At 46.9% G+C, this 52,206-nt stretch overlaps 1 protein-coding gene across 1 annotated transcript; it reads right to left on the reverse strand.

The window, feature by feature from the left end:
* Positions 1-1,254: 1,254 nt before the first annotated feature.
* Positions 1,255-32,125, reverse strand: LOC149362301 (uncharacterized). The gene is made up of 5 exons (XM_089568257.1): positions 32,013-32,125; positions 16,991-17,217; positions 10,068-10,396; positions 8,375-8,545; positions 1,255-1,977 (listed from the first exon to the last, which is right to left on the reverse strand). The coding sequence occupies exons 1-5, from the start codon at positions 32,123-32,125 to the stop codon at positions 1,255-1,257; spliced, it is 1,563 nt and encodes a 520-aa protein (XP_089424383.1).
* Between the last annotated feature and the right edge of the window lie 20,081 nt (positions 32,126-52,206).

Here is a 52,206-nt window from a genome sequence, read left to right on the forward strand (position 1 = left end):
GAACATCCGGAAGTGTCTTATAGGTCGACCTACCTACGACACGCAGTTAGGGCCCGGAATCCTTGAGATTATGTTGTTTTGTAGTCGACTGGTCACCGGATGATTTCGCTGTCGTATTTCACAGTTTGTACTTTGTTTAAATCTTAGTTTATGAATTTTGTAAAGCAGTTGCCCAAATGCCTTTTGTATTGGACCGGATACTAGCCATGTAGGCTCTAGGTCCTAATATTGTATACACGTTTACCTTGAATAAGCAAATAAAGCTTCTTTTAAACTTTGAATTTAATCTAGACAAGACGAAATCAAGAAAGTAGACATCGTCGCGCTGGATAGTCTCGCGGTGCATGAAGGCGCCAGCCTGTGCTAGTACAATTTTCGTCTCTACTGTGTACGACATGTAAAGGAGGAGAAAGAGGTTCTACCTGTCAGGTGAAGAGGGTACGTTCCTGCCAGACCCCGAAGCACATCCGAAGATAAAGCGGCACAACTTGCGCACAAAGAGTTTCGTGACAGGAAATGCGGAAAACGTGCAACAAGCAGAACAAGTTTTGCAGCTTGATAATCATTTCAGCGTCTAAAGGAATGTGAACAAAGTCAAAGGAACCTACTACCGACCAAAGCACGCAAAGTCAATACGGTGGGAAGGAAAAAATGCCCCTTTGTAACCAGAGAATCATAGCATTGAGTGTCTATGGCGCAAAAGCGTGTGGAGACTGGTGATCAAAAAGTAACCATTGGGTAAGTAATTGGCGGGAGAGTGTCCTCTAATCGGTCCTGACTGCTTTTCTCCGACTACGCAAGCTAAATGAGCACTATCATAGTTTTCAAGTCCTCTAAAATCACTGAATCCGAACAGCACACGCAGTTCAATGTTCAGAGCTTTCATGCGGGTGGAACGCAGGGCATTTTTTCACTGCGCATGGCGGCGCTTCCTGAATGTGCGTTCGGATGTTTTTTCTCTAAAACAGACAACGAAAACAATCGCTTGAAGTATATTTTGCACAAAAAAAAAAGATGTAATAATCGTTTCATCAAGTTAGCAACGTCCCTGCCACAGAACTACGTAAATATTAGCCACATATATAATGAATGCGGAACTTCCCTATGCAGTGTTTATATTTCCCACCCTTTTAGCTCAATATTTTCTCCTTTGAATGAAGATATGGATAGTGACAAATGAGAACTAGCATCGGGCCAAAGCGGCCACACGCGCATGCACACTAATCTCGGAGCACGCACACCAAACCCGGAGACTCAGTCGCGCAGCGACGACCCGGTCTGACTATCTTCCTTGGCTATCGCCGGCGCGTACGTGTCCGCAAAGTCCCTAAGCGGGAATTGGCGTGCCGCCTTAGCGTGCGCCAGTTCATGCGTGCCTCCAGTCGTCCGGTGCTGCTGAGCAGCGCTGCCGCGCACCCTCGGATCGTCGCTGAACAAGCTCGGAATCCTGTCCAGCGCCAGAAGCTTCGTCTCGGGGAGCAGGCGCACGAGCACCGCCAGGGAGAAGCCCGTCGAGACGCCCGCCAACACGAAGTAGAGGACTTGATTGGAGCTCGCGCGCAGGGACCAGCGGAAGGCGAAGAACAGTGTGCGGTCCACGGCGTACGTGAGCCCAGCCAGGAGACCGTGGCGCCTGGGCGGCAGGATCTCGGTGCACACGAGGTACCCGACGGGGCCCAGGCCGAGTGAGTAGGCAACCACGGAACAGAGTGCGGCGCACATGACTGCACGCTCGTAGGTGGCGTTCTCGGCCAGGGTGTCGGCGACCGTGGTGCGCCAGACGAGGTAGGCGCTGACCAGCAGGATTCCGGTGAGCAGCAGCGAGGAGGCGAACACCAGGAAGCGTCGGCCCACGGCGTCCGTGAGAAAGATGATGCCCGGCATGATGCAGATCTGGAAGATGATCATGACCATGTCCTTGCGGCCGTAGAAGAGGTCCTTGTCGCCCACCAGCTGGATGTCTTGGTACTTTAGCATCTGCGTTAGCAGATTAGAGAGGCCGAGATGCGCGACATGGTAATTTTTCATTTGATTACATTTCTTCCGTTTATGTCGGCACTCCTCGGGAGCGACCCCTTTCAAGTGTACTTCAAATGGAAAAGCCAGGCTATATGTTACATAGCCCTTGCGTGAAGGTGGAAGTTACATGTATGGATATGAGAAGTGAAGTAGAAGGGAAGACCGCTAAACAGCATTTTGAAATATTTTGCAAGTTGACATATGTTCTATTTTAATCTGTTCCCTCTTTACAGCCTTAATCACCATATTTTTTATATTGAGTTCTAGCTCGTTATTATCTGTCAGCGTCAATGACGGGCATAGAGCAGAATACGATACTCTCGCATGGGCACCGGTTCGTGCGTACTCTTGAACTCGAGTACCAGGCGCCACCTTCCGCCGGGCTGCCAAAAAGCTAAGAAGCGCCTTTGCACCATGTACAACGAGCGAACTTTGTAACCTCTCAGAGTGCTTAATTACGGCATTGCAATCCTCGTGGAAGTACAAGCCATCTGGGCACCACTGCATTGTCTACGGGTTCAGTAACAGCCGGAAGAAACGGAGCAGCTGGGTTGCGAAGCGCTGTGTTCGATGTGCACAACATGCGTCGATAGCGCTGCCGCTGCGGAGAGTTCAGCCTGTATCGTTTCGGATAAAGCGTTAAAAATGCCGACCTGCGTCACATCTGAATTTCTGCTGTGCATAGAGCGAATTACGTGGCTAGTACAAAAGCACGAGAAAGTACGGTGTTTGAAACCGTCAACTTAAATACGTGGTGATCGCAATACATTCAGCATTCAGTGGCCGTGTTATGGGAATATGCAGGTATGCCCGGGGCATTCGGGAAAGAGTAACTATGTTTCGCTGGAGTACGGCGTGAATAAACGTCTCCTTTGTGGAGTTGGAAGGCTGTTGTTGCTGCGAGCAGCTCTTTCGCACTTGTTCCTGCGGAGGCCACGTACGCCGCAGCGCTGCCCCACTCTACGCATTTTGACGGCTGGTCGGGGCCTTCTACTCGTGCAAAACTCGAACCCATGATGATTGATAGACATATGCAGCCCAGAGCCAGCGTTGTATTTCCGCATGTACACGTTAGCAGCATCCATCTATATGTGGTCGCGCTGGAATAGCGCGATGACTGGCAGTATGAGCGATAACAGTAAATGAATTTGATCGAGTTGAACAATCCACCATTTTGGTTGTCGGAATCGCGTCGCTTACGTTTGTAGCTCGAATGATATGAGTATGGGAGCGCTTTGTCAATGTTCCCCGAATTATAGTATATCCTGGACACGCAACATCGCGGCTGCGCACGTTCCTAATTCGTGGCTCGTAACAAGTGCCAAAAGCGGAGGTTCGAAAATATTGGCTTGAAAAAAATGATACTAGACCTGATATCCCCGCATTATCGCAATAAGGGCAAGCACATAGATGAAATGTTTGCAGAAATGCTTGTTGCATTGTTGAAGCCTGCCTCATCGTTTCGCGGGCTTCTACCAAGACAACGTTTGTGAAAATCGCTGGCGAACTTCTTGCACTGGAAGAGGCATTTGCCCGGTGGGGAACAATGGGCCTGCAGAAGCTATTGCCAGTGGCCGCAACGGCTTGGCTGAAAGTTGGAGGATAATAAGCTCCATCACTGCAAATTATTATTTTTAATTGTCGTCCAGCGTTCACAAATTGCCGTTTGGCCGCTGCTACCCTAAGCTCCCTGTGTCGTGTCCTCTCGCGTGGCAGCTCGAAAGTTGTATGTACGCCTGATGGCGCCACGGCGCTTTGAAAGTGGCGGCGTTAAAATTTCTTTCGTGTTCTGGTCTATAGTATGGAGAACAAGAAACAATACCAAAGTGGCAGACTTTTCTCTCTGGTTTGATAATGTTATAGAGAAAAAACGGGCACACGGCTGAGAAGAGGAATTAAGGACAGGAACATTTTCTTTTGTCATACTTTATTTGATGCCAATATGCTTTTTTAAGTGTGTGCGACTAATTTTCTTACTCCATCGAACCTTTTCTGACGAAGCAAATGCAGTGAAATAAAGCATAGTGTAAGTCAGCGCTTGTCTCTTGGTTACTCTCCTCGCCCCGTTTCATGTTCTTTTCTTTCTTTTTACGCTAGCTCATAAGACAAAACCATCGTCGAACTCTCACACTGCTCGCTATTTTCTCGCTCCTTCCAAATACAACGTACTCGCACTGCTACCTCTTTTCTCGTTCCTTCCTAATGCAATGTACGTTCCAACAGCTAATAAAAATGCCTGAACGGCATACTACAACTGGCAAGCTCATCGCTTGCTCAAGCCACTCGAACGTGTAAGGCCCCCAAGAGCCACTCGTAGCAGGAATACACGTTCTTTTTTTTTTGTCACCGCGTGTACAATGGCGGACAGTACCGAACAGTAAAATTTTCCTAATGCTGCGAAAACACAGAAGATTCGGAGAGATAGTTGCCGTGTGCAGCGCCCACTGTTTCGCGGTGCAGTACGTATCATGACTATATTTTCCATCAATATATTCGCGTCATAAGAATAACGATTCCTGGAGCATTCTGACAGCTTGCCGGTCATAAATTTATTCTTATATGTTTGGTGTTCCCTCCAGCGCTTCCTCAACCTTTTGTGCGCCGTTAAAACATTGTGTCAGACCGAGTGAAGGCACACGTTAACAGAAATAACGAAAATCCGATTAGTTTTAGCAGTGTAGTTTCTGTTCTGTTTTTCTCTTCCCAACATGCAAATCATGAGCGCTTCATGTCGTAACCATGCCCATACGCCTTAAGAGAGAGAAACATTTTAATAATCTCTTCAATTCAAGAGAGTGGTTCTCCAAAGTCCGGGAGTCCAAGGGCGGCTGCCGCAGAGTCTAGGGGTCCGAGTTGGCCAGTACCGCCTCCCACTGTAAGATGCTCCTCCTGTTTTCATCGATATCAGAGTTTCCTGTACATACCCAAACTGCGTGGCAGAGGTTGGGGACTCCTGAACATTTCGGGCATAATCTGTCGCATTGTTCTGGCCAAATTTCATAGTATCTTGCTAAGTTTGGGTAGGTGCCGGCCTGTAGGTCCGTCAAGGCTGCCACCTCTGCCCTGTTGAGTTTTTTATAGGGCGGTGAATCATTTTCAAATCGACACGGGGCACTAAATAGCCCTGTCCTTTTAAGCCCGTTTTATAGCCGTTTTAACCACGTGTCGTGCACTCGACAACAGCAGAAAACATTTTCCTGAAACGTACTCTAACCATATTAAAACACGACGCTTCCGTTTCGGGTGAACATTTAATGTTCTGCTTTAGGTCTATTATATATGATGAATTTGAAGGAGCATATTTATCTCCTCCCTGTTATCCCCGGAAATCATATCTGTTAAAAAATAACACAGCCCGTGCTGCTTTCCACATCATCAGCCGACTGTTCTTCGATGCCGTAGGCGTGCTTGAGCCCTAAAACTGGCGTAAAACTACAGTCCCCATCCTCTGCAATTCCATCCTCTACGCTAGTCAACAGGCGCAATAGGTAGAACACCGAGTATTATCGCAACTGGTTGAACGACTCAACATCTACACACTGCAGTCGTGAATACTATCCCAAAAGAAAATTCGATTACTGACTTTTTCGTTTGACCTAGGATAACGTTCAAATGCTTTTCTAGCCTTTATATTCGCCTATATTCTGAAATGGGCTCTAAAACACCCCGCTGTATGGCTTAAACTGTCCTGAGGCTGGCTATGCCTTTCCTCTTATCTGCTGTGGAGTGCCGCTGAACAGAAAACGAGGCTCGGCCAAGACCAGCTAGCTGATGGTGAGCCTCAATGTGCTGTCTTTCCCTCCTTGAAGGCATGCGCTATTGAGCAGTGTTGTAGGCGTTACCGAAAAAAAGTAACTAAATACGTTACTCATTACACTAAAAAAAAGAACGCGTTACCGCCTTACGTTACCCACAAAAAAAGTTAACGCGTTACCGCTACTGTTACCGAAATAAAGTATCGCACGTTACTTTGCCGTTACTTCATGTCCACAAATTTTAATCAGTGTGTCTTCGTTGTAAGAACTCAATATCACAATTTTATAAAGCTCATATTTCACATAATCTCAACTTCACAAAGAAAACAGCTGAACTCAAATTTACAGGATTTATGGTGTGCTTCTGCTTGCGAAATTACGCGGAAAGTGTGTACCAATAAAAAAATGCTTAAATGGCATAGTTCCGGAAAAAACATATTTGCGCACATAATCAATTTTTTTTTTTCACTTTAACCTGCATAATTATCGTAAAAGGCGAGTGTTTATGTCAAGGTGTTCAAGGTCAGCCTCGCTCGCTTAGGAACACAATAACCAGGAATGTAGCCGCAGTTCCAGAGAGAAATAAGCAAAATTTACTTTGAAAACAATGTTGATAAAGAACGACAACTTTCTAATAGTTATAACTTACGGTTGAATTCAAGCAACAGCTGCATTTCAAAGCTGTCATCGGACAGCTTGCCTCGCTTCTTAGTGAACACGTCCGCACCTGCGCTAAATAGGCGCTCGACGGACGCACTGGATTTACTTTCAGGAAGAGCTCAAGAAATTCTGCGTAATTTTTCCCAGAGCTGACCAGGTCGTCTGCTCTTCAAGGCTTGTTTTCCAACCAAAATATCTCAAACCCAGACGACACGCTCATATTCTTCAAGCGAATGAAACCTCCGCATGGTCGCACTCTGCTTGCAACAGAGTCTAGGCAGGAAAAGGAGGGAGGCCGTCCTTTGTCACTGTGCTGTGGGGAGTGGGTTGTTCCTTGTTCTGGCTAGGGGATAGGCGAGAAGGGGGGCGGGGGGGGGGGGGGGGTATGACTATGAAGGGAGAAAGTTGGAGCGACAGTGTTGCTAAGCAGAAAATTTTTAGAAAATTTAGTATGAGATAGCTCACTACTGCCGGCGCAGGAACAAAGGCCCATTTCATTCTATTTTTTCTCTACTTCGGTGCTACAGCCGGTTGACTGCAATCCCATTTTCTGTGCTGAACTACAGTGGCTGGAAGCCACTGTAGTACAGCACACCAGCCACTGTAGTACAGATGTACCATTGTACTCTTTCGACGGCACTCTTGGGGCCATCTTGAAGTAAACTGGCGACATTCCTGAGTTTACTCAGAAGAGGAAACTGCTTCCACAAAGAATGCGAGAGTGTCGCCTGAGAACTGGTTGGAAAACAAGCTTACGGAGAAACTGACTTATAGATTTCTGCAAATGGTCCATTGGGGGCTCGGCATGCGTCCACCCTTTAGAGTGTTGTGTGTGTGAGTGGTCTGGGGGTAAAGACAAGTGTGTGAATGCGTGCTCGTGCTTTTTTCTTTGTTGGGTGCGTCGTCAAGTGCAGATGTTTTCTGGCATGCATGCGAGCCGCAACGAGGGTCGTCGAGAGCACCTGTAGTTTTTGTTTATTTGCAACATCGTTTTCGGCGCTTTTTTTTCTGAAAAAGAGGCGCACGGGGACAACTGAAATAAAAAGTAACTAGTAACGTGACATCTCACGTTACCGAAAAATGTTAACGTAAGTACGTTACTCGTTACAGTTCCGAAATGGTAACGAGTACGTTACTAAGTTACCGAAAAAAGTAACGCGTTACCGGTAACGCCGTTACTTGTAACACGCTACCGACAACACTGCTCTTGAGTACGTCTTCATTCTAAAAATGGTCTCTTGTGGCGTTTTGCGTACAGCAGCACTGCATAAACACAAATCACGAAGGGTGCAAGATAGTAAGTAAACAGATAGGCCAAGAAGGGGCTTGGGATGCATGCCACGTGGTTGAATCTCGACTCTACTCCCACTGATGCTGTACGCCTCCATGTCATCTGACAGCTTTTCCGCACTGATGCAGAAGCTAAAGCATGCATCATGCATGAAGAGGCCAGTTCTCAAGGCACGTCCTCAAAGCAGCTGTAAGGCTGGCGTGAATGCCGCAGCAAATCTACGGCGAACGGTGGAGCGCTCTACCGCGAAAACAGCAGAGTGAGGCTTCAGCCCCTGCTCGCCGTACTTGCTAATGGGTTTATTCTTAGAAGGTTGTCAAGTAATACACCCGGGTGGCCAAATCCTGCTCTGGTGAGGAAGTGCGTAGTCGGTTCTGGTCACCGAGATCAGGCCGCACCCCAGGCCTGGTTACGCAATTTCATCGACAAGCGGAGTTTTCTTTTTTTTTAAACCAGTGGAGAATTTTGCAGCACCAGGATTCGAACTCCAGTCCTCTTGCAGGCGAAGTGGATGCTCTACCTCTACGCTATCACTGCATAGCCGTGGCGGGACCTGCTAGGTTCATGCAGTTCTTCACTAGCAAGGTAAGAGACGGAGCGTAGCACCCAGCGCTCGCGGTCACATTCTGCGATAGGCGAGTCCACTTACGCCCAGCGGTCCGCCCAGCATGCGCAGCCAGTAGACGAACAAGGTGCACACTACGGCCCGCAACGGCGTGTGCAAGCGCTGCACGCGTATCGCCATCAGCGCGCACTCGTCACCGGTGAGCGCGATGCCCAGCAGCTCGTAGGCGCGCTGGGCGTCCGTGGTGCGGTCCACCTGCAGTGTGGGCAAAAGTACACGAATGAGGTCAGTAAAGCAGAGAGGGCTAGAGCACGTGATTAGCGGCAGCTTTCTTAACCAGGTTCGATTTTGTTATGACTATAGAATAAGGGAGTTTTGCGAATTAATGAACCCAGTTATCAATTACCGCAGCGTTTACACAGCAAACACTTGAAATTATCATTAATGCGACATTACGTACACAATGGCACAACACAACGGCATCTCTGAGACGAAGGTTTCATTAACAGAGTTTATGAAACAGACGTATAAATGAAATTCTGATACCAGCGGCAGGATGAGATAAGCTGCTACATACTAGACACCGTCAAAACTGTACGATCTTTGTTCGGAGTAGTCTTGAAACATTAGGTAGACAGCAGCGTAGATTTAATGTTAGCAGTATATATTGTTGAGTCTACAAACTTACTATTCATACTGGAGTGTTCATTCGACTCAAGTTTAGTACATTAAAAATTTCAAATTACATGGCAGAAAAAATTTCACCTTAAAAACCAGTTGTGCAATTAGTGCTCCTTGATAACTAGTGAACATGGCTTTGCCAGTACACCAAGATATTTATAAGAAAAAACTTGCCCTTTTTATTTGCAACAGCTGAGTAAATCTTGCCAGCTGAGTAACGGCCGAGAAAGAGATTAACGGGGGACCGAACCGCAGCGCAGCAGCACACGAAAATCGCCCGAGAAGACCTCGACAGCAATAGTGCTGGATTTTTTGATGCGGAGGATGCCGTCTAAGCAAAGTTAGAGCACTGCCGCTGTCCGTCGCGAAGCCGATTGACTCTTCTGCGCGAGAGAAGGGCTTAGTGGAAACGAAGCGACCGGCAGCTCAGAAAAACATAAACTTGTACCATGCGCTTCAGTACGTGTCAAATGTGGGATGGATGATTGGCTTATGATTCATAGGGGTTTAGCGTCCCAAAGCGACTCAGGCTATGCGAGACGCCTGTACGCGATTCTGTACAAAGCGCCTGAAAGGATAACATCTGCTGCTCCAAAATGGCGGATGGATCAATAGCATGCCACTGCACAGCCATAAGCCTGTCTAGAAGACTGGATGACTCTACTGAATGGTTCCGTACTAGCCGCGCATGGGCATACAAAATCCGTTTGATATGTAAAATATAAGAAAATTCATACGCTTTTCCCATATCTTGCTCATGTTCTGCATATCCCATCTCATGGTAGCCCCCTCATTTCCACAGGATGTGTACCAATTTCTACAATTCTGCGTGTATTGTCGACGTGGTCCATGCAGACTTTCTTTTGCAGCCGTATGGCTGCGCTCAGGATAATTTCAATGAGTAACTACTCCCTTATTACAAATCTGCTCCACATTGGTGGATGCCCCTAAAATTTGACCAACAGACTTCATACGTTACATTCAGTATTCATATAGGGCCCACGGACAAGACTTGAAATTTGAAACTATGGAACTCGTCACATGCTGCGTTCCACAAGGAGAGTGCACAGAGGCTCGTGCGCCTCGGAGCTCGAACCTGGAGCAGCCAGCGTGGCGACTCGACGAGCCAGCCTATGACCGAGACGAAGAGCACGTAGGGTGCGAGCGAAAGCACGGCCAGCCACTGCCAGGGTAGCCGCTGGGGGAAGACCCCGGCGGCGAGGCGGCCCAGCAGGTAGAAGCAGTGATGAATGCCCACCACGACGCCCCGGTCGTCGTCCGGCGCAACCTCCGACAGGTAGACGTGCGAGCTGAGGCTGCCCACGGCCACGAACACACCCTGCACTGCCTGGAACACGCAGATCAGGAAGCCCGGCCCCGTAGGCAGCGGCGGAAGCAGCGTCGACAGCACCGTCGCCAAGGTGCCTGCAAGCCGCCACAAACACAGTGATCGACAATCCGCCGCCGTGGCTCCGTGGTGAGGGCGCTCGGCTACTGAGCCGGAGTTCCCGGATTGGAACCCGGCAGCGGTAGCCGCGTTTCGAAGGAGGCGAAACGCGGACACCCGTTTAGTTGGGCGACGTCAGTGAGCATTAAAGATCCCCAGGCCGTCGAACTTTCCGGAGCCCTTCACTACGGCGTTCCTCGTAGCCTGAGTCGCTTTGGGACGTTAAACCTCTATAAACCAAACCATCACTTGTTTTCGCCTCTTAGCGTGCTTTCCGACAACCGAGAGCGAGAAGTGCGCCACAAGCACTGCACCTGTAACAGCTATGAACACGACAAAAGCGGCCTGGACACCGCCCAGCTTGTGGCGGCCGGGAGGTGTCCATCATGAGCGGTGCCTGTGACGTCATCGATCCTGCTCTATATATAATAATGAAAGCAATAATGATAGCAATAATAATAAAAAATGACTAAATTTATTAACGTCATTTTACATCACGCAGGAAGCCTACAGAAAAAGCTGCCGAAAATACTGCTTGACAGGGCCCCACACACCCTTCACTGCTGCTTCAGTGCAGTTCCGTGCACTTCAATAATCCCCAGTTGGTCGAAATCATTCCGGAACCCTCCACTACGGCACCTCTTTCTTCCTTCTTTCACTCCCAGCTTCCTCCCTCCCCTTACGGCATGGCTTGCGTGTCCATCGTGATAAAGGAAAATTACTGCGGCGTTTCCTTTCATGAAAAATCAGTTTTCGAATTATTCCAACCCCCCGAAGTAGCCGGAAGGAATAACTAAAATCCTGACTTTAACTTCCCTGTTACGGAGAATAAACTCTTCCCATCGGTTTTCCTATTGCATCTGCACGGTGTTTTTGTAATGCCTTTCAAGCAAAATGCTCCTCCAGGGTTTCCTTACCTAACGATGTGTTGCGATAAAATTCCACGACAAAACATTTTTTTGCACCAGTAGCGGCGTTAAGCAGTTATCCCATTCGCTTTACTTCAGCGTATTGAATTCTCTATCGTTAAAAGAAAGGGGAGATGCGCGCATGAATTCCTGGGGCCCTTCCTAGCTTTGTCGATAATGGAAGGGTTGTTACTTGTATAGGCAAACAAGGACGCTGCTCCCATGCAGAAAGAAGTCCTTCGATCCTTTAACTCTCTTAATTATCACCCTATTCAGCCTCTATCGAAACAAAACTGTGACCTCAACAGCTGTGACCTAATCGCGCTAACCCAATTTCGGAGATATACCATGGATAACGAACGCCTTATATAATCGGGCAGCATGGCGCTGTCTGTTCAGGCACAACGGAAAAAAATCTCAGGACGGAGCGTGACGGAACCGATTTGAAGCCAAGTCATGAAACAAAATGAATACGTCGGCCCCTCAGTGAAATCTAACAGTGCCTTGTATTGCTCGGGATCCATTTCGGCGTGTTCGTAGAGGGAAAGGGGATAGAAGGACGGCTTCGAGAAGCCAAATGATGCAACGCACACTCCTATAATTTGCTTTCCACGATGCGTAGAAGCAGAGGCGCTAACATCGTGACAAATTATTCGCTGCCGCTTCGCTCTGGCCAGTGCTCGCAGCAAATGAAAGACGCACAAGGCATTGCCTTTCCGTGAAAATACCGCCTGTACAGAATCCTGACTATCAAACGCGGCAAAGTTCTGCATTTGGGGGCCTGCTATTCTTGGCAAGTACAGAGGGCAAAACACATGCCTAGAACAACCAAACTGTGTTTTCCGGAGCTCCCAAAGCCGCTGCGACTAAGGAGGCAAAATATGACGACGAAATTCTATCAGTTTAACTGCACATGTTTACATGCAGACCATTTTTAACCAAATCTCATCGCTAGTTGTCGCGTGTTATGCCCGAAACAGGCTCAGAGCGTGTTCCAGACATGCGTTTTGACCTCTGTACGTGTTGTTTGGTCCCTATGTATTTAAGTCAGAAGCAGTAGACTAGACAAAGCAGGTATATCTGCCTTATAAATGGAGCCATCAGTTAATTACAACCGCTCAGTTTGGTGCCCCTTAGATTTTTATCACTGCTTTTTGTTTACACAAACGTACATGAGGCCGCAAATAAATTTAAAATTTCGAAAGCAGTATTTAAGCGACTCCCTTTACGGGCGAAATATCGCTACGAGCGGTTAACACAATTCCAATGCTGCCGCCTGCTTTTCTGAAACTCCCACGATCGCACGCATACCGCAGTGCCGCCGTACGCAGTCTAACAGCGAGGCTGGGTCCCCTGTTATAAAACGCTCTAATGCCTGTCTGAAGCAGACATCCCTCTGGGAATGTCGAAAACCGCTGCTGAGGCCTGCCCTTCCAGTAAGCTTTTATGTTTTTACATTGAGACAGGCTGGAAGGCTTAATAAGTGAAGACCGTGCTTTTAAGCAGATTGCTGCTATTTCGTTTATTGTACTTGGGTGGTCTCATTACAATCTGAGGAATCTTTAATATCAAGGAGCAACTGCACCGCTTTTTATTAACTCCGCCATAATAAATTATTCAAATCTATATGTGCTCTTGGCGAAGGACGCCATGTTTTTATGCGCTAGAATTTAAATTCAAGAACAACCACATCTTCTTACCAGGTTATTTGGTTTTGCGTAAAGACTGGTGTGGCGTGCGGGTGGCGTCGCGATTCTGGTTAAAGATTGCACACAGACTACGCCTCAGCCTGGTGTCGTTGATATGGAAGCATTGTGGTGCAATCGAACAATTGATAATTCTTCTGGTTATGCCAGTACAATGTACAGGCCCCCTGACGCTGCGGTTGACACGTTGCATATATTGACCGAACACATGCAACGCCACAAGCGTCAACATAATAAAATCATCCTTACTGGAGATACTAACGTCCCTGGCATCGCATGGCAGACTTTCGATAGCGGAGTAACTGATAAAGTCAGCGCAGCAGCTTTATTTGATACGGCTTTCAGTTTCAGTTTAAAGCAGATCATATTACAACCGACGCGTATCACCTGTACAACGCATAGTACCCTGCACCTAACTTTTAAAAGCGATACCTTTCCACACAGCTGCAACTGTTGGGAAGTAATAGATGGCATATGTGACCACTCGGCAACGAAATTCCCGATGACTTCATTTGAAAGGCCTCATCAGGGAGAATCAACTACCCAGATCTGCAACTCGGCTCGGGCAGATGATGTCAGCATTCTGGATTATTTCGACAGCGAGTATGAAAACTCCTTCCTACGTGTCGCAGACCCAACGGTGTCATTCATTGAATTATGGTTGTCATTGAAAGCTATTACCCAGCACTGCTTATCAGCCTTTGTCTCCACTAAACTAAAAGTGGTTCGCAAAAATAATCTGTGGAATTCAAGAGGAATTGTTCAGCTAAAACGAAAAATTTCAAGAATACGGCAGCTTCGAAATAAGGCGCCTCTGTCTCGCTATATTGACCGAACTCGTGATATGTCCAAAAGTCTTAAAGTATTAATAAAGAATGCAAAGCATAAATATATTAACATTACTCTGAATGATTTCATTATAAAGTCTCGTAATAAGTTTCGGCATTATTTAACTTCTCGGCGACATAGGAAGAGCAATTTACCACCAGTGAAGGTTGAGATAAGGCAAATGAATTTAACAGTTATTTCAAATCTGTTTTCACTATGGATAACGGTACCATGCCATGATTTTCGTACACTTCTCCTGTTAATGGCGATAATCTCGAAGATTTAGCTTTAACGCAGCCCGGTTTGTTTCCAATACTGATCAGTATTGATGAAAAAAAATCGAATGGTCCCGACAAGTTGCCTAATGCTATCCTCAAACGATAAGCACAGTGGATTTCGAAGTACTCACTATTAATTTATAAAAGGTCCCTTGAAAATTCCGAGGTGTCTAGGGAATGGCGAATAGCTAAAGTCATCCCGATTTTCAAATCAGGTGATAGTTCGCACCCTTCCAACTGACACCCTGTTTCACTCACCCGCACGGTGTGTAAGATCCTTGAACATATTATTCTTAAGCACACAACTTTTGTCGAACAAAACAATATTCCCAACCCAAACCAACATGGATTTAGGAAAGACCTGCAAGCCAGAACACAGTTAATAGAAACCATACGTGGCCTACCCTTCACAAATGATAAACTGGTTACCTTTACTTGATTTTCCTTGATTTATCTAAATCCTTTGACCGCGTGTCCCACACCCAGTTATTTCACAAAATGAACAGCTATCTCGGCAACTGTAACGTCACAAAATGGTTGAAAGCGTATATTTCACGCCGCCGCCAGATTGCATACTACGAAAAACATTCTTCAAATCTAGTCGACGTACTATCTGGAGTACCACAAAGCACAGTTCTCGCACCGATCTTCTTCCTCCTATATAATAATGACGTGGCGCGCTGCCTTAACGCAACGGTTTGGTTGTTTGCGGATGACTGCATCATGTTTAAAGAGATTAATAGCAATGGCGATCAGGATACATTATAGTACACCTTTACGTCAATTGATAACTGGTGTCAAAACTGGAATTGAAAATTAACCTGCAAAAATCTATATACATGAATATAACCAGAAAGCAAAGACCACTTGCTTTCCGCTATATAATATAGCAAACAGCAATAAAGAAAGTGGATGAATGCAAGTACGTAGGAGTGATAATTTCATCACACCTGAAATGGGATAAACAAGTGTCATTCGTAACAGCAAAGGCTCTCGCTACTCTCTATTCGCTAAAGCAGGCAATCCGATCTGCTTCCCCGGATACAAAAATACTAGCTTTTACTTCCCTGATTCGACTTATACTAGAATGTAGCATCATAGTCTGGTTGCCGTATACAAAACATTGTACAGATAAGTTAGAGAGCGTCCAACGCAAAGCAATAGGATTTGTTTATAACTGTTACAGACGCGATGATTCTCCAACCGAATTTTTGCATCGAGCTGTCCTTGCATCAATAAATTCTCGCGTCAAAGTTATACGCCTCAATATCTTTTCCTCCTTTTATATCGTGGATTCAAAATGGGCGCAAGACAATATTTGCCTTTAACAACTACAAGCTATATAAGGTACAAACATTCTAAACAGCTAAATGAATATAGGTTTAATATTGATTCATTACGGTATTTGTTTATCCCCAAGCTGTTAGAGACTGGAATGCCCTGCCTGATGCTGCTAACACCACTTCGCTTTCTGCATTTCTTTTCAAGTTGAGTAGTATTTACTGTGAGAGACTTTTTATAATATTCACTCGTACTTGATTTCTTCTTAAATTGCTATTTGCTTCGATTCCAGTTTGTGAGATAGTGTTCGTTTTCATTTTGTTTCTTTTGTTCACTTACAACTTGCAAACCTCTGCTCGATGTTATGATTAACAGTTGGGTTCTTGATTTTTTTTTCCTTCCACTCCTTTCACTTTTTTTTGTTCCTTTTGTGTTATACTATGTCCCAAATCTGCCACAGCCTCAAACGGAAGCTAGCAGTATGTTGTAAATAAATAACAAAAAAATAAAATAAATGAAATGATGTAACCGACAATTAAATTTTATGCTCCACCTCACAACACTAGAGGAGTGCGGAGAAACTCGGTGTGACGTCACGGACAGTAAGAAATTCCGTTGCAGTCTACCACAACCTGCCGTGCGTCGTTGGATACTGCCAAACACAGCTCCGCGGGCTTTCCTTCCGTGACGTTGGTTTTCTTCGTTCAAAGCAAGCGTTTATGAATTTGAAATGTACCGGTACCGTAGATGATGTCATCACGCGCCCTTCATTTGGCGCTCAGCACTTTATTCACCGATTACGTCACCATTTCAAATACCAGCCAAAAGGCACGCCGCATGCGTTACCTGCAGATTTCATACATTTGACCCCTTTAAGCTGGTCGAATTCTAAACCCTTGCAGTAGCGGTTTAAGTAGATCGCATCCATTGTGGAGACCCGCGGATAGCATTCAAAGTTGTTTCCCACATACCAGAGGTCAGAATTTCAAACTGCTGGCCCGCAGTATAATTTTCAATTTCATGCTCAACGAGTCTAATGAGTGTGTAAGCATCGCGTTCACTGGTAAACCTGGCAGAAAAGCAACGGCAGCAGCCGTCCTGCACCCCAACATATGGGTACAAATAGCCGGCCCGTGTGTTTCTCGTGGCCCACTCTACCTAGCCAACTACACTCCGTTCCGTACATCACGTCGAACGCTGTGAGAGGTACTGATGTAGTCCGCACGGGATAATGAAGAGAGACGTGTTAGTCCGCGCTTGTTCTATGGTTGAGTGGCCTAAGTAAGACACTATTAAACTATAACAAAACGACAGCGTAGTGTCAGCAATAACAGTGCATTTAATCAAGCTCATGACAAATGTGCCATGTAGTAAGCCTGCAGACAAAGTATTTAGTATGTTTCGCTTACCACAAAGCACGAACTACTTTTTGGTCGCGGATGCAGGCAGCACGAACAAGAGTGCTAGTTTTGACAGCGTTGCACCTGATGTATGAAACGGAGATTTTTTTTTTTATACTCACTCAACGGCCCTCTCAATGCAAGCGGCTCACCCGGGTCTCGCGCACGTACCGACCATGACGCCGACGCCGTAGTGATAGAGCCCCGATATGCGTCCCACCGCTTGGATGAGCACGCTGCCCAGCACCATCCCCATGATGGCGCCCACTTCCTTGACGTCGGCCACCGCCTCGGCGATGTCGCGGCCGTAGCGGGGGTCCTGCGCCATCTTCGACCACAGCGTCATGTCCAGCGTGATGGTGAAGCCGTAGCAGAAGGTGGCCAACCACGCCACACGCCTTCGGTAGACGCAGGCAAAGAGAGGAGAGAGAACGCCAGGTAAAAGTTCACAGATTCCGACAGTTGCACGGCACTCAAGGTACACAAAACGAAATAGCTGAGCCGCTCTTATCCCTGGCCGTACAGCACCGTTAAGCCTCAAACCTAGATCATAAGCACTTATACCGAAATGGCGTGCAGGCGCGTCTTTTTGAGCGAAAGCTCTACTTCACGTCCAAAGCTGCAATAACCGATTCATTGCTGAAGCCTTGACCTTGACCATGAATGACCTTGAATGAATAAATGAAATTAATATTGCCGCGACCGGTATTAGAACTCATGGCTACGCCAACAGATCAACTTCGCTGAACACTGCACGACAGCACTATGATGCCGCCTCTACCCACTAAACTGCAACACACTCTCGCACTCTGCACTATAACCTCTCACCTTCATCAACTTCCAATTGCGGCGCGAACAGACTATATTAGCTTAACCACAATCAAAGCTTAACCTGAGCCAATCAAGTTAAACTCATGCTTTAGCACGTCTACTCGCTTTCAATACGTTAAAAACCACACCATTTTTTTTACTTTTTTATGACACTATTGTAGACGTGATGTTGTGCAGGAACCCTTACGAACAAAAACACTGGCCTTTGGTGCTATCCTATTTTCTTCGATGAAAACTGTTCACACGACATCATCCGCACAAACGATGAGGAGGATAGCAGTTTGGCACAGAAACGTGCGAACAGGAACGTCAGGGTTTCTTCGTTAGTATTCTTTTTATAGAGCGATGTTTTCTCGAAAACAAAAGTTATTAAAATTGATCGATAGCGCTCTGCGTGCTGGAAAATAACGATTAGTTAGTGTTAAGCCTACTCCCTATTGTTCGCGGTGACAGTCTCCACTGAAATCCTGCGAAATATCGCCTCACACTGAACAAACGCGAAAGAACCGATCAACAGTTGCTGATAACTCTTATGATTATCAGTGCGTGCATTCGTGAGGGTTCAAAAAGTGTAGGCTGCAAGGAAAGTTACAGAAGAAAGGAGTGGAAGGAACGTGGAGCCAATAAACTTCTTTACACCTTTTCCACGAAACGTATCAGTTAATTACACCTCGAAAAGTAGGACGGCGTGACCCGCAGAAGCAAAACCCGAAATAAAATGCAGCTGACTCTCTACAATTAATGTCTTAATGGACGAAGTGCTTTAAGATGCAACCGCACTTGAAAGTCGTGAAAGGCGCGACCGGCTGTGACCTGCGGTCAAGGAGAGCTCCTCAGCAGTACGAACGTAATCACTTGCAAAGCGCGATAGGCGAGTCGTTTTAACAAATGGTTGCGTACGCAAGGCAAGTCACCGTTCTTTGGTGCTGCTGGCAGCGAGAAGCAGGCTTGATGCAAGCAGCTGCGTGACACTTTCGGCGAAGCCGCTGATTGGTTTAGTGGTTTGTGACTCGGGTTCGCAAGGCTTGAATGCGACCGTATTGCGAGGTGCGCTTTTTGATTGAAACGGCCGCATAATCTTCGTGACTCGCCAATGCAAATGCGCCTTTGTGTATGCTCATCATCATCAGCCTGACTACACCCACTGCAGCGCAAAGGCCTCTCCCGTATCTCTCCAATTAACCCTCTTCTGTCCCCGCTGAGGCGACCCCACCCCCGCAGACTTCTTCCCGACTATCCACCTAAATGTCTGCCCCCCGTTGCTACGCTTGCCTTCTCTTGGAATCCACTACGTTACTCTTAAGGACCAGCGGTTATCTTGCCTTCGCATCACATGCCCTGCCCAAGCCCACTTCTTCCTCTTGATGTCGACTATCATGTCATTATTCCGCGTTTGTTCCCTCACCTTGCCCGCTTCCGGTCTCTTAACTTTACACCGATCTTACTTCTCTGTCAGCCCGACCAGGCTCGCAGGTGCAGCTCTGCAAAGGGCAGTCTGCACCTGCTCTGGACCACTGGGTATCCTGTGCCCAAAAGCGCTAACGCCTCTTTGCCGCCATGTTCGCTTCACCCGAGCGGCGCCTACCGCCGACGCCATCTTGGCCTGACAATTTGCAGCCCTTAAAAGGGCTGCTGTCAGAGCAGTGTGCGATGTTAGTGCCATCGGCTCGTTTCATTCCTGCCGAGCCTTGAAATTCTGCGTGAGGTTTACCCCGTGTTCAGCCTCTTGTGTTCTATGCCGTGCGCCGGCAGCAACCAACCAGTAGCAGGCGACCATGGCTCGAAGGATCAAACAACCGGCACCTTTGAGTGTTACGGTCACACTACATGTGTGTAGCTTTCGTCGCCGGTTGCATGTAGGGTAAATGTGGCACTGTGTTGCACGATGAAAAAAACGAAATCTAAATGGATTGAAAGTAGGTGAGTGCGATCAAACAGCTCTGGTCTCGAAGAGCACACTTTCTCATGAGCGCCCTCGCTCACTGCTTGGCCATGGCGAGTGAACAATTTAGACTTGGAGCTTACGTCGGAGACATCCCATTTGCGAACTAAAGAATTGAGAAAGGGCAGTGAGGTATGACCGAAACGAATCTATATCTGATCATAGCAATGATTGTCTGCGGCGATACGCGCACTGAAACAAATTCGGCCCCTCCTGACGCTCGCGTAGGGGTGTTCATACTGCGAGCGATACAAGTAACTTGACTGAAAGCAATACGCATTCTCGCTAGCCAAGCTCCCGCCAGTACTTACTACTTCACAAAGAGCGGAAAATGTGTAATTTCATGGACTGACAGCTTTATACGTTATTGCAACGCAATTACCGCTTACTGGGAGCCGAATCGCCGCGTCTGAGTTGGGAATTTAATTCGGGAGCGGCACTGCTCAAGTCGTAACGTTTATTGCATGTCTAGAATGGCTATGCATTGTCTAATTGAGAGGACCTATCTAAAACGTTCGTTTTCGATGTGCTTTCAATCGAATGATTTACTAATACTTAGGAGAGAGTTTATCGTCCCAGGCATGCCGGGTGTACTCTATTGCTCCGTTGCCATCGCTGTATTTTTGCGTACTTTACATTTCGGTAAATTATTCGTGCCACCACTTGCATCTATGCCGTGCTGTTCAAATGGGAGTATTTTCATACTAACGGCTTTTTTTTGCTTTTCAGTTGGCGATGCCTACACGCACCCGATGTTCGTCATACTGGGATGGTGGCACACAGTCGTTACCAAATGTGTGAAGTCCCTACATCGTGTGCTATTGAATGAAAAGAGCTTTACTTGAGGCATCCAAAAGTCGATTCTCGTAAAATTATGTACGCGGTAGTTGCTATAGGCCAGGCGCTGTGCTTCTTTCGCATTCTAGATTTAGCACAGAGTGAGATTCCTGCTGTGCATGCATTTCATTCACAAAGTGGGCTAAACGTATGCGTAAGCATGTTGTTGGCGCAAGTCTTTTCTGTTCACCAACAACGTCCACTGCCGATTTAACTCGGGGCCGGCGGGAAAGTGGTAGATCCGCGGCCGCACTGATAACATGGTGGCCGTACCCACTGGTGATACTTTATTTCTATTTTATTTGAGTATTGCTGCAACCCACGGCAAATATTCGCATTGCGCACAACATTGCATCTTTTGTTATTTGTTATGCAGACGCAAACTTGCACATGACCATGTCTAAGCAGTCAAACGTTGCTCTGCGTGCAGGATTAACATTCAAAAGGAAGATGCCAACAGTGCTACGTCGCGCACAGTGCAGGTGCTTGAGAGTATTTCTCGCTCTCCTGCTTGATTCTGGTAAAGCGCACACACCAAGCGCGGAAACCAGGGGCCTCAGTGGGAGCCCATCTCTCTAATAGGAGCCCAAGATCACATTAGTAACAGAGCACTACCGAAGTCTAAGTATAGATGAGAGCATCGAAGGAGACATGGGCCTTTATGAGAGCTCCACTGACTGAAGCGCAAAGCGAAGGCATGAACGAACATCCTGCAGCGTTTCACGCTACAGGACAACTCAGGAATAGCACGAATCAGCCATGCCTGTGGCCCCATTTCAAAAGACCACAGCTGGAATGCACATGAACAGAAAGATCATTCAAGCCGAAAAACTTGATACCTTCATTTCACTATCGAGGAAGTATGTACACTGTCTAAGAATTATCAGGAGTCCTGAAAATTAAGAAAATAAGTTTGAGAAGAGCAAAACAGAACTGCGCGAAGACGACGGGACAAAAGAGGGCACGAATACACACACACACACACAAAGAGCTGTGCTTTGTGTCTGTGTATTCGTGCCCTCTTTTGTCCCGTCGTCTTCGCGCAGTTGTGTTTTGCTCTAACCATGAACCGACTAGCCAAACATCATGTCTTACTTCAAGTTTGAGAAGCAAAAAATGTTGAATTTTTTATATCTGCAACAAAATTGAAGGGACGCTTGACCTTCGCCTTACGAATATGATAGCTTTAATAAGTTAGTGCCCATATATGCAGAATTGGTCATTCTCTGCTCAAAAAAGATCTCTGTCAGTCCTCATATTGCTCGTGCGGTGCCGCGGTTAAGCTATGCGCCATTACCCTGCGATGGCAGGCGCTGCCACAGGTGGTGCTTGTGCGACCCATGTTGCTCTTCCTCAGCAACCTCTCCCATCCAATTATTAACTTAACTGCCGCCTGCCACGATGCGCAGTTTGCTCACAATCCGGTGGCAGATTGTGATGACGCCACAAGGTTGCTTCAGCTAGTGACCCACTTGCAGCTTAGGTTGCATCTCTAGGGATTTTTCGTGGGTTTTTAGCTCATGTTCCAATACAATGACGGCGACGCCGGAATTTCTGCGACACGAGCGTACTTAACGCTATCGCTTTTAAAGGGAAAAAAAGAAGGAAAGAAAGAAAGAAGGAAAGAAAGAAGGAAAGAAGGAAAGAAAGAAGGAAAGAAAGAAAGAGAGAAAGAAGGAAAGAAGGAAAGAGGGAAAGAGGGAAAGAAGGAAAGAAGGAAAGAAGGAAATAAAGAAAGAAAAGAAGAAGGAAAGAAAGAAAGAAAGAAAGAAGGAAAGAAGGAAAGAAAGAAAGAAAGAAAGAAAGAAAGAAAGAAAGAAAGAAAGAAAGAAAGAAAGAAAGAAAGAAAGAAAGAAAGAAAGAAAGAAAGAAAGAGAGATAGGATAGGAAGAAAGAAAGAAAGAGAGAGAGAGAGAGAGAAAGAAAGAGAGAAACGAAGAAGGAAAGGAAGAAAGAAAGAAAGAAAGAAAGAAGGAAGGAAAGAAGGAAAGAAAGAAAGAAAGAAAGAGAGAAGGAAAGAAAGAAAGAAAGAAAGAAAGAAAGAAAGGAAGAGAGAGAGAAAGAAAGAGAGAAACGAAGAAGGAAAGGAAGAAAGAAAGAAAGAAAGAGAGAAAGAAAGAAAGAAAGAAAGAAAGAAGGGGACAAAGGAAGAGAGAAAGAAAGAAAGACAGAAGGAAAGAAAGAAAGAAAGAAAGAAAGAAAGAAAGAAAGAAAGAAAGAAAGAAAGAAAGAGAGGAAGAAAAAGAAAGGAAGAAAGAGAAAAAGAAACAAAGAAAGGAAGAAAGAAAGAAAGAAGGAAGGAAAGAACGAGAGAAGGAAAGAAAGAAAGAAAGAAAGAAAGGGAGAAAGAAAGAAAGGAAGGAAGAAAGAAGAAGAAAGAAAGAAAGAAAGAAAGAAAGAAAGAAAGAAAGAAAGAAAGAAAGAAAGAAAGAAAGAAAGAAAGAAAGAAATAAAGAAAGAAAGAAAGAAAGAAAGAAAGAAAGAAGGAAAGAAAGAAGCAAAGGAAGAAAGAAAGAAAGTGATGCGATCTATGTCACCGCTGTGCCCCTTCCGCTTCCGTTTGCTACCATGGTGCGCCAATCACACACCACGCCGCTAACGACCTCTCTCTATGCACCCCTTCAGTCACGAATTAAAGCGAAGTGCAGGGAAATTATTCCACGTGATTTTTCCAACAAGAGGATGTTCCAAAAACGAAAACAAAGCTAAGAAAAAATTTTTTTGCTTCTGACTGAATTTAAGCACATGCACATATATGAGTACATTGTGACTCAGTACAAATGAGACAAGGTTGCATTTCGAGTCTCAGGCAAGGCATTTGTTTATTTCACATAGTAGTCAGATTCGAAAAACGAAACTCAGAACTCTCTTGGGGTGGAATGCGTAAAAGCAGTCATTTCAGCCGCCGCGGTGGCTCAGTGGCTATGGTGCTCGGCTGCTGTCCCGAAAGACGCGGGTTCGATCCCGGCCGCGGCGGTTGAATTTCTTTGGAGGAGAAATTCGAGGCCCGTGTACTGTGCGATGTCAGTGCACGTTAAAGAACCCCAGGTGGTCGAAATTTCCGGAGCCCTCCACTACGGCGTCTCTCATAGCCTTAGTCGCTTTGGGACGTTAAACCCCATAAACCAAACCAAAAGCAGTCATTTGTCTCTGAAAGACAAAGCAACGCGTTGCATTTCCGGCATCTAGCTGACTCGCATTCTTGAATTGCAGCCTTCTAGCTTGCAACGCTGAGCGAAGTTAGTGCCTTTGTGTGCTGGCCAGTGGTGCATTCTGTCAGGCTGGACGGCACTTACGGGCCGCAGGTCAGCATTGCGCACCTTCCTTGGGGGCTCCTTTGTACCATTGCTTGAACGAACGCGTTCCCTGGCACCATTCTTGTCACTCATTATTAATGTCAATCCAACATCGATTTGAAATGCCAGCAAGTCCAGAATTTTCCTGAGTGAGAAGCAGCTGTCATTCGCATCAGTCAAGTATTCTTGCCAGCTATTTGCCAGCGAACGGCGTGAAATGCGAAATGACCTGTACTGGCCACTACCTTGTTTTGTTTTAGTGGTTAACGCCAGCAAAAAATGCGTCTTGTCGACTCCGCTCATCGATTCATTGTATTGGCTGATAACTTCAGGCCACGGTATGTCAATACGCTTCTTCGATGACTCGCTCCACCTTTTCACATTTGTTGGCTCACCAACACCCCACGAATATCGACGCAACATTCACAATGCCATTGTCCTGCCACCTGACAACTGTGATGGCACCACTTTGCTGACCCTGGCATCCATACTGCCGCGTCCCTCTTCTTTAAGTGTTTTATCAGACTTCAGTGGACCTACTTGTAGCCTATTGCTGCGTGTGGTGCCAATGGCCCAACTACCTATTAAGGCGGAAGCCTTTAATGTCTCATCGTTGTAAGCAGGAGCTGTCGACAGAAATGTCACGCTTTTCAATTGGTCGAAACGGTCGTGACGTCACAGTGCGCGAATTTCAAACGGGGCCAATTGTCCTTTGGCTACTAACCATGCAACCAATTAAGTTCAACTGAGTTGCTTCCTTAACAAATTAATCGAATTAACCTTTCTATACTTCGTCTCACAAGATGTTTGCAGCACTACGGAAGGCAGAGCTCTCTCGTCCAATCCGGGCTGCAGAAATGCAGAAAATAGTCCCTCGAATATTTGAGGAGTGTATGACTATTAATCAAAACAATAAGCATTGCAACTAAAAACATGATTTGGACAGGTATATTTAAATGGTAGGGAGTGTTTCAATCACTGGTGAAATTACCAGACAAAGCCCGCACGGACACAGCTTTGCGGAGGCCTGCTGCGAGGTAGTGATGCGTCGCCACTTTCCAACATGGCGTCGGTGGAGTCTGTTGTCTCTCCTGTGTGCTCTACACCGACAGTGCGCTGTTTCCCCAAGCAGGTGAAGCAGGTGGCTTTAAATGTTCTTGAAGCGCTTCGTGTCGAGTGCGGGGGCAGTTGGAGTAGAAATGCGCTCATCAAGAGGACGGCAAAACTCACGCAGGTGAGCGAGCGAACGCTTTACAAGTGGACAACGGAGACGTTGAACGCGGGCCGACTGTTGTCACCGAAGAAGCGTTCTGGCGGAAGAGGCCGCGAACGGACGAAGAAGCTGGACGATTTTGACCTGAGCGTGTTGCGAAGGGTGGTACACACCTTTTTTCAGAGAGGGGAAATTCCAACTATCGCGAAGGTGGTTGCGCATTTCGAAGAGGACGAAACGCTACCGACCGCGTCCGCAGCGACAATGCAGAGGATGTTGAAGAAACTTGGCTTCCGATACAAGAAGCGCTCTCGGAATGCGATGTTAATCGAAGCAACGCACATTGTGCAGTGTCGCCGCTGGTACCTGCGCCAGATAGCGGAGCTGCGACGCCAGGATAGGCATATTTTCTTCACCGACGAAACGTGGGTTAACGCCGGCCACACGCGAAGTCTAGTGTGGACTGACTGCACCATCCAATCTGCACACCAAGCGCATCGACCCGAACTGTCGACTGGTCTACAAAACCCCAGTGGCAAAGGTGGCAGGCTTATTGTGACGCATTGCGGTAGTGAGCAAGGTTTTGTCGAAGGCGCAGCGGAAGTTTTCCGAGCGAAGAAAAACTCGGGCGATTACCACGAGGAAATGAACGGGGAACACTACGAAAACTGGTTCTCCAGGAGACTTCTCCCACTACTACCACCCGGCAGCGTTATAGTGATGGACAACGCGCCATATCATTCTGTGAAGTAGGATAAAGTGCCGCGGATGAGTAGCCTCAAAAAGGACATACAGGCTAGGCTGTCCGGAAAAGGTGTCGCGTGGAGCAGCGGCATGGTGAAGGCCGAGCTCATGCAGCTTGTCAGCAGTGTGAACACAGGTGGGGAGCGATACCGTGTCGACTGCATTGCTGAAGCTGCTGGCCATCTCGTTGTGCGCCTGCCACCGTACCACTGCCAACTGAACCCGATAGAGCTTGTCTGGAGCGACATCAAGGGTTTCGTGGCTAGCCAAAACAAGACGTTTAAGCTCTAAGGCGTCGAGCCTCTGGTTTGGCAAGGCATCACGCAAGTGACTGTTGAGAAATGGAAGAATTACGTGCAGCATATTATCAGTGAGGAAGATGTGATGAGAAAAATGGACCACATCATCGACGATGTTGTTGACCAGGGACCGGCCATTGTTATCAACCTGGAGGACGACACAACCAGCAGTGCTGATTTCAGTTGAGGACGATGATCTAGATGATCGAGCCCGTTTAACGTGCGTTGCCTCTCGCGCAGCACATGGGCTTGTTTTGCATTTCGCCACCATCGACACTCGGCTGCCTCGGCACGCTGGAGTAAATAAATTTATATGCACATGACACGATTACTGAAATTTACTGCGACGCGACAACAGAGGAACTGATGAGAATAGGTTGCGACAAAAAAAAAGTGGGGCTAGTCCCTTTGGAACGGGCGTCCGCCTGTCCAAAAACAAACCAAAAAAAGAATAAAAAGACATCACGCGCCACCTGCTAGAGGTAGAAAGAAGCCACCTGGACATCAGGTGGATCGAGCCACAGGCGCGTAGGAACACACTAATGTAGTGCGCGCCATCCTGATTGGACGAGAGAGCTGTACCTTTCGTAGTGCTGCAAACAACTTGTGAGACGAAGTATAGTCAGACCACATAAATAAAGCCGAGTAAGAAATTGGCCGAGCTTGGGAATCGAACCCCGGTCTCCGGAGTGCGAGTCGAGCACGCTACCACCCCGCCATGCCAGCTTTTTTTTTTTATTTATTTATTGCCTGACTTCGGCAAGAACCACAGTACACAAATACACTTACAGAGCGCAATGAGCAATAATTAACAACACTATCCGCCCGGGGGAGCGTGGCTTCATCATATTAAAACTCCTTAAGCGTCACCAAAGGCTCGACTCTTTCGAGCCACTCGGGAGCTTCAGGAGCAAGTTTCTGAACTTCAATATACTTATGCATGCACTCCCGAAAATAGATCCGTGCTGGCCGTGCATCAGGATCGCAATGATATCCTGCCATTCTGGAGCGCCAAATACAATGGAGGCCCATTAGCATAATGAGGTCGAATGGTGTCCTATCCTCACTCTCTACAGGCAAGTACCGAATACCATGAGCGTCGAGCGGAAATTCCTTTTTTAAAGTCCGTTGCAAGATGTCCCAAAAGTATACCCCCTCCCAACAGTGCAAAAAAACGTGGTCTATTGTTTCTGGTTTTTTACAAATTAAACAATGTGATCCCCAAGGTAGAAATAACTGCTTCCTTTCCAAGAATTCCTTTACTGGTAGTGTTCCGGTATGTAATTTAAAGAAAAAAGTTTTTGCACTTGGCGGCACCTGCATCGCCTTCACACGCTTAAGTACGTCGCGTCCCTGGCCTCCATTGTATAAGGCCCTGTACATAGGTTGTGGAAGAACTACATCGCACAAATCTTTATACAACTTCTTCCTGCTAACAGAAGATAAATATTCATACGAAAATCGAACAGACAGGAATCGAACACTCGCGACAACCTCTCTAAAGTAACCAAAAATACGTCCCGAGAAACTTTCGGTTGTGACAACAAAGTCCGGCAGTGCATTTCCGAGCCTTAATTGGCACACAGTGCGCAAAAAAGGATCGCTTACATCGCGCACAAAACAAAATCTGCTTACAATCTGCCGCAGAAATAAGTGTCCCAGACTCAGGCCGCCATCCTTCACCCGCCTAAACAAATTGGTCCGGCTGCAGCGTTCCCAGTCCGCAGCCCACACAAAAACGGCAAAGATCCGGTGCAGTCTCTGTACGTTCATCCTTGCACAATGCAACACTTGCATCACGTACCACAGCCTAGACATAAAAAACAGATTGCACACTGTGGCCCTTGCGAAAATTGAAAGGTGTCGCCCTTTCCACCTTTCCACCTTTTCACGCGTGGCTTGCGTCTGTGCATTCCAGTACGAATCGCTATCGCGATAACCGTCCAGTGGGACGCCTAAGTACTTTACTGGGGTCGTCACCCAGGACACGTTTGCAAAATTGCCGGGCTTCGTTGGCCATTCTCCGTGCCAAAGCCCCAGGGACTTTGACCAATTCACTTTACTACCGGTGATCTTGGTGAATTCTTTTACGCATGCCACGGCCTCGGTTATACCTTCCCGGTTCACTGTGAACACCGCGACATCATCCGCATAAGCCAGCAGCTTAACTTCTGCTGCCTGTAGCTGGAATCCTCGAATTTTTTCACTTTCCATGATATTCAAACACAACGCTTCAATGTAAATGCAGAATAGAAGAGGGCTGGGGGGACAACCCTGGCGCACCGAACGCTGCAGGCTAATGGGGGCCCCCAAACTCTTATTTACAATTAATCTTGTCGTGCAGCTCCGGTACGCCAAGGCCACTCCCTCACAAATAATGGACCCTAAATTCACATGGTCGAGTATGCAGAACAGGATATCGTGCGAAACACAATCGAATGCCTTCTCAAGATCTAGCTGAAGGATGGCTACACAGCTATTTGTGTAATCACAACATTCCAGCACACACCTCGCTTTATGAATATTGGAAACAATAGAGCGTCCCTTGATCCCACACGTCTGGTGGGGACCGACTATATCCTGAATTACTGACTGTAGTCTACGGGCTAAAATCTTCATGAAAACTTTATAATCCACGTTTGTGAGGGCGATAGGACGATATGCTGTGACCTGCTTTAACTTTTCTGCGTCATCGGATTTAGGGATTAGCACTGTATGGGATTTACCATAAGACGGGGGCAATTCATTTCCTTTGTAGGCTTCGTTAAAAACTACTGTCAGTACTGGCACTATTTCGTGTTTATATGCTTTGTAAAAAGCGGCGCTTAACCCATCAGGTCCAGGAGATTTTCCCAGGTTCAAATTTTCTATCGCTTGCTCGACCTCCGACGCAGTTATCGACAGCTCCAGCCTTTCTTTCTGTTCGTCATCTAATCGCGGCAAAGCGCCAAGAAACTTTTCCTTGAATGCGCTCACATCCACTTCTTGCCAGCTCGATGGTTTGGAATGAACAAAGGTGCGTCTAGTGAATACGGTGTCTTCGTTCACTCCGATCTTCCTCCTTTCCCGTTACGGCGAGGTTTAGGTGTCCACCAAGATATTTGAGACAGATACATTTCCTTTCCTCAAAAACCAATTTACCGACGAACAAGGCGTATTTGTCCGTGTTTCAGATTGGTCCAAATTGTCGTGACGTCACCGCGCGCGAATTTTGACGGGTGTTCACCGAAATATGTGAGACAGTTAAAGCGTAATTTCCTTCCCTCAAATATAATTTTCATTTTCTTCATTATGGCCCCTCTTTCTTCTTTAACTCACACTTCCTCCTTTTCTCTACGGTGCGGCTCAGGTGTCCACCGAGATGACAGAGAATTACAGCCCCATTTCCTTTCCTCAAAAAACGTTGCGTTCAAAGGGCAACGCATCGCGCTGAACGGGTGGTGGCGTTCCTTGGACTGCGTGGCAGCGCTACAACACGCTGTCGCATTCCACTCCTGAAGGCGAAGCTTAAGCGTCCTTAATTGGCAGTTAATTAATGCACCAACAAAATTAGCAGTGAACAATCGCGTAGCAGAATGCAGCACTCAGGCTTTCGCCTTTCACCACTTTAGCCGCTAAAATTCCTCGTAATTTTTTTCCTCCAGCTCTTGAAGTAGTGGTATCGAAGTGAAATAGTTGTCAAAGTAACATTTGAAGTTCCTCAGTTTTTGGAGCTGCTCAGTCAACTTCGTAACAATAGAGCCACCAAGCCCTAGGTGCTTCTGCTCCACTGAGATGCCGGTGCCTTTTCCTTGGTAAAATTTGAAATCATACTGGACACCACCGGAGCTGCAGAGAAGAAACACTTCACACCTTGGGAGTTAGGTTTGGTGCGGACAAATTGCTGAGCCACGATTCTTCCTCTAAGGGGAATCATTTGTTCATCAATGCTTATTTTTTCAGCTGCACGTAGTTCGAGGCATCCCTTCCTGACAGCATAAAGGAGCGGTCGCACTTTCCACAACTTGTCAGTTCCCGTGTGATCTGGGTCTGGCTCTGTGAGATGTAATGCAGACTGCAGCCTGAAAAATCTATTCACGGTCATTGCTCCTGACATACTTGAAGTTTGTGTTGCAGGACTGCAGTACACTCTGATGCGTGAGAATTTCAGTGTTCCCCAACATTCCGATTTCTTCTGGTGTTGTTCCGAGGATGGCTCCTGCAGCCTGAAGACGGTGGTGCCTGTGCAACATGCAGTCGCTTCAAACAGTTCATCTGTAAAGTACCTGAAGAAGTACTCACACGGTTTAATCACAACACTGCCATCATGGTCCGTGGAACGCAATGCGGTGTCGGGCGGCTCAAATTCCGCAGTGGTCCAAACAGCTCTCCTCTTTTGTCGGCTGACGACTTCTTGTTGGTCATCATGGTCTAGCACAGGAGCAAGACCCTGATCTGCTCCAGACGGACCAGCTTCATTGTCTGTGACGACCGTCTGCCAAACAATTTTTTTTTATAATTGGCCAGAGAAACGCGACAGAATCACATTTGCATTGGCCAGAGAAACGCGACAGAATCACATTTGCATTCATTCCGCCACTCACAGATTAATTTCGGTGCCCTTCTTCCTCGTCGTCAGAAAGTTCAATACCAGACGTGTTCCTAACGCCAATTCGGTACAGCAGTCTTTCTAACGAGTCATCATCGAGTCTTCTTGGTTGTCTTGTATGATTTTTCGTCTGAAATGCGAAAACACCAAAATTTGGATAAGTAAATACCTGAACTATACAAGAAACGCCATCGTTCGGTTTGTGCCGATAGCGGCACGCCGTACACAATTGTATACGCTGAAGTTCGGGATAAATTTTCTAGCGCGTCATTGTAGTTCTACTCGATTTGACGGTTTTTACATGTTCCTTATGTCTTTACGAGCATAGAAAAACCGCGAATTTGCCTTCAAATAGGAATGAAAGCCCAGAAACCTTGGTTTCGGTAAAGCACTTACCAGCGTTGCCGTAGAATGTGGTGGCGCCCATCTTGAAAGTGGCTTCTTACGACTCCATTTCTGAATAACAAGGACACGCGGCGCTAGTAGTCTTGCACCGTGCGCATACAAATCTACGCAAATGTCTTTCGCGCGGGAAATTTGAACTGCAAGAAAGGGAAAAAAAATCCCCAAATGTTTCCCAGAGCAGTTCAGCCCCGTCTGTTCTCTCTGTGGGCACCAAAAGGCAGAACACAACACATTCTATACTCATGTAATCAAGACAAGCCATCGCAGAGTCTTCGCAGCTCTCTGCCCAATATCAGTGGTAGGCCGCGCTGCTCAGCTCGGACCCGGAAGTTCAACTCCTGGTCACAAAGCAGGCCGAAGAGGTTGCCGAAAGTCATCGTCGGTCGGCCATCTGGCGTCCGGTCTAGAAGAGGAGCCCACCGCAGGGAGGGGAACATCATCCCAACTCGCGCCCAAGACCTCTTCCTCAATTAAGTTTGCCTCCTCCTCCCCCAAATCGCGTACACATACAAGTATGTGTACGCCGTGACTGGAGGGGAGAGCTATGCAGGAAAGCAACTAGCAAGTAAAGTTATAATATACGTACATCAATTTTACGCGACAGCATGACAGCTACATTTTCCCACAGTCGCCGGTGGTGTCACACCTTTTTCACCTGCTATCTGGGAGGTGACACGGGTGGTACCCGTGTGCCACCTGCCACGGGTGGTATGCGGAAGAGCCATCTGCGATCTGCCGCCTGCCATGGCAGGTGCCGAAGAGGAGAGAGAAAAATACCCTTCACCTTTTTTAGGGAAGAGGTGGTACGGAGAGAAATGTGGCTGCCACGGTAGAACCCTGTCATCTGCCGAGGTTGGTACGTGGAAGAGCCAGACAGGGCATGCCCTGGGCGCCAGGTGGCAAACTTCGCTCATGGCAGCTCAAAACGAGGTACTTATGTTACCGCATTCTCATAGGCAACGGTAATTCGGTGTGCTCAAAGCTTTTGCGCGGTCCCACTCATTCGAACAGTAGTAGGATATGCTGGATTCAACTCACCAGGAGAGCGGAAAGCGGTGCTCCTTCAGGATGCGCCTGCCCTGGTCGGCGATGTCGCTGCCGACGTGAGTGCGGCCTTCGGGCTTCTCCTCGCTGCCGCCTTCCGGTTCCATTCTCGTCGCCTCGGCTCCGCGCACGGCTCAACGAACGTGTGGGCGGCCAACTAAACGCTGTTCTTCTTTCTCGTCTTCCTTACAAGAGCGGGCGCGTGCCACGCGTGCAGCTGCATGACTGACAATCGCGATAGAGCTGCAGCGTGATATTTCGCATTTCAGATGCGAAATAACTGCGCCCAGAAAACATGATGTTTAGGATGATGTGTACTGCGCACGCCCGCTATTAGTTCCACTTAACCTTTACTTACTGGGGAAATATGAGGCTCGTTATGACATATCTATGAAGGAGGTCAACAGTCATCGAAGGAAGGAAAAGGTAGGGAATGATTGATATTCTATTTTAATATGTGATCTTAGTGAATGAAAATTAATAGCGCTATAATTTCATTGCCTAAAAGTTAAACGATTTGAAAGTAGAATAAACAACGACATGCCGCTGGTGGGATCTAAACCCACGACCCTCGCAAAGCTTGAGACTGCCAAAATGGTGCGACGAAGTTCTTCCCTCATATGACATCGCAGGTTCTCATAACGGCCATTGCCGCTATACCGAGAGCAGTGGAAGAGGTTGCACCATTACTGAACCTTAGAAAATGGTGCGGCGGGAAAAACCACTCTTAGCATATGTGCAGTAAAGTGAAAAAAAAAACATTTTCTTTTTAGCCACAAGACAGAAGCACGAGAAGGTGCTAGCGCTGACTACCAACTGAAGAAATGCAACATATAAGAGATATTCGCGGAGGCATTAATTAAGAATAACAAAGCAACAAAAGCTTTAAAAAATCAAGATGAACAGAACGCTCTAGATTGTGTTCCGCAGATTGTCATTCGCAGTCAATGCACGCAGATTCAATGTTTTGCGATAAGCAGGTGACTGAAGACAACGCCCTTTGTCATTTCTCTTTTGTTTATTTGCCTTCTTTGGCCCCGGTGTTTGAACGAGACAGGACTTGCCCCAACCCGATCGGAACAGTCACAGGAGCGCATGGTTAAGTGCGAGCCGTCGGGGGCCTGTGCAGGAATACTTTTTGCTCTTTCGGGCTCGTTCGTATTCGAGCCTTGTGCTCGAACTCCACATTAAAAGAATCGTGGAGAAAGAGGAGGCCTTGTGAAATGTGGAAGGTCGTGCGGCAGTCAGCCTCTTATCGTTTAGCATGAGATTGCTTTCGCCTACGGTAACTGCTGACGGCGACCCAGGCAGGCGTTTCCGTCACATTTCTTGACTTCATAGTCAGCGCCTGTGTTGCCTTGTTCTTATAGTAGTCAATAAAGGGAAGCGTTCTATCGCAAAGTCAAAGTATAGCCTGAAGAAAAAATTGCCGACGATTACATTATTTCCTAATGCGAAGTTCGAGCGCAGCTCATCGGCTCTTTTAGCTTTTCGATAGATTGAGGCAATGAATGCGAGCAAGACATGTATGTACCGTCTTTATCAAAAGTAACCTGGCTGCATGGTTTGCTTCTAGCTTGTATAGTGGAGTCCTTGTGGCTTTTCTAAAGATCGAAAGGTGTTGGAAGGTAAGAAGACCCCAGGTCTTTTCCTTTAACGACCATTCCAGCTTTAGGGAAGCTGTAAGGGCTCCACTGTACGAGCTAGAAGCAAACCATGCAGCCTGGTTACTTTTGACAAAGACTGTACAATAACAGACCGCTTTTTATTTTTCAAACAGATTCCTTCTTCAAGAAACACTCCACTAACAGTAAAGTTACACTTGAGAGAGATTACAATACAAAATAATTATTGCACTTAAAGTGCACTACCATAAGAGAGAGAGGCAAACAAACAAAACACAATTTGTTCACTGAAGCTTAAACGGCGGCTCGGGCGGTCAACACCCTTCTTATATAGGCTCGCTCCACGTCTGTCTGTTCTTCACGCCAAAGTAGGCGCGCACATGCACATAGTGTCGGCTGTGCAGTCTCATTCTCTTTCTCGCGCTGGACGCGCGTCCTCATTGGTCAAAGGCCGGGAGTGGCATCGAGGAGCATCTGGAACTTACTGTCGTGGCGCCGCCGCCGTCGCGCGAGTGAAGAGATGGAGGACATCTCATGGCGCACGCAATGCAACACCCTCTCTGTCAACATCGCGTAAAAACGGCACGGACAGTCTAGAACAGTTGACAGCAATCCCCCCGCGCTCCGCGTCGGTGAGAGGTAAGAGAGGGGGCAGCCACACACAAAAGGCTAGTCGCTCTCCAGGGGTTCCTTCTCCCCCGTTTTACGGCGCGTGCCGGCGAGATCCGTCCGCGCGGCGCTCTTTTTTTTTTTTTTTTTCTTGCTAAGGAGGGGATGATGTTGAGCTTTTACCGTTTGTTGGTTACAACTCACAACGACGACGGTGACGCCACGAAATGCAGAAACGGGCGCCTAGCAGCTGCGCTCTAAAACCAACTACAGTCGAATACAACTTATGTTTGCCTTTCTTGTTACCTCAAAAAGAAGCCAGCCCCGAGAAGAAATTATAAGATCAAGAAGCGTGACACTTCTTGCTTGTTCATATTGCCACGTATCATTGTAGCGTCCGTTCGTTCGTGCAAGGCCGCAGAAAAGGGGTGTTATCATTTTTGTTCGTGACGCGAGAAGCGACCGGACTAATCTCGATTGTTCACAGCCATGAACAGCTGTATCTACGTGTTTCTAGATTACTCTGGATGATCTCGACCTGTTATCTCGAAGTTTCCTTGCCGGCTTTAAATTGAACGATGCCGCGAGCAGCGGGCATTCGTAGTTCGACGACTGATGAGCACGTTTGTTGCTTTCGCCGCCGCCGAGTGATTCAGTTCTTTTGCGGGCGCAAGTCAGCCCAAATAAAGAGCTTCGTTTGCAAGCCTTGTTGCTGTTTTCCTGACTGCTGGATTGCCGTCACTACAACGCAACATCTGGTGGAGGTGCTGGGTACTTTCCATGTTCCGGACACCCCCTACAAGTCGTGACGCCAGCCCTCTGAGTCATTCACCGGAGGACCTGAGTCCAGTCCACCGCCCAAGCCGACGTCTGCTAGGTGACGCACCTAAGTTCGGGACTCTGCCGGACCCTACCCGGAAGCGAAAGCCAGTAGCAACATCCACCATGAGCTTGCCCCAGACGACGACTCAAATCATTTTTCACCAGCCCAGGGTGCCACCAACCTTCGACGCTACGCCTGATACCGACCCGGAAGAATGGCTGGAAGAGTTCGACCGTGTGGCTATCTTCAACAACTGGGACGATGCCACTAAACTTAGGTACGTCTTCTTCGCCTTGGAGGGACCAGCAAGAATCTGGTTTGAGAATGAGGAAGCTAGCCTGATGAACTGGGAAACCTTCAAGGAAAAGCTTCTCAAGACCTTCACAAACGTCGTGCGAAAGGAGAGAGCCCAGCAGCTCCTTCAGTCTCGCATACAACACCCAAACGAGACCGTTGTAGTCTACACTAAGGAGATGAAGCGTCTCTTCCGGCGGGCCGACGCAAACATGAAGGAAGAAGAGAAGGTGAAGTTGCTTATGCGAGGAGCTTTTGCGTCGGGAAGGATGCTCATCGCCGAGCCGCCTATCACGTTCCCGTCGCCATCTTCGCCGCGCTTTGTATCTCCTAGCCGAGGTTACGCGATGCGTGGACGCTCCCCCAGCCCCCGAAGGTTAAAGTGAATAAAGCAGCCTCTGGAGGTGAGGTTGCTTCTGAGCGCAAGAACAAAGATCCCCCATTGACGAAAACGCAAGACCATGCCTCAACTACGACGACAACACCGACGACGACGACGACGACGCGGCCAGACTTGAACCTTATACCAGCGCCCAGAGAAGTAACGTCGGAATACGCCCACCGCAGCCTCACTGCCCGACGAAGCCGAGATCGTACACCGAAGACAACGTTCAATACGAAAACGAGAACAAGTGACCTTGAAGTTATGGTCGACGATCACGCGGTTACTGCCTTGGTGGATACCGGAGCTGACTACTCCGTCATGAGTGGGCCACTCGCTGTCCGACTAAGGAAGGTAACAACAACTTGGGATGGCCCGCGGATCCGCACCGCAGGTGGCAACCTGATTACGCCGTCAGGACGCTGCTCCGCGAGAGTTACTGTAAACGGGAGAACCTATGCGACAACCTTTCTGATCCTACAGCAGTGCTCGCGAGACGTGATTTTGGGAATGGACTTCCTGAATGAACATCTAGCGATCATCGACCTTCGATCTAAGTCGATCAAGCTTTCCACGGACAAAGCCATACCTGTTGCGAACGAACGGACGCTGCAATGATACGTGAAACGTAACAAAGCTCTCTCCTTTACTGTTCTGATTGACAGCTGAGCAATGCAAGCCGCCGCAGATCACTGCCCAATGTTACCACCTGCACTTCCTTTGTAGTTGTATGCTGCTATAGCGTGCCTTAAGCCGCCGAGAGAGAGGCCCCCACTTTCTCTATGGACGACTGCAACGTCCATGTGAAAGTGCACGCGAAACTGCCCCACATTTTTTCACAGAGCTTTATGCATTATTATTGTACATTGCCGCGCCAAACAACGACAGCTGGTCTAATACGATAAGATTTGATGCTCTGTAACGCCTGAAATACAAAAAAAAACAACGCAGATTGACTTCTAGGATACATCCATCGGCCCCTTGTGCACGTGACCGTTTCATTCGTGCTACCTCAAAAAATTCGCGACGGCTGATGTGCGTGCGTTTTAGTAATTTTTGTGCACTACGAATCACGCACATTATTTTGGCTAAATTTTGTGCCATGCACATCTCTGAAATGTGCGTATAATTCCAACTGAGAAAGATTTCATCTTGGAGTGCTTTTTTGTTTCGAAGTAAATAAAAAGCCGTTGAATCGAGGGCAATTTTGAAGTGTGTCATTGTGGGAATCTCTTTTAAAAGGAAGGTGTCACTATAGAAAGCGCGTGAGTATATTTGCCCTTTTTTTAGATTTCCAGCATACGTTGGACAGAGAATATATCATTGCTAGTAGCAGCATTTCTTGTTTCATACGGGTGGTCCAATGAGCCAACTTCGAGCGAATCGAACGATACGCTGGTAAAAGCAAAAAAATTTTGCTGACCTCTTTCAGCGAAGCAAATATTATTTTCGATCTGAGCAGACCGTATACATTTCCAGACGCCTCAGTAGCGATATGCAATTGTTTCATCAAAACATGAATCTCTGCAGCACATTCTTACCCGATGTTACCTGACAACCACCAGCACCTCAAGGCGCCTATAATTTCAGGCCGAGAGATCAGCCGCTCTGCTGCCTCGACAAAGATTTTCGTGTCCTGGTCCTGCGGCGTGACATTTTAAGAGAGCGCAACACATGTGCTGGCAAGTGGCTAGCCCGATAATTAGTGAAAAAGCGATAATGTGAAGTCAGAAATAAGGTTTGAAGGTTTCGATGTTCACCTTTTACCGCGCTGTCAATGACTGATAGATACATAGCAATTCTGGGCAAAATGTTTGAGCGGGAAACCTCTTACGAACGAAATTTTTTTTCATATAATGAAATATTTCACTGCAGCAATTAATACATCCGCAGATCACCCTACGGCAGCCCTAAATTTTTTTTTTCTAATAACCTTTTTGCAATCCTCAAAGGCTTTCCCGATTGCTTTTCTACGGTTGTCTTAACTGTTCGGGGCGATCGATGAAAACACTTTAAAACAATCATTTTCCTGCATATCAGAAGAATCAACCATCACCTTCAATATTTCTTCAAAAGTAACTCACTATTTTGAAATTTTTGTCCGAAATCGCTGGATATGTTTTTCTAGAATCTGCTCTTCAAAAGTTCCCGACAGCACGGGTGGATTCGCAGAAGCTGAGTGAAGAAACGCTGCATTGCATAATGCTTATTCTAATCGAAAAAAAATAAAACGAGACAGCGAAGTGCACAAAGAATAGTGACGGTGTCAAAAAACTAGAGCTGTTCCTGGAGGGATTCCTTACATGAGTTGGAACGCAGCCATACTTGCGAACTATGGTAGAAACGTATCCGACAACTCTACTGCACTTATGAATTCTTACTAGCTTGATGAACAGCAGCGATAACCGCTGCATTAGGTTTCACTATACAGGGAGTCCAACCTTGACATCGCATTAAAAGCCTCGAATTGCGCATTTCGTCTTCGGTCGATGACTACATTTCTCTACTTTGTCTCCACTGCCAGAGGCAGCCTTATAAAAAAAACTATGTCACCTACAGCGTTTGCTTCTAGACCACACACAGTGCGTTTCGTTTTGCATCGTCATGGTTGTAAGGCTTCTCGACATGGTCGGCGACTATAGTCGTCACCCTTCTGAAGCTTGGGACTTACAAGGGGCAGTGTAGAGAGGCCTTCTTCATGGCTTAAAAACAAACACCTTGAGGTGCGTATTTGTGACAAAGGCTATACATGTGCTCCGCACAGTTCATTCACTAGCAGTTGACTGCGATCAGTCTGAATTTATGTCTCCAATGCGCACAATGAATTTCCGTTAGCTTGTTTCACGAAGGTCTCCCACTCTGTGTATGTGCTTTAACATGTTTTTTGTGCTGTTAAGCATAAAACGGCCTAAGGTCATGAAGGTTTTAGTGAGCACAAATGCCCATATGAGTCTCTATACACTCAAGCAGCTTTACAGACATAGCTAGGCCTTGCTTTGAGAGCATGCAATAAATTCTGCCGCTGTGACACAGCATCGAGCCTCAAACGGCTTCCAGCATTCTGCATCGAAGACTCTGCAATCAGGAAGAAAATAGACACGTCTAGAGTGAGAAGTTTTAAATAGTTTAATGCCCCGAAGTACAAAACGTACGTCTATATGTATGGAGAGCTCCTAAATAGTGAGAGTCATAAATAGCCAGAGGCAGTGCGAGACCTACAGCTCTTCAACACCATAAAAGTTATTAGGGAATGAACAGAATGCAAAAAAGTAATAACAAGTCACTAAACTGTTCCTGGAAGCACGACTAATATGGAAGCTTAGTTATTTACACATAAAATAATCAAATATTAGAACACTGGTAAAAGTCGTAGTGCGGGCGACGCTTTGGCTTCGAGCTTCCCTCTGGTTCTCTACAAAGGGTCCGGGTCCGCACATTCGTCGAAAAACTCGACAGCCAATGCTCCCTGGTCCACCGAAGGTCCTGCGTCAGAAGCAAAAATAAAACAAAAAACACCCATAAACGTCATACATTCACGCCAGCTATTCTTATTGTGGAAAGCTTGTGTTCCCCTGAGAAAGTACCGCATAAAACTACCGCCGTAAAACGAAATTATCACTGCCGGCACAAAGCGCAACCGTGAAACGTTCCGTAAGTTGCCGAATTGTTGAAATAGAGAGTCTCCATAGTGCGCGATACCGATACAGTTTCCGTTTGCATTCTGCTAGGTTTTCGTTAAATTTTCGCAGGGCGTGCATGTCGTCATACTGAGCCCCAAAATTTTGTACTTTATTTACACATTTTTCTATCTCATTTGACACAAAGCTGACGTTTTTCGGACCATTTTATAACAATTTTCACTATGACGTGACGACTTCCGATCGATGTGACGTTACACCGTTCCCGTGGCTATATCGACGACCACGCTATTTAGTTCTTTTTGCCTAAAATTAATAAATTAATTAATCTGCAGTCATAAAACTTCGCTTCATTTTTTCCTCTTCTATCTGAAGCAACCATTGGTTCCCCGAGTTAAACGCGTGTGACTCGCTTTGTTAACGGACGAAAGTATGAGCCATTAAAGGCTTTCGCCTTAAGAGAAATTCGAACAGCGAAGCGCGTAGGCGCCGCGTTGTTCGCGTTTTCTTTCCGTCGCAATAGTACTTACGATAACCGTGTGGCGGAGCGTTGCTCGAAGTGGGAAATGGAAAGAGGAAGAAGTTTATGAAACCGGTGATCTCAGGGCGAGGCTGCGGAGATGGCTCTTTCAAGGCCGGGGGGGCGGGGGGGGGGGGGGGGGGCGAGGGGGGTAATTCCAGCTTTTGCTTGCTGCGCTCGATGAGCAGCTAAAGGTATGTCCAGAGGGCACTTCGCACAAAACGGCTGCCGTCTGTCTGGGCCTAAGCGCAACCTACCAACGTAGCCCCACGCCGAAACACAGCGCTCGCATGTGACCACTGCTTGAGGCCGAACAGCGCTGTAAGTGAAAGCGTTCGCCAGCCGTTTTATAAATACGCATTTCTTTATCCGGCGAAGAGGTCGTTAAGGTAAACCTTCGATGGCCCGAAGGCGAAGTATCAATAGCTTCCGGCACCACTGTCCTAAAGATAAGGGCTCTCCCCGAAAGCCTCCGAACGACGCATTTGTTCTCACTTGAAACAAAGGTTTTTACTGAAGCTTTACTCACGCGCTTTGACGTTGACTCGGAAAATAACTTGCTCCTCCTACTATATTGACCTATGAGGGACAAGAATGCAGCCGAAAAATTAAAATGGACATGCAGTTTGAGACAAGCTTTTTGTTGAGTCACATTGCCTCTGTGGATAGCGTTTTCTTACATGATCAATGACCCAGTGAGCGAACACACGCAGTTTTTTGCTGATAGTAAAGGAATGCAATATGCGCCGCAGTTGGCATGAACTCTTTTCTCTAGACGCACATACTTCACTGTGTGCGCGGCACCGTTATTAAAACACTTAACACCGGGGTAAGCTCAACTATAAACGTCAGTGCATACAGTTTGAATTCAAAGTAAGTAATTGTGCCGCTCGAGGTGCCATTAGAAAATTCATTACACACGCCCACGATCAGGTTATAGCGGCAGTAGTAAACACGATTTTTTTCTTCCCACGTACTCCGGCGCCGCTTGCGGCAGTCCAGCGAGCGTTCATCGTTTCCGTGACAAAGTCACTTTGTGGGGTTTGTCCTTTAGAAGCTGAATCTCACAGGGAAGCCGCAATGGAGGGCTCCGCACGCAGCTCATTTTTGCACTTCGCCGCCGTCAAAATGCACCTGGCAAAACGATGAATTGGGCCCGACACCTTGGGTTGAGCAGATAAACGTCATGGCTAATTAGCGACCGCAGAGGATGCGTGATATAACAGAGGACTGGCGGAGCAAACATGTGGAATGGAATCTCGGTAAATGGAACTAACTTAATTTGAAATTGTCGCTTATTCGAACTTACGCTTCGCTGCATCAGGCATATTTCAGCGCCAGAAACCGTTCGTTAATTCGAACAACGACTACTTCGAACAGGCTACGTTGTAACATTCAAAGAAAAAATAAAAAAAAACACTGAGGAGGAACTCTACGCATATTACCGGAAGAGTGGGCTTTCAGTGCTTCAGGCTGTTTTTAGACGCCGGCTGTCGAGTGCGCGGCGTCGGTCAAAAATCGCCAAATTTCGGCCGCAAAAAACGCTCCACGTATCTCGGCCTTTAACCTGTAGAGACTCCACAGCGGTTAGTGCGGTTTTTTTCTACGACCGCCAGGATGCCGCCACGCAAACTTGGACCTCGGTAGAGAATCACAAGCGCGTGATAAGGTGGGCAGTAAAATGGGGAACAAACAAGAAACCGGTCAATTAATGCGCATCTGAATGGCGCCTTGTAATATAGCACCTCCTTGACATATATACCGGGGTGGCATCCACTCGCTCCCAGTGTGATAGGGTGTAACTGCATGGAGACCCCTTGCACGAAAGCTCTAATCAAGAAGGTGCACACGGTTAGGTGCTGATTACATTGCGATGTTAATCCCTTCACTCGGTGCGCGTCGACAGCGTTTCTTTTTTCTCTCTTTCACAGTGACAGCGGTGCAGTAGACTTTGTCCGGAGGAGGCAAAGCTGTCGGCGTTGTTGAGTAGCGAAACCGAAAGCGACCGCCATGCAGGCTGAGGCTCAGCCACACCATGCGCATGGGCCAACAGCAGTCGCCTGCGACGACGGGCCTGGCAGGAGACGTACTCACGGGGGCGGGGGACGTGGTGTGACATACAGCTATCAATTTTCTCAGCCTCACGGGAAGAGAAAATGGATGTTTGCACTTTGCTTTTCGGTTTTGTCTTTCTTATCATTTCGCCTTGAGCTTTTTTTCCGCTTTTGGTATACTTTTTATTTTTTGTGTGTGATTATCTTTCCAGTTCTTTTCCGCTATCCTTCTTTTTCACTGAACAAAGCATTCATGCGCTGTACTTGTACATATATTCCTATGCATCATCCTAAACAGTATGCAAACACACTAAACTTTCTTTTTTTTACGGAATTTATGTCCACTTTATAATCTAGTTCTTCCTGTCGATTTCACCTTATTATTCCTCATGTCCGGGTCTTTGTCTCGTTCTTGGCTTTTGCTTTCATTTTCCTCTGTTTCTGCTTTTCAGACCACCTCCTATTGGTAGCGCCTTATAGACTCTTCGTTCTCCTCTCCTTCTGCTTTGAGCAATTTACTCCGGCTCCTTCCGGCATTCTTTATCTTTCTTTTTGCCAACTTCAAGCGCTCAGTTCAGAACTTATCGCCTGGTTAATGTTTGCCTAAAATACCGCCTTTCTAACATTTCCTTCCTAAATGCTTAGCTGCTTTCAATTCTAATTGCAGTTAAGCCTGGAAAAGCAGTGCTGGAACTGGCTTCTTCTGAGCTGTACTTGTTTCTCTTGAGTTCGCTGAGCTGACTACTGCAAGGGAAATAATTATGACTATTGCGCTAGCAAAAAAAGAACGAGCACCATTGACCAACTAGGCGTCGAATACCACTCTCCAAATACCGCTATGCCGCGCAACTTTGCATACAAACCTCAGTCAGGTATTCGATAGCGCTAAGCAGGGGGCGGCCTCAATCATGACGGGAAAATTAAGAGCGATGGACTTGCAATGCGTCATTCATAGTGTTAAATTCAAGTTCATTTTCATTAAGTTATCTACGCAGAGCATCTCGGTACCTTTTCGGATATCGCCTAAATACTTCTGCCTGTGATCGCGATGGTCGATGGCACAGATTTCATACAACTCAGGAAAGCTTGCGTGATTGGCAAGGGAAAAATGGCTGAGCCTAAATAACCCCCAGTTTCATAAGACCACAAAAACATGGACACAATTTGGGTCATGGATATTAAAATGTTATTCTATGTTCTCTTGTATAATATATACATGAATGTGAAGAGAAAACGTTTTTTTTTTAGAAAACAAGGACCGCAAATTTCTCCAAATTGACGATATTAACTTAACGACGGTGCTCCATCAGAAACGTCGTCCTTCAGGTATGGCGCTTCACAACGCCCTGAAACCGAGTGAGCGACGTTAAAGCGCGCAACGGCCGTTGATAGAATGCGCAGTTGACGAAGAATGAAGTTTGTGGCGACACACAACTGCTCGGCTGCATGCGGTTGAACCAGTCTCGAGAAATTGTTCGGCCGTGTGTTCAGGCAATCTAAGGAAGATATTCGGTCAAGTTGAAACATACTGTGTCGACCCTGGCGCAGTATAAGTGGCGAAGCATTAGATATCGACCAAACGCGACTACATTCTGCCTGCACTCGGTCCTGTAGTTGTCGAAGTCGGTGTCATATATCAGGACGCACACCTGCGTTTCAGTTCCCAAGATTAGACATCTTGTTTTTGAGAGCTACGAGATCGTCCAACGCAAACGTGACGTTCAGGTTAGGACCGGACGTTTTCCTCAGCGTGCAACCCGGACGGTTATCCACCACATCGTTGAAGCTCAGCTGTGAGTCGCACGCCTCGAACAATGCCATGTAGCCTTCAGTAGTGGAGACGGGCTGAGGCGGCGCGGGATGTTCGAGTCGGTATCCTTGCCGAGCGTTCAGGGCTAAGGACATGCTTATGCATAGTCCTTCGTATTTCTGGGGCTCCGGTGCATTCGGGACAGGAATTGGCGGTCGAAAGAACGGTTTGATGCGCTCAACATTGGACTGGAAGACTTTAGTAGAGTTTGCGCAGTAATCGTCCAAATCCTTTGGGGGCGACGCCTGGTGCGTTTTGAAGAACGTCATGTTCAGGCGGGTTCGAAGCAAACGAAAAAACTGCATTTCTTGTAGTTGTTGGGGATCCACTATTGCGGCAATCGTGAACGGTGGGCTGTCCTCATTGAGCGACATCAGAAGCCTCAGGCTGTCAATGAATTCGCCCAGCCGCGGCACGCTTCCACCGAAGGTGCTCTCGCAGACGAGCTCGTTCTCCACCCAGTGCAGGACAATGCCGGAAAGGTTGTAGCGGCGGTATGCTTGGTACACCTCCTGCACCAGCCGGTGTCGTACAGTATCGTCTTTTCCGGCCGCGTGAAAGTCACCGCTGTCTTCGGGGTAGCCGCCCAGGGCGAGGGATACGTTCACTCTGGCACTTTGGTTCCGCGCGACCTCATGCATGGTGGCCAGCCCATAACGTTCGTCGAATTCCTTTGCTCTGCTGGTAAGGATCCCGCCGGATATCCTCCAGGACCAGTACACTATGTTTGGACACAAGGCAAATGGCAGATGCGGCGGCAGAAAGTAATAACGTTTAGGGCGTCTAAAACGTGTCACATTGTAGATGCAGTAGACGGGCTGATTTCGGCCGCCTTCGGGATCCGCTTCTGGGTAAATCAAGCGTTCGCCGAACACGTCTGTCAGGTTAACAGCACCTGGAACATCGGGACTTTCTTTCTGACAGCCGGTGCCAGTGGGCCTGGTTGCCTCCGTGGTCGGCAGTGCCGACGTTGTCGCGGTGGCGGTCGTCGTCAACGTGGGGGGCGACATTTTTGAATACGTTGCGATCTGCGATGGTACGAAGACGTGCTCAGTGTGCTCAATGAAACTCGCCCTGATGAACGGAAGCAGGAAGAATCCGACGGGAACGGCCAGTGTGGCGATGCTCACGAAGCAGAAAGCCCACAATGTGACGAAGTAGCCGGGGGTATGCCGTCGAACGTTCACCACGTTATCCGTGTACGAGGTCGAAACGTTGTCACCACCTCGGTGTCTTCTAGAGCCGGGCCTGCGGCCGCCGCGGGGCATCTCGCCATCGTCAACGTTACCGTCATTACGCTGTGTCGGCCATGGTGCTGCCGATTGCATGGCGGGTCCAGGCGCGGTGGCTCGATGGTTTCTTGGGTTCCCAGAGTCTCCTCCTCCGCCGCCATACGTTTAAAGCGACCGCCTTGTTCCTTTCTCCTTCCGCAGTGTCCTCTTTCAGAAGGCTGGCCAACGTCTTCGTCGCAATACTGAGGGTACGGTGGCACGTAAGGGGATACAGAGAGCTGCCTACCGCAGTAACTGCCTGCAACGAGGCTGTTCAGGATTCTCCGAGAGCGGTTCCTTCACAGAAGACGAAGAAAGGCGCGTCACGTGGCAGCACGGGCTTTACAGTTTCCATGATGATCACCTCCATTGTAAACAAGAGGATGCCTTAGAACGGCAGACGGTAAGGATTGTTTGCAAGAAGCGGGAACAGGTAGCAGACGATAATAATAATTGAGGCACAATCAAAACCATGCAGTGCGGTGAAACTTTTAACGAGGTACTCAAGCTCGAAATTTCGACTGAATATTGGCTGCCCATCGACATTAATGGCGAAGTTGAATCAGCCGATGCGAAATGAATGCATGAAATCCTATTTGCAGGTTTTATTAACCTGCGCAAATTTTGCAGCATTTTGCGGCCAGACAATGTTCATGCACTGCAAAAGCACGCGTCTAAATCTATGAAAAAAAAGGCTATGATTACTTACGCTTTGATCACATAAATCGTAAATTTTATTTAAAGACCAAAGAAAACGAGCTAATGCTGTCAGACCAAACATGAATCCGCACATTGCCGATTTCGATATCAATAATATGTATAGGCGCACTGAAGAAAAACCGGTTGATGAATGGCTATAATGCACTGCCCTCTCTGCGGTTAATGAAACAAAACAATGAGGGTTATTGTCCAATACTTCCAGAAAAAATTTGCCTATGATCTAAGCCTGGTGGGACACTCAGGAATTATTTTTCGCTGTACCGATGGAAGATATCCGGATAGCACGAACTAAAGAAAGACTGCGAAATTAGGCAAAGTAAGCACCGTCAATTTTTTGGAGAGAGGTCCGCAGAGAACGTTTTATATTGCGCCTTCAGTGATTCATAGAAAAGCCTGATAGTTGTGAGAGAGATTACAGTGAATTGGGGCGGGTACTGAAACGCAATCAATAGGGCATAACCACAGAAGTTCTGTTCGAGTCTTACATTAAGAAGGGTACTAAAACGCAATGAAAAGGGTTCATGACACAGCAGCATAAATTCTTTAGTTCGAATTTCACATAAACGATATGACGACTTAGCGTATGAAAGCTTTGGAAAGGTCTACTGTAACCCGTAAGGCAAGAATTTTCGACTAGAATCACTGAGTCCAGTTTATTCCGTTCCAGCAAGGCGTGGTCAATTCATCCGCTTCGGCTAATACCCCGTAGTACAGTCACACTTCTCAAAAGTTATAGAACTGATGGTGGTGCAGTAGGTATTGTAATCGCTTCGAGAGGTAGAAGAACAGGTTGATAGGCCACCAATCTGCGGGCACTAAATTAAAGGTACTACTCACACGACCAAGGGAGGAGCAGATATGTTTGATCATCTCTCACGTTAAAGAACAACTCGCCCGCCATCGTCTCTTTCGTAGCTGTGGCCTCCCGCGGCGGCACAAAGTGGTTTATATATACATACACAGTTCTGTCCTCCGGAAACTTCCCGATTACAAAACACGAAAGATGGAGAAATATGAACGCTAGTTTAACAAAAAAACCGACACAGCATTAAATTCACGAAATAAAGCAGGGACAATACAACACAAAGATACGAGGTACTTGAGCTTGTTCTAAAGCTTGGGCCCGACCCACTCTGCCATCCCTCTGATAATTTTCACGCGGGCATCTTCCGTCACATGTTAGCTCCTTGTCCCTACACCCCCATTCCACAACTAGGGCGTAGTGCTACTCACTGTTCCAGCAGCAGTCACCTTAGACCCGCCAACTTCCTAATCTCCTCCGACCACGTGACTATCTGCTGCCCCTTGCAAAGTTTGTCTTCTCGTGTAATCCGCTCCGTTACCCTCAGGAACCTTTTGTGGTCCCATTACATGCCCTGCATTGTCAGCAGAGCCACATGTAAGGTCCCCCTGTGTAGCTGGGAGCGGCAGAAAAGCAGGTGGCCGGTTAAGATTAGGAGGTAAGATCGCCGCAGCTGGCACCGGACAAGGTTAATGGAGGGACATTGGTGGAGCCGTTCTCTCGCAGTATGTGGACGTGGTTAGGCTGGTGCAATACTTCAGTTCGAGCTAGTGGTTGCAACGATACATAACTGCAGAAATTGCGAACTGGCGCATTTGTGCAGAAGGACTAACCCCAGCGCTGGTGTTTGCCCTTCTCTTGTCTCGTCTTCGCTGCGCTGTTCTATCCAGTTCTTCAAACATGTACCAACCAGCCCGTATTTCGCCTCTTCTGGAGCACAAGACGAACACACAGAGGCCAATCCTGTCGCTGTGTGTGCGTCGTCGTTTTTTCGCGCCAGTCCGTCCTTAGGCTGATGATGATGACATTAAGTTCGCATGTCCGTTTGTTACACCTAATCCCAGCTTATATAATATTTTTTGGTCTTTTCCTTTCCATTCCCTTTAGCGCTAGAAAATTGCGTCATAGAGTGCGTAATAGCCTTCCAGTCAAGACTAACGAAAACTTGCAAATGGCTGTGGCTTTTCATGCTTTACTCTCTTCGTTAACAACGGCTCTCGGTAGCATATGCCTGCTGGACGGCCATACACATGTTGTCCGAACGCGTTAACAGCTACAGACGGCTCCGCAGAGCAGCAGCGGAGCGCGCCACACCATATCGACCGGCGAGGCCTGTACACCGACGGCGGCCGACACGGTGCGCTCGTACGTGCAAGCTGGACACGTCTTGTGGCGCCGGCTGCCTCGCACGAGCGCGTATAGGGACGCGCCGGGGAGGGAGGTGTAACGAAGCATGCTTGGTAATCTAAAGGCCGCACATCTTCCGCCGCACTTCTGTGGCATCACCGGTCCGTTACGCGATTACTGAGCACATTTACATCAGCTTCATTTCGAGTCAAAGCGTAATAAAACATCGCGAGGCCACGCCCCAAGTCATGACAAGTGGATGCAGTTACAACGTTTGCAGGAGTAATTCAGCTGCCCTTCTATTGCTGCCAGCACACTTACATCCGTGCTTTATTGACTATTGTCAGCGAGGTAAAAGCCACTGACCAACAAAGATCTCTCTCCTGCTGGTCTCTAAATGGATCTGCCCCGCGCCAGCCCCGGCTGCCCTTTTGAAGGAAATTTGCTAACATCACCAGATAACTTCAGAATCTTATCGCATGAGAGCAGTTAGCAGATTTAAGTGTTAGCTGCCACAAAACACCCCAGAACTCATCGCTGAAAAATTCCGGTTTGCTGCTACAGCATGTCCGAAACTACACCTATGATTTAAAAAGAGACAGAAAGACCCTTAAAGCATGAGCAGGTTGTTTTTTGACGTCAAGGTTAAACTTGAGGGCTGACTGTTTCAATGCGTACACAACCATCGTTACCGACGGCAGTGCCACAAGCGTTTGGTGTGAGATTACGCAACCTCCGGATAGCGATTGAGTTTGCAATTTAGCAACGGCACGACACCTTCGAATTCGACAGTGAGCGTGAGGTTAGAACGCCCTCGACTCAATAGTTCAATCGAAACTGTTCGCGTGACAAGAGTATTATATTTCGCTCGCAAAGCGACTTCCATGAACCTCGTGTTGCTCACCAGCCATGTGCGCGGCTTCATTCCAGGCCGCTTTCCTTTCAAATAGTGAGGTTGATTTCGAGAACTACTGCTGTGAGTATCTATGTTTGCTTCTGCAGACCTGTCTCTTCATTCGTAACAGCTGGCACGCAGTTCAGCTGGGAGAGGCTCTCCCTTATCATGAATATTGTTTCTTATGGGCAACGTGTGTTTTGCCTGGAAAGAAGGAAAACACGAACACACTTATAGTACAGCCTCTGGCAAAGAGTATTCTGCACACAGTTTCCACTCTCACGCTTTGTATACAAGAGACTTACGGCACCCTGGTTACCGAAGATCTCTACAGTGCAAACTTCTGCGTCCTTAGTCTTACGGAGCCTTGATTAATCTCCTTGTGTACCGGGATACTGCAATCCTTGCGGGCCGGACAGGATTGGGATTAGCAAGGACTGTAGCTGAGGAATAGAAACTCTAACTCTATTAACTTTGAAGCGGGCGGGGCTGCGTAATGTGAAGTCTGCTTCCAATCATCGTTGTTACAAAACCGTCGCTCAAATATCCCGCTCGCTTTATACTGTCTTGCTTGACTTCTCTGTTGTCTGTCGTGCCGCATTCAAGGAACGACAATATGAAGCAATCATGGGCCGATCTAATGAAAGAAGAAAAGAAAGAAACAGAAAGAAAGAAAGAAAGAAAGAAAGAAAGAAAGAAAGAAAGAAAGAAAGGAAGAAGGAGAGAAGGAAAGAAAGCAAGAAAGCAAGAAAGAAAGAATGAAAGAAAGAAAGACGGAAAGAAAGAAAGAAAGAAAGGAAGAAAGAAAGGAAGGGAGAAAGAATGAAAGGAAGGAAGGAAGAAAGAAAGAAAGAAAGAAAGAAAGAAAGAAAGAAAGAAAGAAGGAAAGAAAGAAAGAAAGAAAGAAAGAAAGGAAGGAAGGAAGAAAGAAAGAGAGAAAGAAAGAAAGAAAGAAAGAAAGGAAGAAAGAAAGGAAGAAACGAAGAAAGAAAGAAAGAAAGAAAGGAAGGAAGGAAGGAAGGAAGGAAGGAAGGAAGGAAGAAAGGAAGAAACGAAGAAAGAAACGAAGAAAGAAAGAAAGAAAGAAAGAAGGAAAGAAAGAAAGAAGGAAAGAAAGAAAGAAGGAAAGAAAGAAAGAAAGAAAGAAAGGAAGAAAGAAAGAAAGAAAGAAAGGAAGGAAGGAAGGAAGGAAGAAAGAAAGAAAGAAAGAAAGAAAGAAGGAAAGAAAGAAAGAAAGAAAGAAAGAAAGAAAGAAAGAAAGAAAGAAAGAAAGAAAGAAAGAAAGAAAGAAAGAAAGAAAGAAGGAAAGAAAGAAAGAAAGATTGGATACAATGTTATCTCAGTTGGCATGGATGGAGTAGATGATGGGCTCGAGTAAGAAGGGGGCGCTGAATAGGAAGAAAGAAAGAAAGATTGGATACAATGTTATCTAAGTTGGCATGGATGGAGTAGATGACGCGCTCAAGTAAGAAGTGGGCTCTGAATAGGGCGCTGCTAGAGACAAACTCCGGGGATATGAGCCATTTCTACTGAGGCAAAAAATGAATGCAGCCCTTATGGGATGGCCGTTTCTAATCAAATATACACTTTTGTATACGCTAAGAATACAGCGCCTTGATTCCTTACACCTTCAGGCACCTTGGACGAGACTGCCTCTTCAGAGCTTGTATTGAAAAAAAAATAATAATAAAAGATGTCACTGGCAGAAAGCCTGCACTACGGCTTTTACAGAACAAAAAAAAATGAAGATACTGGCCGATTTGAAAATGGAAGTGTATTTTAGGAACTAGAAATGCATGTGTGCGCCTTTTTAGTGCGCGTAGATCAAGATGAAATGTTCCGTTACTGCTTTATTAATAGGTGTGTTAAATTAAACAACCCTCCGGGGTGTTCCAGTAGCTTTGGCTTTCGGTCGCTGGTCCCATGGTGGCAGGTTCGATCCCGGCCGCGCTTCGATGGAACCTAAATACAAAAGCGCCCGTGTGCCGTACCAATTCTGCGCATGTTAACATCAGGTGGTCTAAATTAAGCCAGAGGCCTACCCACTGCAGCGTCCCTATTAGCCCATATCTCGTTTCGCGACGTTAAACCCCACCATGTACAATTAAAGAAAACGCGCTTTTTTTTTTCACTTTTCGGTTTGGTAACCGACAAGCGTGCGCCCAAAGGGTAAACCCCCATTCTGCAGCGACCCTTATGTGCACTTGAAACGCCCTCTATAAAAGTCAATTCAGAACGCAATTTGCGCATGACAAAAAGAACACAATTTTTTTTTCTTAATGATAAAATGCCAACTGGTTCAGCTGTCTGCCATTGTGTGGAGTGGGGGAGCTGGCTGCGGAGCATTTTAACGGCATGAACAACATGAACTGGTGGGCGAGTTGGTCTGACATATCTTAGTGAAGCAGCGCAACGGCACAAGGCCAAGGGAAGAAGAAGACAAACACAGCGCTGAACTGACAACAAATGTTTATTCCGGATGCTAACAGCATATATAAAAGAGTATATATATGCTGTATTTTTTTTCTGAAATCTGTTAAATGCCAGTACTGATGCTCTTTTGTTACTCCTTTTATCGATATATTCCATTTTGTCAATTGCCCTTTACACAATCAATGAGCATGCTGGCGTTATCTTCCTCTCAGTTCCTTTTTTGTTCCAAAGCTCGGCTCGTCTCTACAATATCAGAGTAGTTGTGCGCCGTTAAAATATCTTAGTGAAGCAGCGCAACGGCACAAACAAGGCCAAGGGAAGAAGAGGACAAACACAGCGCTGAACTGACAACAAATGTTTATTCCGGATGCTAACAGCATATATAAAAGAGTATATATATGCTGTTAGCATCCGGAATAAACATTTGTTGTCAGTTCAGCGCTGTGTTTGTCCTCTTCTTCCCTTGGCCTTGTTTGTGCCGTTGCGCTGCTTCACTAAGATATTTTAACGGCGCACAACTACTCTGATATTGTAGAGACGAGCCGAGCTTTGGAACAAAAAAGGAACTGAGAGGAAGATAACGCCAGCATGCTCATTGATTGTGTAAAGGGCAATAGACAAAATGGAATATATCGATAAAAGGAGTAACAAAAGAGCATCAGTACTGGCATTTAACAGATTTCAGAAAAAAAATACTTTTCTGAATGACTGCAGAGTAATAAGAGTGCGTTGCCTACAGCTCCAGTGAACGCTGAATGCGCAAAACTCCTACCGCCGTCACAACCAATACAAGGCCAATATAGTGAAAAACGTTGGCCTTCCGAGCATAACAAATGAACGACGTAAAAGGCATCAAGGCAGGAAAGGTTCATTTTTCAGATCGCGCAATGTTCCTCGCCTTTGAGGCTTTCTGGGAATGAACGCCGCGAATACAGACTTGAGAGATTTTTGACGCACGCGTGTCA

Source organism: Amblyomma mixtum, chromosome 2 (assembly GCF_055824585.1).
Source record: "Amblyomma mixtum isolate Tamu chromosome 2, ASM5582458v1, whole genome shotgun sequence".
NCBI classification, from domain to species: Eukaryota; Metazoa; Arthropoda; class Arachnida; order Ixodida; family Ixodidae; genus Amblyomma; species Amblyomma mixtum.

Bases quoted from the DNA above. Each gene is read 5' to 3' on its own strand.
- LOC149362301 (XM_089568257.1), bottom strand. From the start codon at position 32,125: ATGGAACCGGAAGGCGGCAGCGAGGAGAAGCCCGAAGGCCGCACTCAC. The intron at 8,546-10,067 runs GTTCGAGCTCCG...CCCACACTGCAG, and splicing joins CGCCACGCTGGCTGCTCCAG to GTGGACCGCACCACGGACGC. The intron at 1,978-8,374 runs GTAAGTGGACTC...CTGCTAACGCAG, and splicing joins TGCTGGGCGGACCGCTGGGC to ATGCTAAAGTACCAAGACAT.